Below are 71,350 nucleotides of genomic sequence, written 5' to 3' on the forward strand. Positions count from 1 at the left end.
CAAAATCGCAGCTGCGATTTGGGGGTTTTCCGCCGCCGCCAGGGAAGAACAAACGGAGAAGGGGGAAGGCTCTGCACCGAAACCCTAGCTTGATGGGGGGGGTTTAAATAGGCGATGGGGGAGGGCTGGCGACAGCCTGTCGCCAGCATCCGCTTCGACGCCAAGTTCGAGCCGAACGCAGAGGTCGAACAAACGCAGAGATGAGCGAACGCAGAGTTCTGGGGGGCGAACGCAGAGCTATCCGGAGATTCGAACGCAGAGCAAAAGCTCGCCTGCGCTGCCGTCGAATCTCACCTGGGCTACGCCTCCAGCTCCGCCCGCGACGACATCGAGCTCGTCGGAGCTCCTCGCCGGCGCTCCTCATCGGAAATGAGGTTTGATCTTCACCCTCATTCTAACAATCTCCCACTTGGAGATCAAACCGCCGTCAATCAGGCTATCTCATCAAGCTCCTCTCCTGTGTGGCTCCGCCCTCATCATCTATGCATGAAGGCCAACTGAAGTTGCGCACAACTCCAGTTTCTGAACTGTCACCGTCTTTGTTAACATGTCTGCTGGATTCTTACTTCCTGGAATCTTTTCCAGTTTCAACACGTCATCTTCCAACAGGGATCTGATGAAGTGGTACCGAAGCGCAATATGCTTCGTTCTAGAATGAAATGCTGAATTTTTCGCCAAGTGTATCGCACTCTGGCTATCACTGTGCAAAACATTCTTCTCCTGTTTGAATCCCAGCTCTGTCAACAAACCTTGAAGCCATATCATCTCTTTACTGGCTTCAGTCACTGCAACATACTCAGCTTCTGTAGTGGATAGGGTAACGATCTTCTGTACCTGTGACATCCAACTAACAGCTGTAGTTCCAACGGTGAATACATAGCCGGTGGTGCTTCTTCGGTGATCAACTTCGCCGCCGAAGTCTGCATCTACGTACCCTTGCACTTCTACCTCTCCCTTACCAAAGTGCAAACACTTCTGTGTGGTGCCTCGTAGATATCTCAGAATCCACTTGACCGCTTCCCAATGAGCTTTTCCTGGATTCGACATAAACCGGCTGACCACTCCCACTGTATGGCCAATGTCTGGTCTCGTACAGACCATAGCGTACATCAAGCTTCCGATAGCTGAGGCGTAAGGTACCTGAGCCATACTCTCTTTCTCTTCTTCTGACTGAGGAGACTGATCCTTCGATAAGCGAAAATGACTGGCCAAGGGTGTGCTCACAGGCTTGGCGTCGCCCATGTTGAATCTCTGCAAAACACGGTTGATGTACTCCGTCTGAGATAACTGCAAGAGACCTCTCTTCTTATCTCTCGTGATTTGCATTCCAAGGATCTTCTTCGCTGGACCCAAGTCCTTCATGTCAAACTCCTTTGACAGCTGCTGCTTCAAACTCTTGATATCCTCCATATCTGCTCCTGCAACCAACATATCATCAACATACAGCAGTAGGATGATATAGCTGGACTGATATCTTTTGAAGTAGCAACAGTGGTCGGCGTTGCACTTCTGGAAACCTTCCTTGTGCATGAAGCCGTCAAACTTCTTGTACCACTGTCTTGGGGCTTGTTTCAGGCCATACAAGCTCTTCTTGAGTCTGCACACCAGGTTCTTTTTCTTCTTTTCTTCTGAGAAACCTTCTGGCTGGTGCATGTATATCTCCTCTTCTAGATCTCCGTGAAGAAACGCCGTCTTCACGTCTAACTGCTCGAGATGAAGATCTTCAATTGCTACAATACTCATCACGGTCCTGATAGTATTTAGCTTCACCACGGGAGCGAAAATATCGGTGTAGTCAATTCCTTCCTTCTGCTGGAAACCTTTGACAACTAGCCGGGCTTTATATCTTCTGGAACCATCCTGCTCCTCTTTCACCCGGTACACCCATTTGTTGTGGAGTGCCTTCTTACCCGTGGGCAACTCAGCTAGTTCCCACGTCTGGTTTGATATGAGAGACTTCATCTCATCTTTCATTGCAAGCTCCCACTTGCTCGCATCTCCACACTGACAAGCTTCATCAAAGCTTTCAGGCTCCCCACCATCTGTCAACAACAGATAGTTCATGTATCTCCTGTTGGGTACAGGAGGACGAGAAGATCTTCTTAATATCGGAGCTGGTGCGTCGGGCTCCTGCGCACCATCTTGTCCAACAGGCTCTTCTTGCTGAGGACCCTCTGCATTGGGTTCTTCCGAGAGGTTACTCGGGACATCATCTGCATCTACAAATATTGACTCGCTCTCTGAGTCATCTGTCTTGTGCATGTCCTTGTACATCACCTTCTCGTTGAATATCACATCTCTGCTCCGGATCACCTTCTTGTTTTCGTTGTCCCAAATGCGGTAGCCGAACTCATCTTCACCATAGCCGATGAAAGTGCATTTCTTTGACTTGGGATCAAGCTTATTCCTGCCTTGATCACTAATATGCACGTAAGCTACACAACCAAAAACTTTAAGATGTGAGAGTTTTACCTCTTTTCCGTACCATACCTCCTCTGGTATTCTGTGCTCCAATGGAACCGATGGACCTCGGTTGATCAAGTAAGCTGCTGTGTTGACCGCTTCTGCCCAGAACTGCTTCGGTAGGCCTGACTGTACACGAATGCTTCTGGCTCTCTCTGTCAACGTTCGGTTCATCCGCTCAGCTACACCATTTTGCTGAGGCGTGCCGGGCACGGTTCTCTCCATTCTGATCCCGTGCTCATAGCAGAACTTCTTGAATCCGGTGTCTTCATACTCACCGCCATTGTCGGTCCTGAGCTTCTTTATTCTCAGACCGGTCTCATTCTCGACCATAGCTTTCCATCTCCTGAAAGCCTCAAATACTTCTGACTTATGCTTCAGAAAGTAGACCCACACTTTCCGAGAGTGATCATCGATAAAAGTCACGAAGTAGTGTTTTCCACCAATAGACGCGGTGGTTTCTGAGTGAACGAGCTCTAGCTTCTGCTTCCTGGGGGTTCTGCCACTTGTCTGGAAGCTGACTCTCTTTTGCTTTCCAAGTATACATTCTTCACACATATCCATCTCCACTGACTGTAGTCCTGGGAGTTTTCCCTTTGTGTGCATGATTTTCATCCCCTTCTCACTCATATGACCGAGTCTCTGGTGCCACAGCTTTGAAGTCTCATTGCCTGCTGCAACTGAGATCAAACAACGTGCACCTGCTATCATATACAGGGTACCTGTCTTCCTGCCTCGGACAATCGTCATTGCGCCCTTTGAGATCTTTCAATCATCTCCATGGAAGGTCGTGGTGTATCCTTCGCCAGCCAGCTGGCCTACGGATATTAAATTTTTTCTCAGGTCGGGAATATGCCTGACATTAATGCCCGGTCTTTCCACAATTCCAACACTCGATAGCCTTCGAGTTGTTGCTTGGATTCCTTGATTTGAACCTCCTGTCCTTTGATCTACCTCTGTAGTTTGATTTGCCCCGTCCATTTCCTCTGGTTGAATTTCTACCTCTTGACTCTGTATGCAATACTGAAGAGGTTGTAGCTTCACCCGACTCTCTCCGTCGGATCTCCTCACTGAGAACCAAATCACGAACGTCGCCGAACTTCAACTTTTTCTTTCCCGATGAGCTACTCACAGCTGTGACTGTAGCGTTCCAACTCTCTGGTAGGGAAGATAAAAGTATCAACGCCCGAACTTCATCATCAAACTCAATCTCAACAGAAATATTGTTTTCACATATATATTTCTTCATCAAGATACCATGAAGAAATATTGTTTTCACATTTAATTGATCTAACTCCAATCCATAATATGACACCAAAGCTAGCAAAATCCGAATCGAATAATGCTTTATCACTAGAGAGAAAACCTCATTATAATCAATACCTTCCTCCTATGCATAGTCCTTCGCAACCAACCTAGCCTTGAACCTCACTAGAGTACCTTCAATGCCCTTCTTCTTCGTGTATACCCACTTGCAACCAATTACCTTCCGCCCCTTTGGAAGCTCAACAAGCTCCCATGTATCATTCTTGTGAAGAGACTCCATCTCTTCCTGCATAGCTACTTGCCACGAATTAGCCTCCGAACTCTGCTTGGCCTCTCTGAATGTAGTATGCACCAACTCATCGATACTCTCCACCGGAAGTGCATACACAACTACTGTGTCGGTATACCATGCTAGCATCCGCATGTCTCTCCTCTGTCTCCGAATCGCAATAGAATCCTAAACCTGAGCTGTTGGTCCCTGATCCTGCACATCTATACCCGTATCCTCCTCATCGTTGCCATGCTCACCTGACGTCACCTCAGTCAGTACTCTAATGGATATTGTACCATTTGGACAATGTGGAGCTATATCGATCTCCACTACATGCGATATCTCCTCCGTCGGGTCGCTCTCCACCTGATGAGAGCTAGGGAGCTTCAAGATAGAAGTCTCATAAAAATAACGTCTCTACTCATCACAATCTTCCTATCAACTGGATCCCATAGCTTTTATCCTTTTACACCACACTTGAATCCTACAAATATGACATTTCTAGCTCGAGGTTCTAATTTATCTGTTTTAACATGATAAAATGTAGGGCACCCATATATCTTGTACTAGTCATAGTAGTGTGCTGGCTCTTCCAACCACATCTCCATAGATGTCTTCCACTCAATCGCAGATGAAGATAGTCTATTAATGAGGTGGCTCGCATATGAATGTGTCTCGGTCCAAAAGATCTTCTCTAAACCACTCTATGATAATAAGCATCAGATCTTTTTCAGTAAAGACCGATTTAACTTCTCTACCACCCCATTCTGCTGTGGTAGATGAATGTAGCCTATTAATGAGGTGGCTCGCATATGAAAGTGCCTCAGCCTAAAAGATCTTCTCTAAACCACTCTGTGATAATAAGCATCAGATCTTCTCCAGTAAAGACCGATTTAACTTCTCTATCACCTCATTTTGCTGTGGTATATGACTAACTGTGAAGTGCCTCTCTATGCTCTCGTCTCGACATAGCTACAGAAAGAGATCTGATGTGTACTCACCATTATCTCGACATAGCAACGTCTTGATCTTTCTCTCAGTCTGTAGTTCCAATCTCTTCTTCCACTCTACAAACAAATCTAGGACTTTATTCTTATGCTTCATGGTGTATACCCATCAACGCCTAGAATAGTCATCAACGAACGTGATGAACCAATGTCGACCACCAAGTGATGTTGTCTTGGTGGGACCCCAAATATCTGTGTGTACGTAATCCAAGATGCCCGTCGTCCTATGGATGACTGTCCTGAACTTTACTTTCGTCTTCTTGTTAAGTACATAGCACTCACAAAACTCAACATTTCCATTCTTGGCCCCCTTCAATAGCTCTTACTTGTATAAAGCCTGTAGTGACTTTTCACATGTGTGCCCCAACCTGTAGTGCCAAAGTCTGCTCATATTTGTCTCTGAAATAGCTGAAGTAACCTGGCCAATCTCGATGCTCTCCTTCAGATAATATAAGTTCCAACTGTGGACTCCCTTCATCACCATCAAATATCCCTTAGTAATCTTTGCTACAGCATCCTCAAATGTCACCTTGAATCCCTTCGCCTCCAAAGTTCTAACGAAGATAAGATTCTTTTTTAGCTGAGGAACAAATCTTACCTTCTTCAATTTACGGACTACTCTATCGTGCATCCGAATCCTCACGGTACATATCCCATAAATACCACAGGATTGATCATTTTTCATGACAACAACACCCCCATTAAGTCTCTCAAATGATGCAAACTAATATCGTCTAGGAGTAACATGATAAGTAGCGTCAGAATCAAGCATCCAATCTGATGTATCCAAGTGGTTCACTTCCAAAGTAATCAGTAGAGAAAAACTCGAATCATCTGAATCATCGCCTCTCGTAACGTTTACCTCATTGGCCTTATGACCCTTTTTCTTACCATTCTCCTTCTCCTTAAACTTTGGATAGTCTCTCTTCTAATATCTTGCTTCTTACAGAATGCACATTGGTTCTTTGCTAACGGGTGATGGCCTCTCGACTTTGACCTACCTCTATTGTCACCTCTCGGATATGGGCTTCTACCTCTCGTCGACAAAGCCTCTCTTAAAGTACTAGAGCGGGAAGTCTCCTTGTCCTTCCTCCTCAAATCATAGTTCATCAAAGTATTAGTTACTTTACTATAGCTGATAGAAGATCTTCTATTCAACAAAGTAAGCACAAAGGTATTATACTCCTCATCCGGTAAGGAGCCCAACAAAATAATCGCCTTGTACTCATCTGATATCTTCTCATCAATATTCGCCAAGTCCGACAACAACTTAGTATAATTGTTCACATGAACTGCTAGTGAGGTGCCCCTGGACATCTGAAATCTGAATAACCTATGCAACAAGTACAATCTGTTCTCAACCCTCTTCGTAAGATACTTGTTGTTGAGAATTTTCCACATCTTCATTACAGACGTCACCCCAAACACATCATATTTCAGCTCCTGTTACAAACAAGACCTAATCACCCCACAAGCGTTCCTATTCATCTTTTATCATACCGTCTCTTCATATTTTAGTGGCCTCTCATGGACCATGATGGTCTCCTCCAATTTTTGAGCATTGAGCGTATCCTGAACATCGCTCATCCACAATCAAAAATTGATCTTGTCGTCATATTTAACCACACTAATTTTAGTGTTCTGAAAACTAATTTTAATTGTACCCGCTATGTTGTTGCTTTCACCAACTTCTTCACCCATACTCACAAACTTTAAATTGTAGAGAAAAATTCAAACTTGATAGAATTTAGAAGTTACCCAACTAAATCCAAGAACGGATTCCAAAATAGATCTCCTAACCACACGAGGAAAGCAGAATCTTTAACGATAACCCCAAACACTATCTCCACCGAAGCCTAGAACTCCAAGAATCAAGCTTCCACGACGAATCTTCCTCCACCTATTGTCAAAACCCTAGATCTGAAATCTGAGCTCTGATACTAATTGTTGTGTGCCTATGCGAAAGCGTGCTCGCACACCGAACGAGTCTGCGAGCCACGGGAGAAGAAAACCAAACTAAACACGAGCACAATCCAATCCAAAATACGACAAATCAAACCAAACACAAAGATATACGTGGCTCGGTAATTTACCTATGTCCACGGAGAGAGGATGGGGAGATTCCACTAAATCAAGTAGAGTACAAATTGTTACAATCTCACAAAATCACTCAAATAAAGCTTAAACCAAATCTCTCAACTTGCTCACAAGTTCTCCGTCTCAATATGCTCAGTACAATCTCAAATCTCTGATTATTAACCTTAGAAAATCGTGTCCCTATTTATATCAAAATAAAAACCTAAACAGAATCCAAACAGGAAACCAAATTGTGCAAAAAACCCGCTGTACGTCGACTTATCAGTCTCTATAAGTCGACTTAACAGAGCGCAAAACAACAACTGGAGAGCAGAATGTAAGTCGACTTAACAATGTCCATAAGTCGACTTGACCGAGCGCAAAACAACAACTCCAGAACAGAACGTAAGTCGACTCGTGCACAGACACAAGTCGACTTACCATAAGTCGACTCATGCCTGTGCATGAGTCGACTTATGACAGAAAAACTGGATTTTCTCAGTTCTCCACAATAATTTTCTGAGTTCTCCACAATCTGACACAGCCTGATTATGACTAATTACCGCTCGTCAAAATTATCATGAATTGGATACACTCTGAACCGTCTACGGAATATTACGGAATGTTTCCTTTGACTTGTTGGCAACTGTACTAGCTAGTCTAAAAGGCAGGACATAAATCTGCATGTATGTCAAAAAATAGATGCACAGTGTAGGCAAAACAAAAATACGGACAAATTTGTGCACTAAGTTTGTACATATACATGTATGCGCGCGATATATGGATAACTAATTATTTATGTCCACGTCTAACTCGTTGCATTTGCCCAGTGCACGTTTCTTATTTCTGTAAATGAATCAAGCAAACAGACCCAACCTCTGAGATATTTCAGAATTGCTACCTACCGTGCTGCAGACACGGGCTCGATCGTGACTGGTACCCACTTGTTTGTCCTTTTTTTGTGAGGTTTTTTCAACTTGTCGCACCAAAAAAAGATCAGCTTCTGACGCTATTCAGTTGCAGACCTACATTAGGGATCGTATGGAGTAAAATCTCAGATCTTAGTTCACAATGTAAAAATGTGTGATTCATGTGGCCTCATATGATACCACATTTGTATTTGTTGCAGACCTAAACTCAAAGTATGATCTTCCCTTCTCTCTTTCTCTCTCTAGTACTTCTAATTTCCTCTCACCACATAAATTATCTAGTAATTTAGTATGCTCATTTATACTGGTTATCGATATATAACAGCCTGTGAATATGGTTATCTTACAAGATTCAATACACCAATGTAATGCTTAAAAATATTTACAAAATTTATTTGTGTCGTAACTTATTCATTTTATGTGATTTTAGAAGAACTTAATTTAAATTGGTTGTGTTTCCTAATTGTTTTTTTAAAATTATTTCTGATTCCCCCTCCAAAGTTGCTTAGATTACATACACTGCTGTATTGCAAAAACTATCAGTATGATCGAGTAGTTTGACTTGAGTAGAATCACTGTATTCTTATGTAATATTCCGGGGCTAAGCATCAAGTTATTACGATCTCTAATGGTTTTTTGAAACAGGTTGAATTTATGAGAAACATAGAGGATCGATACAGATGATTGGCTTTAGACGACCGAGACATTTGAGGATTACTTAAGTTTAAAACAAGTTGGTGATAGACTAACAGTAAGCTAATTCTGCGGTAACATTAATTTGTTTATACTGCAGATCTCATGTTACTGATCGAGTGACAGTTAATGCAATACAAATAATTGAATTTATTGTACAATTCTGTTTGTATATGAGTTAGCTAATTCTTGAAATCACTGAAAAATGAAAGAAAGCTCACTAAACTAATGGAAGTAAATGCTCAATCCAAGATGCAAGGTCCCAAGTAAAAACACATAATGTCAAGATCACAAGCTTAGGAAAAGCTGGGCCAAAAAAGAGGAGTTGCAGAGTATGCAAGTCACGCGCTAAACATGGAGATACAAGGCTGCCATTTTTTTTCCTTCCATAAACAAAGCATGAAATCTAATAGAACATAGGCAACATAAATAAAGACATTAATCTATTGAATATGAATCATAGCCAAGACATAGAAAGTGTTGTGCCTCGAGAATCCAAACCAATCGCCGAGAAAAGATAAACCAACACACCAAATCAATAGCACAAACAATCAAACACCAGTTTTACGTGGTTCGGCAAGATGCCTACGTCCACAGGGCAAGGATGGGGGAGTTTTCACTATAAGAAATCAAGAGGAACAAACTAGGGTTACAATCTCTCACCAAAAACCCACAACAACTCACTCTTGATCTCTCCAGATGCTCCTAGAATAGAAGCCCAAAGAAAACCCCTTTAACAGCTCAAAGCCCTTGCCTTACAAACCCTAAAATCGTGTTTGGGTATTTATAGAAAACCCAAACGAAACGGGTCTGAAAAACAGACCCAAACTCAACCCGCTTCGGCGGTCGACCGGACCGGTCGACCGCGATCCATCACGGTCGACCGACCCGGTCGACCGCCCTCCTTCCAGCAACATTCCCAGAATCCAGAGAGATTGGCGGTCGACCGGCCCGGTCGACCGCTACCATCTTCGGTCGACCGGTCCGGTCGACCGCCACCAATCCTGAAGCACAGTAAGTGACGTGCACGAAAGCGGTCGACCGGGCCGGTCGACCGCCACACTGTCTGCACGTCGAGACCCAAACGGGAGTGCGGACACTCAACCCCAAACCAACTGTGTCTACTCACCAAATCGGCTGCATCAGAAAACTGACTGCCTACGTATCCTCTCCAAGGAATCAAGCCTTCACGTAGTTCACCCAATGGCCTCCAAAGGCCCTCAATCCAACCTGCGGCTGATAACATCATAAACGACCCCAATCTGAAAACAATCCAACACCTCCACCTGAGATGAAACAATGGTCGTATCCAAAACATATCCATCAGCTGCATCCATATCAACTACCTCATCATCATCTGCACCCATAAATAAATGACTCCCACGCTGTGCCACCTCAGCTGGAATTGTAGGCATCGAAAATTACCTATAGGTTTCCACGAACAGCTCAAAGCTAAGAGAAGACGATGAACGTCACTATCCAAATCATAGAAGCTTGATTGACGTCGACGAACGCTTGAAGTGAATCGTCGAACTATGTGAAGCAACGGAGTTTCAGAGTAATAAGGATACGAACTGATCGGGAGCCCCGTGTTACTTACAAAAGACGAAATGCCCTTCGTGTCTCATTTATTCCACAGATGATCTAATCATTGGAGCTTATAGAACTCTTCGTCAACTTTCCAACACACTTGGAATCACTCAAATCTGAGTTCAGACGAAGAATTTACGGCGAAAATAATCAAACATGCATAATGGAGCGTCTCAGGCTGAACTGGGGCACCCGGGGTGTCTCGGCACGGGCGAGACACCCTAGGATGTCTCGGCCCAGTTTGAGACACCCTGGGGTGTCTCCAACACAGAAAAGGCCTGTTATACGGTTTTAACCGCCCGAAACCTCCTAGAGCCTATAAATACAGCCCCGGATCCTCACTTTTTCAGATCTGGAATTCTCGTGCCTCGGCGAAGCCCTGCCGGATTGAAGACTTAAAGTACACAGATTTCAGGGAGGAGGAGGAGTTAGATCTGCAGCCTGATTCGTTCCTTAGGATTATCCTGTTGCGTTAATCTTAAGAAGAGTGATTATCTCGCTTCGCCGAGATAAGAGCTACAGTTCTCTCGATCCCTTCACGGATAGACGAAGCTCTGCCTAATTTTTCAGCAATCAGATCTGATCGACGGTGGTCCACGGATAAACCCCGACACAGACAAAGATCCCACGCAAGCAGAAGACCGATAAACGATCTCTGCGTTTGTTTGATAAAGTTGTAAACTTTTTATTTTCATTGTGTAAGGAGATCTTATAAAAAGATCAATTTTTTATTTCATTCGAGTTTATTGTAACGACTAAGGTTATAATAGATTCGATAACAATGAAAATATCAACTTTCACCGCAAACAAACTGGCGACCACAGTGGGAGCCAACAGCCTCGCGATAACAATGAAAATATCAACTTTCACCGCAAACAAACTGGCGACCACAGTGGGAGCCAACAGCCTCGCTGTCGAAGCTGTCGTGCCGCAGCCGACGATCAAGATCTCGGTGCTCGAAGAGGTCGAATACGAATTCGACCAGCAGAAATTCGAAGAGTACATCTCCTCCTCCTCCAGATCTGTCTCTCCTTGCAGGTGCAGGAAGGCCTCCTCCTCCCAGAAGATCTGTCGGTCTCCAGATCTGAAGAACCAAGAAATCGATCTTCCCGTAGCCGATGCTACAGTCGTACCTTGCAACGGTCTGCCGGCATCCAATGAGACCAGATCTACAGATCTGAACTCCTTCGCGATCAAGGAGCCGACTGCTGAAGGCGCGCCAACTCTATCAAAGAGAGCACGTCAAAGGAAACGCCAACGCCTCGCACGCCGATTCGCCAAGGCTTTGGATCAGGTGGATGAACTCTATTACCAAGCAGATCTGCAGTTCAGAAAGCGCCAAGTGGCTAATCTGTTGCCACGACCAGCATCGGGATCCTCCTCTCGATCTCCAATTAACGAATGGGTTCATGTTAAAAGAACCCGCTCTACTCTCGAGGAGCGAATCCAGAAACGCCGCGCCTTTCTTGCGCATGCCCGGACCCTTGTACGAAAAGCACAGGAAATGCAAAAGGAAGAGGCAGTTAAGAGATCGCCGAGATCCAAATAAGTTTGGGTGCCAAAAGCCAAATCAGCGCCTAAGGCAAAAGCAGGGGACGTTTCTCTCCGGCCTTCGTCAACTCCAGACCCTGCTCCCGCACTTCCGGTGAAGCTCTATGACAACATGGATCTCCCCAAAGCTAGAGTCTCATTGAAGGATCGCATCGGTTCTCTACCCGAGGATCGAGGAAAAGCGCCTGTTAAGGAAAGCTTGAGTTCGTTGAAGGAGCTTCGAGCCAACATCCGGACTGGGGGTCGTACGCGACCTCCTAACAAATTGATTTCTGCAACGGCCTGCTTGGCGGTGCGTGCAGAAAATCAGGAGCCCGTTAAGGTTTCACCCTCACAAAGGTGTGATTCCAAACGTGTGACTCCCGTAGATGCCAACAAGGCAATGTTTACTCAGAGGAAAACGCGTCAGACAGACGAACGCGTTATACCTGAGAATATATGTAAACAGCCGATAGGTTACTCCGACCGCAACGTTGATGAGTTGTACTATCGGACTGGGGGTACGAATAAATCTCGAAAGAGAAGTACCCGGGAAGCGGACTCTCGCTGTCCGTGTATCAAAATTATCAGGGCAGTATTATCAACGTGTAGCTACCCCAAGACCACTCCGCAGAGGGTCTCGGTATTCGAGAGAATCTCCGATGGAACGACGAAGCCCAAATCAAGGCGTTTCCACCAAAAAGGATCGGTTGCTCGAGATGATGAATTCCCAAAAGTTACCATCAACATGGTCAATAAGAGAAAATCTCCGATTTTTTCAAGTGGTTACAACCCTAATTTCTCTCCAGGAAGAAGAGTCGGTTCGGGAATAACCCAACGAATATCTCAGCTTCATCTAGAAGCCGTTGGACATAATGATTACCAGGGTGTTCGTGAAGGAATCCATTCCGATGACGAACTCTCGGATTCTTATTCCGCAATCGCCTCTGACGATACAACGTCTAGCATAGGACAAGCTTGGGAAGTGTTCATGATCAACACCGAGCAAATAGCCAAAATTATTGAGGATGCTCTGGCCAAGCAGAAAGAGGCATTCAAGATCGAAGTGGAAATGGCTATGCAGGAGATGAGACAAATGCACGACCAACAAATCCGAGCTTTGTCGAATCAGCTAAGTGAGTCCATCCGTCGCAGCACTGCTAACCAAACAGATAGCGATTCAAATGTGGATGAACACAATGCTGGGGGTGGTCCCACTAAAAATAACAACACTGGGGGTGGACCCACCAATGATGATAACACTGGGGGTGGTCGCATTATTCCTCTCGAAAATTATCCAAAACAGGATATAGATGAGGCCGAAAAGATGAAGGATCTCGAAAGCAAAATTGATGCCCTGATGTCTGCTCGAGAGGTGAAGAAGACCAGGATTCCGTGTCCTTACCCAAGAGAATGGGAATCGATTCCGTATCCGGCGAAGTTCAATCTGATCAACTTCACGCCATTCGGCGGAAAGGGTTCCCCCACTCGGCACCTGATTTATTTCCGGTCATTTGTTGGCACCCTTCGCGGGCCCGCCTTCGATTGGTACCACCGCCTCAAGCCCGGAAGCATCAACAGCTGGGAGGGCCTGGAAAGCATGTTCCTCGCTCATTTCTTCGATGATGACGCCGAAGTGTCGATCAGGACACTCTTCGAGAGAAACAAAAAGACGGAGAGTCGGTGGATACCTTCATCAAACGCTTCCGCAATCAGGCAATGAACTGCAAGGACCCCGTCACGGAGGAGTTCGTCTTGCAGACCTGTCATAATAATTTGTCCATTAACATCTTGGATGTTATGGGAGTAGAGCCACTCAATACCTGGAGAGAGTTGAAGGTGCGCGGAGAGCAGGCCGAACGATTCCTTAGAAGGAGGAAGGTTGAAAGATGCCAACCGATGACTAACCCTCTAAATCCGGGTCTCGTTTCCCATAATGAAGGGAAGACACCAACCCTCTGAATTCGAGTCTCGTGTCCCATGATGAAGGGAAGGCACCTACAACAGTTGTTGACGTTAATCAAACGTCACAACACCAGCTCCGAAGACAGCAGAATAGTTTGGATCCGAGGTTCCAAAAAGAGTACTCATTCAAGGACGAAGACGTTCTAGCCATCTTCGAGACCCTTCTTGAAAGCAACAAGATCAAGCTGCCGCCCATCACGAATCAGGAGGAAGCTGACAATACTGCGGATCCGAAGTACTGCGCGTACCACAGGAGGATCCTTCATCCCACCAATGCTTGCTTTACTTTAAAGAATAGCATCCAAACCTTGGTTGAAGCCGGCGTCATAACGCTAGGATAAGCCAAATAAGAACGGCAATACTCCGAAGAGTATACGAGTATAAACTGCTTCTCAATCCTCCAATCGGTATATGAGGTTAAACTGCTCCCTTATACTCCAATAGGTATATGAGTCTAAACTGTTTCCTACCGTTGATGGAAAGCTCCTGGAGAATTTTACGCTAATATTCTTAAGGATAACCCGGACATGTAACGGAGTACAAAGTCAAGCCCAGTTCCAAGAAAGAAGCTGGGGGTGGATGATTCATGTAATGGGAAGTTCCCAGAAGAACGCTATATGTAATTTTCTTAGGGATAACCCGATAATTACAAACAAAGTGATAAACACTAAACCCCCACTATGATTTGTACTCCCACTCTCACTGTCTACCTGGTCAAACCTTCCTATAGTTAGGACCACAACCAAAGTCCCCTCTCGATTCCTTCCATGAACGAGAGGTCCACTTTCAATTGAGCAATCAAACCTATAAAAGTTAAAGATCGTCTCAACCCTCCCACTTCCACTGCTTCCTTGGTCAAACCTATAAAAGTTAGGGCCACAACCAGATTCTCCTCTCGATTCCTTTCATGAACGAGAAGTCCACTTTCAATTGAGCAATCAAACCTATAAAAGTTAGGATTGTCTCCAACTTTACTTAGTCAAACCTGCAGATAGTTAGGACTAAGATTGAGTTATCCCTTTCGATAAACGAAAGACTTTTATCTTTTCCTTTTTCAGCCAAGCCTATAAAAATTAGGGTCGAAATCGGAATTTCCCCTCAATAAATAAGAAACTCTTTTCTTGGATCAAGTAACCAATCCTATAAAAGTTAGGGTTACTTGAATCCTTCCGATTCTCGGAGTGGAGATCCCACTCCTAGTTTCATCTTTCCGGATTCTGGGGGTGGAGATCCCACTTCGAGTTTCCTTTCCAACTGAAGAATATAAAATTCTTCCTCTTCGGTGCCGGGAGATAGAATATAAAATTCTTCCTCTTCCATTTTGGGTTCGTCTTTACCCTGAGAAAAGACACAATTCTCAACTTCAAATCCGTACATCCTATGCACGGGGAACTTTATCTCAACTCCTAAATAGAGATAAGCCTACGTCTAATACACGTTACCGATTTAGTCTTTCACCGATTGAAAAAGATACCAGAATCCAGTCTGGGGTATTTTATCCCGAAGCCTAAGTAGGGATAAGTCAATGCTTAACCCGCGTTGCTGGGTGGTTCGTTCCCGTAAAAATGACCGAGTCTACGTATTCAGCATCGTAGCAACAAAAATCCATGCCTTTTATGCATAGGGAATTTTATCCTGAATTCTAAGTAGGGATAGGTCAACGCCTAACACGCGTTACCGGTTAGTCTTTGACCGTAAAAAGGACAAAAGACCACATATTCAATATTGTGGCAGGTTGTTATTAATGTCTTTGACCGTAAAAAGGACAAAAGACCACATATTCAATATTGTGGCAGGTTGTTATTAATAACACCAAAATCCGTGCTTCACATGCACGGGGAATTTTATCCCGAAGCCTAGGTAGGGATAAGCCAACGTCTAATACACGTTGCCGGTTTAGTCTTTTACCGATTGAAGAAGACACCAGAATCCGAGTCTGGGGACTTTTATCCTGAATCCTAAGTAAGGATAAGTCAACGCCTAACACGCGTTGCCGGGTAGCCTGTTCCCGTAACAATAGCGAAGTCTACGTATTCGAAGTCGTAGCATCAAGTCTAAGGGAGTTCATTCCTTTAGCACAACGTCACATGCGGAACGGGCTTAAAACAATCCGCATGTAAGCCCGACTCAAACGGTAGTCGGTAAAGGCACATCAAATCCGTTTATGGCTGAGGATTTGTCAAAAATCCTAAGTCTACATCTAACACACGTTGCCGGGTAGTCTATTCCCGTGAGAAAGACGAAGTCTATGTATTCAATATCGTAGCACTAAAAGGGTTAACTCTTTTAGCTTAACGTCACATGTAGAACGGACTTAAACAATCCGCATGCTAGCCCGACTCAAACGGTAGTCGGTAAAGGTTCATCAAACCTGTTGATGGCTGAGAATTTGCTAAAAAATCTATAAATGCGAGTCATTGACGCACCAGCTCCACTAGTTGGTCTCGTGACTTGAGCATCCAACAACTTCAGGATAAGATCTATACATGCAGATGAATCAGCTTTAACAGTTGGTCCTGCAGCTCCGACACTTGGGACCGCCGTGCTCCAATACCTTAAGAGCATAAACTGTGTGTACTCCAGTAAACGTACGAGTATAAACTGTGTCAACGTCGGGCGGTCTGAAACCCAAAGTTAACACCGAGCAATCCGTAACCCTAGGTCAACGCCGGTCAAGGCGTAACACTAGGCCAATGCCAGTCAACGCGTTACAACCAAAAAAAAGTCAACGTACGACGTTCGAAACCCTAGGGTCAACACCGATCAACGCGTAACCCTAGGTCAACGCCAGTCAACGCGTTGCGATCAAAAAGTCAACGCAAATCAATATATCATAACGGAGATAGTCAGTTTAAAGTCAACTCAATGACACGAGCCAAACTCAACTCACCGGTGGTAGACTCGAGACTCCGACGACGGCCAGGCGATAAACGCAGCGCCGGAAGGACTTCGGCTATTCGTCAAAGCATCGAATAGACCGAAAATCGAATGAGCCAAGAGTTGAAGCTAACTACAGGTCCTTTACACCGATCGAAGGTTGGACCAATCATATCCAAAGTATTCCAGCCTCTTCTATAAAAGAAACGAGTCTGGAACGCTTTGGAGGGGGTATCTGTAGGCATCGAAAATTGCCTATAGGTCTCCACGAACAGCTCAAAGCTAAGAGAAGATGATGAACGTCACTATCCAAGTCACAGAAGCTTGATTGACGTCGACGAACGCTTGAAGTGAATCGACGAACTATGTGAAGCAACGGAGTTTCAGAGTAATAAGGATATGAACTGATCGGGAGCCCCGTGTTACTTACAAAAGATGAAATTCCCTTCGTGTCTCATTTATTCCACAGATGATCTAATCATTGGATCTTATAGAACTCTTCGTCAGCTTTCCAACGTACTTGGAATCACTCAAATCTGAGTTCGGACAAAGAATTTATGGCGGAAACAATCAAACAGGCATAACGGAGCGTCTCAGGCTGAACTGGGGCACCCGGGGTGTCTCGGCCCAGTTTGAGACACCCTGGGGTGTCTCCAACGCAGAAAAGGCCCGTTATGCGGTTTTAACCGCCCGAAACCTCCTGGAGCCTATAAATACAGCCCCGAGTCCTCACTTTTTTCAGATCTAGAATTCTCGTGCCTCGGCGAAGCCCTGCCGGATTGAAGACTTAAAGTACACAGATTTTAGGGAGGAGGAGGAGTTAGATCTGCAGCCCGATTCGTTCCTTAGGATTATCCCATTACGGTAATCTTAAGAAGAGTGATTATCTCACTTCGCCGAGATAAGAGCTACAGTTCTCTCGATCCCTTCGCGGATAGACGAAGCTCTGCCTAATTTTTCAGCAATCAGATCTGATCGACAGTGGTCCACGGATAAACACCGACACAGGCAAAGATCCCACGCAAGCAGAAGACCGATAAACGATCTCTGCGTTTGTTTGATAAAGTTGTAAACTTTTTATTTTCATTGTGTAAGGAGATCTTATAAAAAGATCAACTTTTTATTTCATTCGAGTTTATTGTAATGACTAAGGTTGTAATAGATTCGATAACAATGGAAATATCAACTTTCACCGCAAACAGGAATCCCAACCAATACAGAATGACCTGGAGTATGTGGGGAAATCCCCACCCAATGTGGAGTAGCATCAACCTCCACCCGCTGTGATATCCCTCTGACCTGCCGAGAGTCCAAAGTGACAAACCTGCTCAGACCAAACTCAGAAGCTCCCAACTTATAGTCGAATGAACTCCTGAATTCCAAATGCGCAATTAGATCCAATCTCACATCCACGATGTGACTAAGTGCTGAGTAGCCAAATATCCGACGCCGAACAAAATCTGAAGCAGCTCCACCAGATCTAACAACTCTACACGCAGCAGTCGGCAACCTCATAAGATGACCCAAACCTGTCGAAGCCTGAATACCAGATCCACTGCTCGACAACCAATATCGATACTCCTCCAGAAAAGAACGGCCCACTGAATTCGTCATCTCATCACGTCGCCCCACTGTCTCCTCTCCTCTGAAGTATCTCCAACTGCCATGAGCTCGGCACCAATGCAAGAAAGGACTCCTACTAGAACAAGTATGACTGGTAACCTTTCTGCCCATACACCTCCTCCAACTATTGCGGGCTACTAGAGCTTTATACCAACGGGACTTGGTTGCAACCCAAATATGCCTAGTACAATCCCCAACATAGGAAACAAGATAACGATTACCTCCCGATGATGCCTCCTCGGAAAGCCCCTCATTGCCTGACTGAACACCTCCAATAAGACCCCTCGATCGGTGGATAGAAGTGATGAATTCCATCTCGGTCTCCTCGCTCATCCCAGTGTGCTCACAGGACTTCAATCTGCAGGTCATAGCACTCCTCAACAATCTGTGCACGGCATAACCAATAATATATCCCAGTACCAAACAATGCCATAGTCTAGCCATAGAAGTAGTCAGCGCCCTATCAACTACCGTGCTCCCAAGTAGATAATACAAGTTACTCCGCCTGACTCCCTTCATCACAATTATGGACCCCGATGTGACCTTCAAGCGAGAATCCGCCAAAGTCACCCTATAGCCTGCTGCCTCCAATACCCCAAGTGAAATAATGTTCTTCCTCAGTTGAGGAACGAACCTCACATCAGCTAACTCCCGGATCATCCCGTCACTCATCCGAATCCGAACGGTACCAATACCACCAATAGGGCATCTGTGATCATTACACATGAGAACAACATCCCCTCTTTCCAACTCCTTAAAGATGGAGAATCAATCCCTTCTAGGGCATATGTGGTAAGTAGCACCAGAATCCAACATCCACTCGGTGGAGTCGGCAACATCAATTGACGGAAGAGCTGGGCACGAATAGCCCGAAGAATCTGAATCTGAAACATCGCCACTAGCCTTGGCAACATTTACCTCTGAAGCTTGAATAGCTTTTCCTTTATTCTTCACGGCTTGCAATTTTGGGCATTCGGCTTTCCAATGTCTATCCTCTCTACAAAAGGCACACTGATTCCTACCAACTGCAGGATGCCCCCCTTTAGACTGCGATCTTCTCCCACGGTTTGGACTTTTAGCTCTTGCAACCAATGCCCCCGCAACCGGCTCGATGGAAGTCTCCTTGTCCTTCTTTCGAAGTTGATAGTTCACAAGGGCTGCAGTGACCTCACTATACGAAAGTGATGCCTTTCCATTAATAAGAGTGAGGACGAAGGTCTCATATTCCTCGTCGGGCAAGGAACTCAATAACAACAATGCCTTGTCCTCGTCTTCAACCTTGACATCTACATTCGCCAAATCTGCAAGTAGCTTCGTGTAGTGGTTCATGTGATCACTAATGGATGTCCCCTTCTTCAATTGGAAGCGATAAAGCCTCCTCTTCAAATGCAAACGATTTTCGACACTCTTCGTCAAATATTTGCCCTCTAGGACCTCCCAAATCTTCTTTGCCGAAGTTTCATTCATCACATCATATTTAAGGTCTTGGGTAAGGCAAGACCTAATCACACCACACGCCGTTCTATTCATCTTATTCCAAACCTTTTCATCAACGTCGGCCGGTTTTCCGTCCAACTCCAATGTATCTTCCAAATTTTGCGCATTTAACGCATCCATGACTTCACATCTCCAAAGTCCAAAATTATTTGTGCCGTTGAACTTTTCCACATCTATTTTCATAGAATATATATTCAAACTTTGGACGGCCCTCACACTAGAAGAACCCTCCCCATGTTTATCCTTTCCGGCCATAATCTCAAAGCACCCAATAAACAATTACGGAACAAATAGGAAATAGATCCAACTTAAAAAAGATAGAAACTTTACCACAAAGATCCCACATTTATCACCAATCGAAGCTCTAGATGAACTTCCCAACTGATCTATGCCTCCAAAAAGCCCAAGCGTTGCCCGGAGCTCTGATACCACTTGTTGTGCCTCGAGAATCCAAACTAATCGCCGAGAAAAGATAAACCAACACACCAAATCAATAGCACAAACAATCAAACACCAGTTTTACGTGGTTCGGCAAGATGCCTACGTCCACGGGGCAAGGAGGGGGGAGTTTTCACTATTAGAAATCAAGAGGAACAAACTAGGGTTACAAATCTCTCATAAACCCTCAACAATCAACTCTCAATCTCTCCAATTGCTCCTAGAATAGAAGCCCAAAGAAAACTCTCTCAATCTGCTCAAATTCGTCCTTGCTCTTAACCCTAAAAAACACCCAAAGGGTATTTATACAAACCCAAAACGAAGCGGGTCTGAAAACAGGCAGCCCAGCCCAAAACAGCGTCGGTCGACCGGACCGGTCGACCGCGATCAATTCCGGTCGACCGGCCCGGTCGACCGACCAGCTCTCAGTAGAAAACCCAAACTCCAGAGAACCGTCGGTCGAGCGTCGGTCGACCGCGTCGGTCGACCGCTACCATCTTCGGTCGACCGGTCCGGTCGACCGCCACCAATCCTGAAGCACAGTAAATGACGTGCACGAAAGCGGTCGACCGGACCGGTCGACCGTCACACTGTCAACCTGAATCCTGAGCTAGAAATCCACTTCTGCTGCCAATTCTACAGAAAGAAATATTAATTAACACCAAAATCCATATCTGTGAACACATATTACATATACAGTAGAAGATGGTTAGATGACCAATAAACAAAGTTAGAGTGACTGGCAAACTAACTCATGAAGCTTCTATCTTCGGCAAATGAGCACACTCATGCAACACCAATATCCATGGTACCTAAACAGAAGTTACTATACAGTTAAAGAAATATTTATTACTTTTAAATAATGATTGGAAATTAAGACTGAGAAAGAGACGAGAATTAAGCTGAAAAAATTAAAGAAATACACAAACATGCATGTGTCTAGATTTCTATCTTATTTTGAAAGACTTTTACTACTGCGCGCATTAAAATACAAGATATAGTTTGTGAGGAGCAGTATAGATGATACATCAAATATTTCTATCTCAGTAATTTTTCCATCTTCATTGCGACTAAAGTGTCAATCTGGTGATAAAGTAAAGCATGACAAAAAGGGACATCACAGCTTCATTTATACTTTTAAAAAAAATAGATTTAAAAGAAATCAATAACTTCTTGAAACAATTCACCAGAAACAACACAAATGCTAGAGGTTAACCATGATACTTCCCCCAATCAAATCATATCAAGTTGGAGTCAAATTATTGCGTTTTGTAGACCAATACACGCCCTTCAATTTAATTGAATTTGTATTTCTAGAAATCAAGGGTTTAACGGACCATGAAATATGAAGGGAAAAAAGTCTTAACTTTTGTTTTGTGATGATTAAGATAAAATTAATGAGAATTAGAACAATGGTGAGCCATCTAGAATATACTATTGGTGAACCAAACAATACACTAGAGTTAGTTGTTAGAGCAGCTCCAACGGGGCTGCAAAACTCCATTTTTGCAGCCCCGAAGCCCTCCAATGGGGCTGCATCTCCGGATGCATTTTGCAACCGGAGGAAATGGGGCTGCATTTATGCAGCCTCTGCTCTCATTTTTCAGTTTGCTGCAAATGAACTGTGCATTTTTCTTAAATGCCAAGTTTGCCCTTTTTTGATTTATAAACCAATACTTATTACTTCCATATCCTTTTTAATTAGTAACTACTAATTTAAAATCAACATAAGTTTATTTCTACTAATTATTTTTAAATAAAAATTTTACAGTTGGAAATGTTTTGTCGATACCTTCAAAATGAGACTAATATTGAATAATATTAATTGAAATATAAAATTTCAAGAACCAAGTAATTAAAAATGAAAAATCATTATTTTATTATTAAAAAAAATTACATCGCTTCGTTTCCATGTCTTTCCCACAAATGTTCAATCAATGCATTTTAAAGTGCAAAATGAGCTTTTTTGTTTTTGAACCTCTTATGTCGAGCAAGGAACCGTTGGAATCGTTCAGTTTCCGTTATCTCCATATTTTTAGCATTTGGAATTGATTGTGGAGTTGAAATGACCTCGTCGCGTTCATCTTCGACAATCATATTGTGCATTATAATACAAACAGTCATATCATGCAGAGTTCGTTTATCCTTAAAACGGGCTGGTCCTTTGATGATAGCAAATCGTGATTGGAGAACACCGAATGCCCGCTCCACATCTTTTCGACATGCTTCTTGCATCATTATAAAATATTGTTTCTTTTTATCATCATAATTAGAAATGGTTTGAACAAGTGTTGGCCATTTCGGATATATGCTATCAGCTAAATAATAACTGACATCATAATTTTTTCCTTGAATTGTGTAATGAGCAGGAGGAGCAATACCTTGTGATAGATTATCAAAAAAATTAGATGACTGTAATACATTAATATCGTTATTGGATCCTGGTAAGCCAAAGTATGCATGCCATATCCATAGATCATATGATGCTACTGCCTCAAGAATAATGGTTGGACCTCCATGACGGCCTAAGTATTGTCCTGCCCATGCTGTTGGATAATTTTTCTATTGCCAATGCATGCAGTCTATACTTCCTAACATTCCTGAAAAACCTCTTTCTTCGCCCTTTTGTAATAACCTTGCAACATCGTCAACATTGGGGGTCCTCAGATATTCATCTCCATATACTTCTACAATTGCTCTGTAAAATCTCTTTAAACATACAATTGCAGTTGACTCACCGATCCTAACATATTCATCAGTACTATCTGTTGATGTTCCATACGCCAGCATGCGAAATGCCGATGTAACTTTTTGTAAAGTTGATAGCCCAAGTTTGCCGACACCATCCATCTTCTGTACGAAGAAGTTGTCATGCTCACGTACCGCCTCGACTATACGAAGGAATAAACTCCTGTGCATCCGGAACCTTCTACGGAATAGGTTTGCACCATATGTAGGGTTATCAGAAAAGTAGTCATGGTAAGTCGAGAATTACCTTCTTCCCTCCCACGATTGATCACCAAATGACCAGGAATTGAGCCAATACGCATTGTCCGCTCTGCCTCTTGAGAGAGATAAGTCATTATTTTATTATTAGAGGCATATACGCGAGCTAAGAGTTCATCTTCCTTCTCCCATTGTGTCATATCTTCCTCCCAATCTTTAATGTACTGAGAAAATATTTCATCGTCAGAAGAAGAAGAAGAAGAAGAAGAAGAAGAAGAAGAAGGTAGATGTGACGGTCCGGCTCCATAGTCATTGATGAAGAATTTATTAATAGAAATAAAAATATAAGTTGAGTTGTTTAGAGATGGATGTAAGATCATTATATAATATTCCTCCCCACATAGGATTCTTTTCAGCATTGGATTATCTTTGTGTTGGATTCTCCCCCACATTGGATTCCTTCCGTGTTGGAGACTCCTCATATTAGATACCTTTCGTGTTGGAGACTCCCCACATTGGATTCTCCTGGTGTTGGAGACTCCCCATATTGGATTCTCGGTGTTGGAGACACCTCATGTTGGATTCTCCTGGTGTTGGATACTCCCCATATAGGATTCTCCTATTATTGGAGACTCCCCATAATGGATTCCTGGTATTGGAGACTACTCATATTGGATTCTCTTGGTGTTGGAGACTCCCCACATCTGATCCCTATATAATACTTGCACAATTTTCATATCTCCACCACAACTCTTCTTATTCTATATTCATAACTCTTTACATTCCTCCATCATAATAGTATCATCCTCAACAATGTTATCTCCTTAGATTATGGCATCTAGTCGCGAAAAATCTTTTTTACAAGAAGAAGACCAAATTTTATGCGCCACGTGGCTCAAAATTTCTCAAGACCATGTCTTGAGTTCTAATCAAAAGAAGAACAAGCTGTTGGAATGAATTTCTGCTTTATTTCATGAAAGAATTTCCAATATTTGTAATGCTCAAAGGACTCTGAAGTCTCTCTTATGCTGAATGCAATTAATTATGAAGACCATCAGTAAATTTCGAGGATTCATTCAACAAGACGAGCGCCTAAATCCAAGCGGTGCTTCCGAGCTTGACATTGTAAGTATTTTGAATAACATAAATCTTGATTATCATCTATTATCATGTTATTAATAAATGTTTCTTCCTCTCTTGTGGTAGATTAAACGTGCTAGGATAATATTTGCAGAAGATCCAGAAGAGAGAAAGGGGTTTCTATTTTATCATGTTTAGTCAATTTTAAAAGATGCAGAGAAATGGGCAAATATAAGTGTCAGATTGCCTACAACTTTCAAAACTTCAAAGTCCCGCTCATCTCAGGGATCAGATTCAAGTTCTCCTATCGTTGACTTAAATGACGATAATGAGGGATATACTCATAATGACGATGATATGATAATAAGGTGACCGACAGGAAGGAAGAAAGAGAAGATGAGGAGGCGACAGACAACTAAAAAGAACCTCGACTTTGAAACTCTCAATAAAAGCAATCAAGAAATTGTCCATATTTTAAAAAAAGTCATGACAACGAGAAAATGATAGAATGGCAATGCATCAGATTATGATGTTAAGGGCCGAAAACGATAAGAAAAAAAAATTAGATCTTCAAATGGAATGACAAGAAAGTAAAATTACGTTAATTTTAATCTTGATACTATTACTAGTCCTTCGGAGCGCGAGTATTTTCAAATTAAAAAACAAGAGATTTTAAATAGAAACACAACTAGAGGTTCTTCATCTGATATTCCTAATCCTGAATATAGTTATACAGTAAGTCAATACGGAATATCTGACTACAGAAGTGGTGGATATGGAGGAAATGACATGCCTGATTTTTAGTTTTTTTATGTACTTTATTTTTCTATGTAATATCGCTGAATGTAATATATAAAATTTCATCCTTCGGAGTAGTTATGAAGGTTGTTCTAAATTTTATGCTATATTTTCTAGTTTTTAAAATTTAAAGGCTCTTATCTGTCTTATTATCAATTTATTAAAGATAATTAATTTTATTTAAATAATGAGTATATTATATATTATAATTTTAGTATTAATTTATAATTTATTTTATATTTTAAATTAATTCATATAATTTTTTAAATATTTTATATTTTTTTATATTTTTAAATCCATTTAAAGTATTATAAAAGCAATCAATTGAAAATATAAATGGAGCTTCATATAGAGGGGGGTGGTTGGAGTGCCCCCCTCTAAAAAAGAATATTCAAGAGAATATTCTTTGGGGAGGCTGCATTTTGCAGAATATTCTTTGGGAAGGCTGCATTTTGTAGCCTCCCCATTGGAGTTGCTCTTAAAAGGAGTTCACAAACCCCACTACTATTGGTGAACCCTAAACCCTAACAGATGAGGAAAGATAAGTACTTAATTTTCTTACAGACTTCCCAAAATATCCTTGAATCTAAGAAGCATGGAGGAATGATCAAGAGGTCAAATTAGGGGATAAATTAATGAACAGTAAATTCAAATTTTGGCACGTATTTGATAAAAACAAAATGCTTTTTAAAGAAGAGAAACAAGAACACAATTTTCTTTCCTATTAATTCTTAAACATATATTTTTTCTTCTCTTCACTTTTTCTCAACAGAATACAACTCTATTAATAGACTCTTAAAACAGAATTCTAACAGCAGTACTTAATTCTGACCCTTCGTTACTGCCATGACTTATTATATAGAACTCCAAACAACTACCCCTTCAACTTCTTATTTAATGTCGCCTCAAAAAACTAACTTTGTTTGAGTTTATTCTTTAACAAATTCCTCCCTTTAACTCAAACATTTTCCATTCTTCATTCCAATCATCATCTTACAATTTTCGAATAGCATTGTTAGTAGCGGCTTTGTAAAGATATTCGCCACTTGGTCCCGACTCGCAACGTAACTCATTCGCGCATTACCTTCCTTCACATGTTCCTGAATAAAATGAAAACGGACATCTATATGCTTACTCCTCTCATGGTGCACCGTTTCTTTGCTAACTCAATTGTCGATTTATTGTCAACTCGTTTTTTGGTTGCCTTGTGTTGCTGGAGTTTTAGCTCATATAGAAAATTTCTTAGCCATGTTGCATGGCACACACACCAAGATGCTGCCACATATTTTGCCTCACATATATGTTGACAATGTCACTATTGGTTGCTTCTTCAAAAGTCGTGTCTCCCATATAAAACATATATCCCTATGTGCTTTTCTGATCATCTATATCTATGTACCAATCACTATCAGAGTAACCCACCAGTTTGTATTCATTTGTCTCTGAGTAAAGTAACCCGAGTGACTCCGTTCCTCGGATATATCGAAGAATCCTCTTAATAGCTTTCAAATGCGAGTATTTCGGCTCCTCCATGAACCGACTCACTATACTGACACTATATGCAATGCCCGGCCTTGTGCACATGAGATACCGTAGACTCCTAACCAAACTTCAAGATTTGTTTGCATCCACTCGATTTCCTCCCTCAAACTTAGAGAGTTTTGTACCGAGTTCCATTGGTGTTGCTACTGGATTGCACTCTTCCATCTTGTTCTTCTTAGAAATGTCTTTTGCATACGCCTATTGTGACACAAATATTCTAGATTTTCCTTGTCTAACCTCAATACCTAGGAGTATTTCATCAACTCTAAATCAATCATTTGAAACTCCCGAGTCATAGCCTCTTTAAAATCTTTTATCATCTCCTCATTATTCCCCATGAATATAAGATCATCAACATAAAGAGCAACAAACAATAAGTTATCTTTTTCTTTCTTCACGTACAATGCATGCTCGTAGGGACATTGTATGAACCTGTTCTCCTTGAAATAGGTGTTGATTTGGGTGTTCCATGCTCGAGGCGCTTGCTTCAGCCCATATAGCGCCTTTCTTAACTTCAACACTTTACTCTCTTTCCCGGCTTTCATGTACCCATGTGGTTGATCCACATATACTTCCTCTTCAAGCACACCATTTAAAAATGTTGAATTTACATCCATTTGATAGATCGGCCACTTGAATTGTGCCGCTTGGGATATAATAAGATGGATTGTTTCCATTCTCGAAGCTGGGGCAAAGACTTCGTCATAGTCAATCCCCGCCTTTTGTCTATAGCCCTTCGCAACTAGCCATGTCTTATACCTTTCTATCTCACCTTGGGCATTCATCTTTTTCTTATATACCCATTTTACTCCTATAGGCCGATATCCTTCCGGCAACTCCACCAAGCCCTAAGTTTTATTTCTTTCGATAGCCCTTATCTCTTCATCCATCGCGGCTTGCCATTTCTTATCTCTCGTTGCCTCTTCAAAAGTAATATTCTTGGCATATGTCAAAAGACATACCAAGTGTACTTCGCTTATTGATTCGTATAAGTCTTGCAAACTTCGCATCCTTGGTTGTCTCGGCTCTTCTTCATCATCAAATTTTTAGGGGTTGTTAGTGTGATTATTGGTGCAGCGGTTGATGGTTCTTTTTCTTCCTTTTGCATCACCTCCTTTTGGTAGTTCCAATCCCATGTGCTTTTTTCATTCACTTGCACATCTCGACTCACAACCACCTTCTTTTCAATTGGATCGAATAACTTGTAAGCTTTTGTCTTCTCGTCATAACTGATGAAAACGTACCTCTTGTTCTTATCATCAAGTTTGGTTCTTCTTTGATCTGGTACGTATGCGCAGGCCACACTACCGAATACTTTTAAGTGTGATATAGTCGGTTTTTGTCCGCTCCAAGTTTCCTATGGTGTTTGATCCACAAATTTTACATGTGGGCATTGGTTTTGCACATATACGACACATTGTACGGCTTCTGTCCAAAATTCTTTCGGCATATCTTTGCTCTTCAACATCGACCGAACCATATCAAGAATAGTTTGGTTTTTCCTCTCAGCCACACTGTTTTGCTGAAGCGAGTAGGACGCGGTTAAGAATCTCTTGATCTCTTGTTCCTCGCAACAGCTCGTAAAGGCAATTGACATGTACTCTCTGCCTCTATCTGACCATAAGCCCTTGATATAAAGACTGGTGATCTTCTCTACTAACACCTTGAATTTTTTACACCTTGAGTGCCTCAGATTTTTCTTTCAAAAAATAAACCCAAGTCTTTCTTGTGTAATTGTCAATGAAAGTGATAAAGTATCTCTTCTCACTGAATGACTTAGGTGTGATTGGACAACATAAGTCGGTGTGTACTAACTCGAGAGACCTCCTTACATGATATTCAGCCTTCCTTTGAAAAGTATTCTTCACTTGTTTGCCGAGTACACATCCCTTACAAAATTTATTGGTGTAATCCATGTCTGGTAGCCCGTGTACCATATCCTTCTTTGCTAACTCTTTTAGGCCGTCGTAATGTAAGTGTCCGAACCATAAGTACCACAGCAAGGCTTTATCCTCTATGTTGACTTGCAAACACCTTTCTTACACGTTTCTCAAGTTGAGTTTGAACATTCGATTCTTGGCCATCTCCACATGTGCAAGCAATCGACATTTTTTGTCCTTCACGTGCAACATCCGGTCTTTCATGAAAACTGAATATCCCTTCTCTAATAGTTTCCCCATGCTAAGGATGTTACTCTTCAAGTCGGACACATAAGACATTCTCAATCGACCCTTCTTTACCATCTTTTTGAAGAAAACAAATTTTACCTCGGCCCTTGACTCAAACCTTCGACGTGTCTCCAAATGACATGTGCCCATCCTCTATCTTTTGCATCTCCACAAAGAGGTGTTTGTGTCCGCACATGTGAGTACTAGCGCCAGTATCGAGATACCATACCGTGTTGCTGTTGGGAGTAGTGTCTTTGTAGGCCATCATGAGAACACCGTTGTCTCTTGTCTTCTCTTCCGCGACTAGATTCGTGTTTTCTTCCACTTTTTTCTCGGAATAGCACTCTTTTGCGTAGTACTCATAATTGTCGTAGTTGTAGCACTCGACATTTGAATAGCACTCTTTTGCATAATGCCCATACTTGCCGCCCTTGTGCCACTCGACATTTGAATGATTTGACCAGCCGCCTCTCCCATGACCACGTCCTTGACCATACCAATTCTGTTGGCTCGGCTGGACCTTTTCTTTAGAATTGTTTCCATGTCCAGGGCCTCCACCATGACCAAAACCGCGACCTCCACGGCCACGTCTCCTTCCTCGGTTTTGCTGCGTGTACATCGCCTTGTCCTCCTTGATAGTTGCCTTAGCTTGTAAGGCCTCCTCGACGGTCATCTCTTCCAAATTCCTCAACTCCTTAATTGTGCATACAACATTCTCAAAATTCTCGGTTAATAACTGCAAAATCTTCTCCATAACCCTTGCATTGGTTAGGGTTTCTCTGTTACGTTTGAGTTGATTCATCATTGTTCGCACATGCGTGATGTAGTCAGATATTCCTTCTAACTCCTTCATTTTCATGGCCTCCAACTCCCCTCGAAGAGTTTGAAGGCACACTTGTTTAACTTAGTCAACACCCTTGAAGACCTTTTGCAAAATGTCCCACTCTTCCTTTGAAGTTATCGCACCAACAATTTTCTCGAAACCTGACACAGCCACCACTTGGAGCGATAAATAGAGAGAGGTCTTGTCTTTCATACGTGTTTCTTTCAAAGCCTTTATCTGATTCGTCGTCTGATTACCTATTGTTGTCGGCTCTTCATAGCCGACTTCGACTACTTCCCATGCGTCTTACGCACCAAGCAACATACACATCTGAATACTCTAATTATCATAGTTTGACTTGGTGAGTCGTGGCAGCGGTATCTGCCCTAGTGACATACTCCCTGAATTCACCATAGCTCTGATACCAATTTGATAAAATTAGATTGCTTTTTAAGGAAGAGAAAGAAGAACACAATTTTCTTTCCTATTAATTCTTAGACATATATTTTTTTTCTTCTCTTTACTTTTTCTCAACAGAATATAACTCTATTAATAGACTCTTAAAACAGAATTCTAAATAGCAGCACTTAATTCTGACCCTTCGTTACTGCCATGACTTATTATAGAAAACTCCAAATGACTTCCCCTTCAACTTCTCATTTAATGTCGCCTCAAAAAACTAACTTTGTTTGAGTTTATTCTTTAACAGTATTTTCCCCAAACTATCCTCGAATCCCAATTCACAATAGTGTATAGAACCTGCAAAAAGAATAAGCACAATAGAGGATATAAATGGAAGAAATAAATCAAGTCCATCTAGCTTTTAGACAACTAGTAAATATTGAGGTGTGTACTCAATACTCATTCAAGAATTTTCATTAGCCATCAGCTAAAATTCCCTTTACTTTCTTATGTTGTATTTAAGATTATTACTGTTGTAGTGAAGGGGCTTCACAAACACAAAAGATGTTTATACAAGTGTGGAGAATACCAACACTGACTAAACACAGTGAACACAAAGAACAACATACAAGGATTTAACGTGGTTCGGTCAGTATGACCTACGTCCACGGATCATAACAACAGAGAACTTCACTAATCATAAAAAGAAGATTACAAAAGAGAGGATCACTCTCTATCCAGATACTCACACAAAGAAAGGGACTCTTTCTATCTCACTCTCTTCTCTCTATTTTCTCTCTACTCAATTGCCGATGATTCTAAACCCTCAAACCACACCCCCTATATATAGCTTACAAATATTAATAAAATAATATATAAGTGTTGTTAGAATAGTTGAATTAGGTAAAAGTTAGGTTCTCTTTTGAAAATCTTCAAAGGCACATTTTTTAACAAATCTCTACCTTGCCTTTGAAAATAAAGATCTTCTCTTCACACTTATTGTCTTGCCACAAACCCCTTACGGGCTTAACCTCCACTTTGTCGAACTCCAAGCAATTCGAGGTAATGTTCGAACTTGCGTGAAGGTGTGGGCTTCGTCATCATATCTGTTGTATTACCTGCAGTACCAATCTTCTTAATCTTGATGACTTTAATTTCTCTGATAAAAATGATATCTAACATCTATATGTTTGGTTCTTCCATGATACATCTGATGCTTCATCAAATGTATAGCACTCTGGCTGTCACAAAATACCATAGTAACACCTTGGTGTAAGCCGAGATCTTTAACCAAACCTCTCAACCAAATAGTTTCTTTCACTGCTTTTGTCGCTGTCATATACTCTGCCTCTGTGGTAGATAAAGCAAATGTCGACTGTAAAGTCGCCTTCCAACTAATGTCACTACCTAAAAGAGTGAATATATAACCCATCAGGGATCGTCTCTTATCCAAATCACTCGCATAATCTGAATCAGAATAGCCAAGTATTCTGCAATTTGAGTTTGTGTTCCTTCCAAAATACAAACCAATATTAGCAGATCCTCTCAAATATCTAAATATCCATTTTACAGCCTGCTAATAGACCTTTCCAAGCTTATCCATATACCGACTCACAACACTAACTGCATGTGAAATATCTGGATGGGTGTAAACTATAGCATGCATAATGCTTCCAACTATACTCGCATAAGGAACACAATACATGTACTGCTCCTCCTTTTCAGTCTGAGGTGAGAAATCTACTGAAAGATGAAAATGAGTTGCAAGCGGAGTCTTCACAGGCTTGGCATCAAGCATGTCAAATCTCTTAATATCTTCTTGATGTATTTCTCCTGAGATAGGAATAAACTTCCTTCTTGCCTGTTCATGTGGATCTTCATCCCTAAAATCTTCTTTGCTACTCCCAAGTCCTTCATCTCAAACTCATGTTTGAGTTGAGATTTTAACTCGTTGATTTCTGACATATCTTTAGCTGCAATCAATATGTCATCAACATACAAAAGTAAATATATAAAAGAACCATCATTGAGCTTTCTATGATAAACACAACTATCATATTTACTCCTAGAGTAACCATGCTCAAACATGAAAGTATCAAATCCCAAATATCACCATCTCGTAGACTGTTTAAACCCATAAAGAGATTTTTTTTTCAACCTGCACACATGGTCTTCTTTACCTTTAACAATGAACCCCTCTGGCTGATGTATAAAGATTTGCTCTTCAAGCTCGCCATGTAAAAAAGCTGTATTCACATCAAGTTGCTCAGGCTCCAAATTAAAATGAGCAACTATGGTAAGCAACACGTGGATTGAGGTGTGTTTTACAACTAGAGAGAATACTTTATTGAAGTCCATACATTCGGTCTGACTGTAGCCATTAGCTACCAAGTGTGCATTGTACCTTATAGAATCTGTATCCGAAGCTCCTTCTTTCTTCTTGAAGACCCATTTATAGCCAATGATCTTCTGTCCCCTTGGTGGATTCACTAGCTCTCATGTCTGGTTCTTGTGAAGAGACTTCATCTTTTCAGTCATCGTAACAGTCTAATTTGCAGCCTCATTACCACTAATAGCCTCCTTATAGGTAGAAGGCTCTGGAACCTCAATTGATTCTGCTATACTCAAAGCGTAAGCAAGCATGTCTGTATAGTGTTGAGGAGGTCGGATCTACCTTTTTGTTCTCTCGGTGGCAATATTATACTGTTGTTCTTATGGTGTATCAGTATCTGAAGTTGAACCTTCCGTAATATCAACTGGTTCAACATGAGCGCCCTCAAGCACTCTCTGTGAAGATGAGCTCTCTAGCTCCACATGCTTGGTAGACTCTTTTTCAGTACCTGTAATGTCAATAACAAACTCCTTTCTTGGGTGAAGCATAAATTTTTCATCAAAAGTAACATCCCTACTAATAATAAACTTAGGTAACTTGAGATCAGAACACCACAATCTATATCTCTTCACTCCAGTAGCATATCCTAGAAAGATAGCTTTCTTTTTTCTAGGTTCAAGCTTACCATCATTAACATAAAAATAAGCAGAGCAACCAAATACTCTTAAATGAGAGTAATTAGCAGGGGCACCAGACCATACCTCTTCTGGAGCCTTAAAATCAATTGATGTAGAAGGAGATATGTTTATCAAATAGCAAGCTGTATTGATTGCCTTAGCCTAAACGTCTTTTGACAAACCAGCATTAGAGAGCATGCACCGAGCTCTCTCCAAAAGTGTTCTATTCATCCTTTCTGCAAAACCATTTTGTTGTGGTATATGCCAAAATGTATGATGACGCACAGTACCTTCATTTTTGAAGAACTGGTCAAACTCTGTGGAACAAAACTTCATCCCATTATCGGTTCTGAGATGATTCACTTTCTTTCATGTTTGCTTCTTAATCATAACCTTCTATTACTTGAAGGTTGTAAATACATTACTCTTATGCTTCAAAGGATACACCCAAACTTTTCTGGAATAATCATTAATTAATGTTAGCAGAAAACGAGCTCCACCTTTCGATGGAACCTGAGAGAGATCCTAAATATCTAAATGAATGTAATCTAAAGTACCCTTGGTTCTATGGACACCTGTACTAAAGTATACTCTATGGTGTTTGCCAAAAACACAATGCTCACAAAAGTCCAGCTTACTAATTTTCTGACCACAAAGCAGACATTGTTTGCTCAATACATTCGGTCCTCTCTCACTCATATGCCCTAACCGCATATGCCACAAACGTGTAGTATCAGAATCTGAATCATCTAAGGATGACACTGTTGCAGTACATGTCATTGTACTGTCATTAAGGATATAGAGGGTATTTACCTTCTTTCCTTTCATCACAACAAGAGAGTTTTTACTTACTCTCAAAACTCAACCTTCAGCCGAAAACTTAAAACCATTTGAGTCAATGGTGCCTAAAGAAATGAGGTTCTTCTTTAACTCTAGAATATGACGGACATTGCTCAATGTTCTAACAATACCATCATGGGTTCTAATCTTAATTGATCTGATACCAACAGTCTTGCAAGGCATGTTATTTCCCAACAAGACATTCCCACGTTCTAATCTTAATTGATCTGATACCAACAGTCTTGCAAGGCATGTTATTTCCCAACAAGACATTCCCATCATCGATAGACTGATATGTGACAAACCAATTCCTATGCGGACACATATAGTAGGAACAGCCCGAATCAAGAGCCCACTCATCTTGTGAATGAGTATTAACACTGACTGAAAGAATTTCCTGTAAACTAGAAGACTCTTCAGTTATAGTGGCAACTGAAAGTTTTACATCTCCTGACTTTGACTGTGAATTATCTTTTTCTTTAAGCGCTAGACAATTAGGTTTTATGTGCCCATATTTATGGCAGTAATAATATTCAACATTTTTCCTTGGCCTGGACTTTGATCTAGACATATTTCTAGATTTGTCTCTATCACCAACACCCTTTTCAGGATGACCTCGAGCGAACAAGCATTTAGTTTGATCCTCTCCTCTTACGACAGACACTTTCTGCCTTAACTCTTTTGAATGTAAGGCTAATTTAGCATTTTCCAAAGAAAGTATATCTCTACCGTATAACATGCTATTGACAAAATTTTCATAGGAAGGAGGTAATGAACATAACAAGATCAGGGCTTGATCTTCTTCGTCGATTTTAACATCAATATTCTTTAAATCCATAAGAATAGTGCTAAGTTCATCTAAGTGGTCTTTAATTCGCATACCTTCCTTCATACAAAGGGTGAAGAGGCGTTGCTTCAAGTAGAGCTTGTTCGTTAGAGATTTTGTCATGTACAAGCTCTCCAACTTGAGCCACAACCCGGCGGCGGTATCTTCTTTTGCAACCTCCCGCAGGACCTCATCGGCTAAACAGAGTTGTATGGTACTATGCGCTTTCATCTCCAGCTCTTCTTTCTCATCATCGGGCATAGATTCGGAAACTTATTCTTTCCGAACAAGACCTTGAACAGTTCTTGTTGTACTAGGAGAGCCCTTATTTTTACTCTCCACAAACTGAAGCTGTTTCTCTCATCAAATTTCGCCACTTTGTATTTCGCAGAAGATATTTTGAAGCCCACTAGAACAGTAACTGCAATTATGAACAGTAATTGAGCAGTAATTGTACATATGGATAGTACCGTATTTTTGAATAGTATCATACACGTAAATAGTACTTAGCACCTTTAAAGAGTGAATGATAATCTAACTTATTTTATGATGTGGAGGATCCACTTTTAGAGGCAGCCACAGAGCATACGATAAGCAGATACACGTACTTTAAGTCAGGCTCTGATACCAGTTTGTTGCAGCGGAGGGGCTTCACAGACACAAAAGATGTCTATACGAGTATGGAGAATAACAACACTGAATAAACACAATGAACACAAAGAACAACACATAAGGATTTAACGTGGTTCGGTCAGTATGACCTACGTTCACAGACAAGAACAACATAGAACTTCACTAATCACAAAGAGAAGATTACAAAAGAGGAGATCACTTTCTATCCAGATACTCACACAAAGAAAGGGACTCTTTCTATCTCACTCTCTTCTCTCTATTTTCTCTCTACTCAACTGAGTTCTGATGATCCTAAACCCTCAAACCACACCCCTATATATAGCTGACAAATATTAATAAAATAATATACAAGGGTTGTTGGAATAGTGGAATTAGGTAAAAGTTAGGTTTTCTTTTGAAAATCTTCAAAGGCACGTTTTTAACAATTACCTTTTAATTATCCTCTCTTTGGACACTTACATACACATTATCATTATTTGTATGAAGTTTGAGAAAATGTGAAAGTTGCTTTGCATGTTGGAGTAATACCTGGAATATGTGTGTTCTTAATCTTCAATATATTATTACATTAGAAAGTTATAGGTATGAGGTTGCAGCTCATTTTGCCACCAAATTCAGTACATGGAGAGATGATCTTGTCTTTTCTTTATTATCCAATATGATGTAAATAAATACAGTCGTGGTAGAGCTGAAACAAAAAGAATATGAACATAAATTTGATTGAGTGTGTGTGCGCGCGCGTGCGCACTTTCATATTTGAATTTTTTGCGGTTGGATGTCTGTTACTCGATGATTGCGCGTAAGATCGACAGAGCACCAAGAGGATATAATAATTAATTTCCGCGTGATTCTTGTTCAAGAAAAATAAAAATGAAAAAATACAAAAACTTATCTGTCACAGGTTAAAAAAATCTAAAATGTGAGAAAAGTCATTGAAATTGATTTGTTATAAATAATGCAGATGAAGCAACCAATGGAGGCAGCAAGCAATCCCCCCAATCCAAGTTTTCCTCCGGAGCTAAGTTCATCCATTAACGGCGACGGCAATGGAGTTGCTTGGTACTTTCAATGAGCTAACAGAGAGAATGGGAGAGATTTCAACTGCATCATCTTCTCAACTTCTGTTCAAGGCTTTGAAGCTTTCTTTTCCTCCTCTTCAGTCTCTGCCTGTTGACGCCGATGGCCGGACTCCGCTTGCAAAGGCCTGCACCATTGCTTATCTTCTTGCTGATTTGCAGGTAATTCTACTTAAACTTATAGCTAGCTCTTTGCTGGGAAAAATATAAAGGATAAATTTCACAAAACGACCTTGAACTTTAAGGAGTTTACCATGAATTTCCCTGGAACTTTATTTATTCTACTAAACCCTGCGAACTTTGGTATATCTCACATACCTTTCAACTTCTATCAACGGACCCCTCTACATGTAAATGGTAAATAATTAAAATGTCATTGAGATAGAAGTCAATTTATAGTCACTTTCTACTTATATAGGCTACAGCCCCCTCCTCTGATGGAGGGTTCTTTCTCTCAAGAATACTCTAGCGGTTTGTTAATAGTTAGTCTGTTAGGAAAACTTGAAAGTTTAAAGAGGTTATGTGATGAGACACCCGTAAAATTCAGGGGGCTTAATGGAATAAACAAAGTTCAGGAAGGTTTGGTAGGAAGCACCCCAAGTTCAGGGGCGTTTTGTGAAATTCATCCAAATATATAAAGATAAACTACTGAAATTTGGAGACTTAATTTAGTAACTTGATTTTTGCATAAGCATTGTAGAGTTAAAAGAGAGGTTTGAAGATTTTGAGACTCAATTCTAACAGTTTGTTTGCCCAACATATGTAATGGAAGAGAGTTGGGGTATCAAGGACCACATGACACTAATTGAGTTCTTTCCCCAGCCAAATGACAACATTGACTGCCAAGACAACTTATGAATACAGTTGTTAGCTAGCTTGCTTTCTTTTATTGTGAATTTTTTTTTTTTCCTTATAGCTTCCTTTTCTTACAAATCCGTCTGTGTAAACTATAACATGTGTAAGCCTACATCTATTAATCCCTTCAAAATCAATTAAGGGACTGTTTAATTGTTTTCCTAGAAATCAAATTCTAGAAAAAGAAATCTAAATATAGGTTTGTAATCCATTTCCTATAAATTTGTCCGGAAGCTAGGTTCCAAAAAATTGGGGCATTCATTGAGACGCCCATTTTCCGAAGTACACCTTTCCATGTTTAAGTAGAAAGTGGTTTCCATAAATAGTTTTCATATTTTTTCCATCCAACCAAAGAGAAGAAAAGTATGTTTCTCCACCTTTTGACATGGAATTGTAGGCATCCGCGAGGGCCAGCTCCTTAGTTTTCTCATTGAAAAACCAAATGTATCTTGGAATCAAGAATTCAAAAATCTCCTAATCTTTTTTTTTAATTAAGAAAGGAAATCACCTTGTCTTTCAGGTGAACACACCTTACCCTATTAACAAGAGAAATACCACGCATGGCATATCTCAAACCTTCCAAAGCTTAATGTAATCAACAAGCGATTGCGGTAGATGAAAGCAAGATATGTAGTGAAATGGGATATTCAATTATTAATAATGAAAAGATTGGCTAGTATGAGCACATCGAGAGCCTTGTTAGAAATACAATGCCCTTCAAGTAAGTGGTATCCAAAGAGCTAACTATAGTTTTCCTAAACATAGGTTCTTCCATATATGAGCTCTTTCATATATTAGCCAAATCATACATGTCAAGTACTGATGTTCGGATTTTGGACAGTCATTTTGTCAAATACCAGTGTCCATGCTACGCCGTAGTACAACATTTATACATTCTTTGCGGCTTTTAGGGACTTTTTTTGGTATGCTACAATTGCAAATGCTGCAAATGTTTTTTTTTCTTCTTTTGATAAAAATGATGGGAGATCCCCCTGCATTTCATTAAAAAGAGTTTAATAAAGTGTATAAATATAAAATATTGCACTCTCCTCACAAAATACGAAAATCATACAAATTAAAGTTTATATAGACAAAGTAGCGGCAGTGCAGCTCAATAGAAGAGTGCAAAGGACATGTGAGCCTGTAGTGTTGGGGATTCGAAACAATCAAATCGAACCATTACCCTTCCGGAGCTTGTTAGAAAGTTGAGCAAGACAGAAATTCACCATAAATCAAAGATAAAAACTTACAGGAATAGTAAAAAAGACGAACACACAGATTTAACGAGGTTCGACAACATGCCTACGTTCTCGGGAGCCACACCACACAATCTCTTTGATTAATTGAAGAAGAAATACAAGCACTCAAACTAGGGTTTAATCTCTCTGAGATTCTCTCTCTTTTCTTCTCTTCTAATAGTTTTTTCTCGTCCTTAATTAGCCCTAGAAACATATAGGTATATATATGAATCCCATCCCAAATAGAATTCAAAATAGATTATAAAATTGCCAGCTCGACTCGCGGTCGACCGCCGAACCAGTCGCCCCCCCCCCCGCCACGATCGATCGAAGAAAGTCTAGAGACTTTTTTTGTTTTTATGCATGTTCGCGGTCGACCGTCGAGAGCACCGCGATCGACCGTACTGTAGTTTCTTGTTTCCTTTGTTTTGCATCATCTTGTTGATTTCAGCTTCGACTTCAGCTTTGGGTCTACACTTAGACTAACAATCTCTTACTTGGAGACTAAAGCGCTATCAGCGAGCTCTCCCGAACTATCTCCTTCTTCGCAAGTATCTTTTCCTCCTCGAAAAATCATTTCTTCAATCATCAACATCCCGGCGATCTTGTCGATCCTCCTAGTGCGGCTTCGTCTTCATCTTCTACTCGTGAAGGCCAACTGCAGTTACGTACAAGTCCAATTTCTCAATGGTTACTGCTTTCGTCAACATGTCAGCCAAATTTTGACTCCCCAAAATCTTCATTAAGTGTAACTTTCCGTCTTCAATCAGCGAGCGTATGAAATAGTATCGTACATTGATGTGTTTCATTCTGACATGATAAACTAGATTCTTGGCAAGATGTATAGTTCTCTGGCTATCATAATAAAGAACTCATCTCCCTTGCTTCAGATCTAACTCTTCTAAGCACTCATTCAACCAAATCATCTCCTTGCTTGCTTCAATCACCACGATATATTCAGCCTCGATTGTAGATAAAGCCACAATCTTCTGTAGACATGAGACCCGGTTCACTGCTGTCGACGCTAAGGTATAAATATACCCCGTGGTGCTTCGCCTAGTATCATGATCACCGGCGAAGTTCGTATCCACGTATCCCTACAGAACTAACTCCTTCCTCCTAAAATATAGTGGCTTGTTCGTTGTCCCTCTCAAGTACCGCAATATCCTTCACGGTCTCCCAATGCTGCTTCCCTAGATTGCTTATAAACCTGCTCATAACTCCCACTGCATGGGCAATATCCGGCCTCGCATACATGAGACTTCCAATGGCCGAAGAATATGACACTCTACTCATATGCTCTCTCTCTCTGCATTTGTCTTAGGAGATTGCTCAATAGATAACTTGAACTGGCTTCCAAGTGGTTTGCTAACAACCTTAGCATTATGCTTATTAAACCTCTGAAGTACCTTCTCGATATATTCAGTTTTGCTCAACCTCAACGTTCCTTCAGCTTCATCCCTACTGATTCGTATCCCTAGAATCTGTTTTGCTGCACTCAGATCCTTCATTACAAACTCCTTTTCTAGCTGCTTCTACAAACTGTTTATCTCCTCAAAACACCATCCTGCTACTAACATATCATCAACATATAATAATAATATAATAAAGTCGGAATCGAACCTCTTAAAATAGCAGTAATGATCCGAATTGCATCTTCTGTAGCCATTGTTTTGCATGAAGTTATTAAACTTCTTGTACCACTGTCTCGGAGCCTGTTTTAAACTATATAAGCTCTTCTGAACATGATCCTTCTTTGCGTGATATTTGGTACAATCCTTCTTTACGTGTCCAGACTTGTTGCAAAAGAAACAACATTGATCATCCTTATGTTGTTTCTTCTGAATAAGATCCTTAGCAGCTTCATTTTCATTCTTTCTTTTCTTGCCCTTATCCTTAGAGACATAGGCCAGATGAGTACTCTCGGATTTATCTTGCTTCAGCATGTCTTCTTCTTGCACACAATATAAAATGAGCTCATTAAGAGTTCATTTCTCCTTTTGGCAGTTATAACTAATCTTAAACTGATTAAATTGTGTAGGAAGAGATAACAAAACTAGATACACCAGTAACTCATCACAGAGATCGAGTTTGAGTACCTTAAGTTTTGAAGCAATATGAGACATTTCCATAATGTACTCCCTGATATTTCCTTTACCCTTATACTTAATCGAAATCAAGCGAGCTAAAAACGTACTTGTTTCTACCTTATTGTTTTTTGCAAAACGTTTCTCAATTTCAGTAAGAAAATCTTTAGTCTTAGTAATCCATTCAGATTCTATGCCCCTGGAGACTTCCGAAATGCCACGCTTAATTGTCATGAGACTCATATGATTTGAACGCTCCCATTTCTCATACTCCTTTGCATTAGGAGTGCTATCCGCATTGAGAGGTTGGGGTTGTTCAGTTCTTAATGCAAAGTCTAGATCCATACAGCGAAGAACAATTAATATGTTCTTTTTCCAAACCTTAAAATTAGTCCTATTGAGCATGGGAATTGAGTTGATGTTAGCAGAAATTATTACAGCAGATGCATTAGCTGAAATAAACAAAAGATACTCACATTATTAATGATAATTAGTAATCAATAAAAGTCAAATAATGACAAATCTCATCTCAAGATATCTGGCACAATATTAATATCAAGTCTTTGGATAGTAATATTAATTTGTAAGTGATACTTTATTGCAATGATTAAATATTGACAATAACTCATGTCAAATAATGAAACTATCTTTAGATCGATTCATTATTCACATGTAAACCTTATGTAAGGGTACAGTCGATTGTACTGGTTCTGTAACTTTGTCCAATGTTTTGCATGCTCCTTCATTTCCAGACAATCTCTTGTCCATTAGTTCTATCATCCTCCAACTAAAATGCATTGTTTCTTTTGATATTCCCAAGGTGATTTTTCTATCATCACAGATGTGTATGCAGTCTAAATAAATATTAACCTTCCTTTGGGCCGATTAAATATTTACATGAAAACATACACACAAACATCTAACATTCCTCATGAACAATCTACACAAGAGAGGTTATTTTAACAACTTCTTAATTCAATTAATCATTTAGAATGAGAGACAACTTTGTTACCTTAGTGTCATATTATTTGAATTAAATAATTGATTAACTACTAAATTTAATTCAAATTAAATAATTTAATTCAAATTAACTGAATTTCCAAAAATTAATTAAAGGCCTCATAGCTTAATTAATTAAATTAAGCACACTAAAAATTGGGCCCATAACTTAATAAGGCCCACCAAAAAATATGTTTTAATTGGTATATCCAATTAAACCATTCTTAAAGAATTTTAGACCCATAACTGAATGGCTTTAAGAGGGCTTGGACTTGTGCAAACCCAATAAAGAAAGGAATTGGTTTTAGTGGGTTTGAGGTCATGTGCCCTAACAAAACCGAGGAAACCCCAAATGAAGTCCACCTTCAGTTTCTTTTAACCGATGAAACACAATAGACGTAGCCCTCTCCTTTCACCCCGACGGTAAAGAAGAGAACGGCAGATAACGAACGTGAGGTTCGTTTGAATTGAGCACGAGGCTTGCCTGAGATCGAACGCGGGGTTCGGCTTGAGAACGAACGCGAGATTCGTTTGGATCGAGCACGAGGCTTTCCTGAGAATGAACGCAGGGTTCGACTTGAGAACGAACGTGGGGTTCGTTTGGATAGAGCACGAGGCTCGTCTGAGAATGAACGCAGAGTTCGACTTGAGAACGAACACGGGGTTCGACTTGAGAACGAACGCGAGGTTCATTTGGATCGAGCACGAGGCTCGCCTGAAAACGAACGTGGGGTTCAACTTGAGAACGAACGCAGGGTTCGTTTGGATTGAACCGAAGTTTGTTGAAGCTTTCTAGCCCTGAAGCTCGCCTAAATTGAGGTACTCCTCCTTAATTTCCGCATATTTTCACGCATGATCTTTTCTCACCCCCATAGGGTTTCGAAAGTTAACCGTCGCCGCCGCCGTTTAAGCTCCCACACCCTAAGGTTTCGAAACCCTAGGGCTTCCTGATGCCGCCACCGCTGTCTTCTTTTGACAGCGGGGCCATCGGCGAACATTGTTGGCGAGGAGTTAAGTGAATAATGACTTACTCCATAAATTGATCTCTTGCTTTCGATTTTAAATATAATTTAGATCCAAACAATCGAAAGAAAAAATCAAGCCAAAAGATGAACTTTGCTTAATCCATCCGAACAGCAAATCAAAAAAACGACAGAGTCGTTTATAAAAAAGAAAACTCAAGTTTTGGAAGCAACAGTTCGTGTTTTCACAAGATCCAACGTGCAACAGATCTTAATAAAGCCAAATTAAGATCAAAAACCCCAAATTCTTAACCTTAAACATAAATCACAAGGAACTAAACATGGTCTGCTCTGATACCACTTGTTAGATCTTATATCTGAGATCTAATCCATAAAATCATAATTAATTCAAAGAGAATAAACACAACAATGAGCGGAAGCATTACCTGAATCCATATTAATTTTAGCACGGATCTTAATAGGTTTGATCTTCTAATCTGAAAGGTTTCTCTTGAATATCTCTTTAGATGGGGATTAGAGAATAGAGAACGTAACATTTAGATTAGAGACCATAAGCCCTTTATATAGATTTGTAATTTTCTAATTTAGCCCCTCATAAAATTAGAATTGCAGTCCGGTATCTGCGACTCAATACGGAGCAGTGGTGAAGATATTGAGGTCGGATAATGGGACAGAGTATACCAACAGAGCGTTTAAAGAATATTTATCAGCTCAGGGAATACATCACCAGACGACCTGTCCATATACACCAGCTCAGAATGGGGTAGCGGAAAGGAAGAACAGACAACTTTTAGAGGTTGCTAGAAGTATGATGATCTCTATGAATGTTCCAGAAACATTATGGGGGCAAGCAGTGTTGACCGCAGCAGCGCTGATCAACAGAACGCCCTCGAGAGTGCTGGATTGGAAGTCTCCGTGTGAGACATTAAAGGGAGATAATGGTGGGATTCTTCCACTTAAACTGTTTGGCTGTGTGTGCTTTGTGAAGGACAACAGGCCATCTGTCGGAAAACTTGCCCCTAGAGCTGTGAAGTGCATCTTTGTAGGATATTCTGCTACTCAGAAGGGATATGTTTGCTGGAGCCCGGTGGAAAAAAGGTTGTTTGTGAGCATGGATGTGCACTTCCGAGAACTCGAGCCATATTACACTCGGAAGGTAACTTCATCTGTTGGTAACTCGCCTAATACTGGAAGTATGAGGCGAGTGGAGGAGAATGGTGAGAGAATAGAGAAATCAATATCTGTAACGATTCCTTGGGAAGGAGACTTGGTTGAGGAGGAGCAAGAGAATGAAGAAGAAGAGGAGAATGAGACAAGAGGGGTTAGACCAACGGCTCAGGGGGAACTACTTACCTATAGTAGGAAGGGGAAACAAATTGCGGGAACAGTACCTACAGTGCCACTGGTGCCAAGTCCCTTAACAGATCTTAATAAAGCCAAATTAAGATCAAAAACCCCAAATTCTTAACCTTAAACATAAATCACAAGGAACTAAACATGGTCTGCTCTGATACCACTTGTTAGATCTTATATCTGAGATCTAATCCATAAAATCATAATTAATTCAAAGAGAATAAACACAACAATGAGCGGAAGCATTACCTGAATCCATATTAATTTTAGCACGGATCTTAATAGGTTTGATCTTCTAATCTGAAAGGTTTCTCTTGAATATCTCTTTAGATGGGGATTAGAGAATAGAGAACGTAACATTTAGATTAGAGACCATAAGCCCTTTATATAGATTTGTAATTTTCTAATTTAGCCCCTCATAAAATTAGAATTGCAGTCCGGTATCTGCACAATTAGCCCATGATTTACTTAAATACCTATTAACCCAAATTACCTGGTTGATCACTTTATACGGGTCATCCTTAAGGATAGGGATACACACTGATATAACATATGTGCCCACAAATAGATTTAATTAGATTTAAATCCAACATCTTGTTGCTAACCAAACAATCGAAATAGAAATCTGTCGGTAACATTTGCTCCTGTGTCTCTATTTCAGTCAACCAAGCAGCCTCTTAATTGTTCTAAGTTTGTAACCGCAGATGGATGCAGAGGTTGTGTCCGCAGCCATACTGAGAGAAGCCCTGTTGGCAGGCGCTATAACGATGGACGAAATCGAAACCCAAACTGGATCTAGCACCCTTCACCTGCTGCAGGAGAGCTTGAAGATGAAGGACCTGCACTCAGGGGATGAGACGTTAGACGATGAAAGAGCCAACGAACTAGGAAAGCACTTCCTCACTTCCTATGACATCAGAGCTCTAATTGTGGAGCTTGCTGCCAGACTTGATTCAATGCGACACATAGACAACCTCCCTAAATACCACCAACAGAAGTTGTCCCTCGAGGCTTTGAAGATATGCGCACCTCTTGCCCATGCTGTCGGAGCTGCAGGCTGGTCACTCGAGCTCGAGGACCTCTCATTTCGCATCTTGTTTCCCTCTTCTTACGTCTATTTGGACACGTGGCTTACAAGTCGTGAAACTGAGAGTAAGCCCCTGATTGAAATATTCAAGAGTCAGCTGCTTCAAGCATTGAAATCCGACAGCGAGTTGCAGGAGATTGTAAATGACGTCACTAATCATAGGTCGATACAAGAGCCGTTTCAGCACCATGAAGAAGCTGTTGAGCTATGGCATCAAGCCTGAAGAGCTCCATGATAATTTAGGTTTGAGGGTTATCATAGATCGAAAATGTGGAGATGAGGCGAGCGACGAAAGGGGGGTGAGAGCTTGTTATGGGGCTCATGAAGTGATGCAGAGTCTGTGGAAAGAGATTCCTGCAAGGACAAAAGATTATATTGCAAAGCCTAAAGGAAATGGATACCAAAGCTTGCATCTTGTAATCGATCTTAGCGAACGAGGACCATTGGTGATACCATTGATGGAAGTGCAGATAAGGACGGCTGCGATGGATATGGTGGCTGAAGGTGGAGTTGCCTCCCATTCAATGTATAAGGGTGGTTTAACTGATCCCGAAGAGGTAACCAACTCAATCTCTTTTGGTTAATAGGAGACTGACCTCCTCTATTATCGCCAAGTTGAACTTTACTGTCCCTGTAGTTCTATTGTTGCATATAGACCGCCCTAAAAAAGTTCTATTGTTGCATATAGACCCCCGAGTGGAAACCTATAGTTGCAGCTAGACCTCCTTAAAAGAGTCAAAAAGTTTCACTTGGGAGGTCTATCTGCACCAATAGAACGAATGGAGTAAGTTCAATTTGACGATAGTACTAGGGGTCTACCCACAACTAAACCTAAACTCAATCTCTTTTATTCAAAGGTTAATTGCGCATATACCTCATATAGCATCACTGTTTTGAACTTGCTATCCCTGTAGTTTCATTGCTACACATAGACCCTTGGGTTAAATGTTTTTGATTTTTTTTACCCCCAGATAGGCTCGCTGATTTCAACCTGGGACAATATCTGCCAAATTTTCACCCAGGATAAAAGAGAAAACTTTTACCCAGGGGGTCTATTGGCAACAATGAAACTACAGGGGTGATAAATTTAAAACAGTGATTTTACAGGAGGACTATGTGCAATTAACCTTCTAATTTTAAGGCACAGCGGCTTTTGTGCTGAGATTTGGAAACTGGTCCTCACAATTTCAACATGCAGGCAAAAAGGCTAAAGGACATTATGCTGGCTGCAGCTGATGCCACAGCCCTCCACCTGAGAGATTTGCCTTCTGGAAATCAGAAGGGAAAACTCGACAATGACCCCAAAAACCAAGTGTTCCGCTTCCTTGATGAAAATGGTGATGGTAGAATCAGTATCGAAGAACTCACGGCAGTTATGGGAGAGCTTGGAGCAGGGAGCAAAGATGATCAGGAGCTTATGCAACTTCTCGATGAAAACATTAATGATGGTTTCTTGAGTACTGATGAGTTTGATTTTCTGCAGAAACAGGTGCACTTATATATCTCAAATTCCATCCATGCTCTAGTAAATGAAGTAGTTTTTAACCACTGTTGTTCTTTTTGCATCTTAGGTTGGATTTATGAGGACTATGGAGGACACAGATGATCAATACAGAAGCATGTTTCAAATGACTGATGGCATAGGCTTGATCCAAGTTTATCGCAGGGAGTTGAGTGACAAGCTTACTGTGAGTTAATGTTGACATATTATTATTAGTTAGGACTTATTTGTAATTTGTGTAAGGGGCCTATATAAAGCCCAAGAAGGACCAGGCAGCAGATTGTCTGACTAAAGGACTTAGCTCAGTAGATATGATTAGAGGATGTGACAAGTTGGGCTTAGTAGATATCTTTCGCCCATCTTGAGGAGGAGTGTTGTCATATTATTATTAGTTAGGACTTATTTGTAATTTGTGTAAGGGGCCTATATAAAGCCCAAGAGATCTCATAATGAATTAGGGTTTTTATTTCAACAGTTAATATCTGCTGTAAAATTTGTAACAAGTGAACCTCTTGGTTTATAAAAATCATGACTTCATTGCAATTGTAATAAATTTTTTTTTCTGCAGTTTCATCTGTAGTTGATCGGTATATGACTTTTAATACTTTGTATTATTAAGTAACGGCCCTTCTTTCCCTCGTGCAATCCTTTTGTTGGCTTACTCTCTAAAGTCATGATGTGTCATTAAGCTGAGATGATCTTCGATCAGTATAATTGAATGATAGTTGCAAATACACATTGATCCATATTAGGAAGAATAAATAAATAAATAAAAGAGGCATTCATCTTTTGAAAAAAAAAACTGACTTAACAGAATTTCAAGGTAACCTGATCAATATGGAAGGAATCCCATAGTTACTTGTATCATAAACCTTCCAACTTTATATCTTTTGGAGTAACAATTTCTTCTATGCGGTACATATTGTTCTTTGATGGAATTTGCAATGAAGTATAAAAACATGTTGAAGCTCATAGGTTTTAAAGAAAATGTGGATAAAACTTTGGGTTTACAAGCCAAAACCCCATACAAACACACTGTTTAGACTTTGATGCAAAAGATTGATTGAGACTTCCAAGTTATCAAAAAAATTATTGAATCATTCACCGGTGATGGAGATGTTGATTTTTTTGGTAGGAAGCTGAGGATGATGCAAAGTTGACAGTCTATTATAACAAAAATTTAATAAGAAGCTCATCTAGGCTTCTCTTATGGTCACTTTCTAATACACTCAGCTCCACTCTAGCATGATCCTTTCGCATGTCAAGCTTAGGTTAAGTAGCAAACTGTGATTTTCACAGCATTTATTTATGTGATCAACTCTAGGCTCTGACATGAACACGCAACTTATTTAATCAGAGGTAGCATCTTTCTTTTGCATCAGTATCATAATATGAGAATCGCGGATTTAAAATCTATTTTGTTTGAATAATGTTAAGAAAATATCCATGTCCTGTGTAGAAACAAAATATGTTTTCTGTTGTAAAATATGTTTAAAGAAATTGTGGCATCCCACTGTTGTGCGCCTATGCGGAAGCGTGCTCGCACACCAAGTGAATATGTGATCATGGTAGAAGAGAACCAACCACACACGAACACAATTCAATCCAAAGACGACAAATCAAACCAAACACAGAGATATACGTAGTTCGTCAATTTGCCTACGTCCACAGGGAGAGAATGGGGAGATTGCTCTAAATCAATGAGAGTATAAAGGGCTAATTACAATCTCACAAAATCACTCACACAAACCCTAAACCAAATCTCTCAACTTGCTCACAAGTTCTCTCTCTCAATATGCTCAGTACAATCTAAAATCTCTGATTGAACTCTCCTCACATAACCCTAGAAACGAGTGTTTCAATATATATCAAAACACAAACTCAATGCGAACATGAAACCAAATTCAAGCCCAGCCCGACTCGCGATCGACCGCAGAGCCACGTGCGGTCGACCGGATCCAACGACAGAAACTCGATATTACTATAGGATTTGGCCGGTCGACCGCCGCGCCACTGGCGGTCAACCGCAAATAGTCCAGAGACTTTTCCAACTTGCGTGCACGTTTGCGGTCTACCGCCGCGCCACTTACGATCGACCGCTGGAAATCCAAACATGTTTTCTGCCATTTTTCCTGTATTCTCTTCAATTATCCACCTCGGTGAAGTTTTCCAAAACTGAACCGACACCAAACGAAGAGCACCAATGCGTCGTCTCTCCAAAATCGGCTACACCAATATGATTGCCTACGTACCCCCTCTCCCAAGAGATCAAGCTACCCGTAGTTTATCCAAATGGTCGTCAACGGTCTCAACAATCATAAATGTGTAATAAGTTTCGACAATGATCAAACTTGTTGCTCGGAACCACCTTAGTGAGCATATCCACCGTATTATCCTCCGTATGGACCTTCACAATCTCCACATCGCCATCTTCAAGAACATCCTGAACGAAGTGATAACGAACGTTAATGTGCTTCGTCCTCACATGAAAAACCTGATTCTTCGCCAAATAAATAGCACTTATGCTATCACAATTAATAGTGACAGACCGCTGCGATATACTAAGTTCCTCCAAAAACCTTCGAAGCCAAATAGGCTCCTTCACAGCCTCCGTAATCGCATATACTCTGTCTTCGTCAAAGACAAAACCAATGTAGACTGTAAGGTGTATCTCCAACACATCGGCGCACGGGTCAAAGTGAACACATACCCCGTCGTAGATCGGCGTTTATCTAAATCTCCGGCATAATCCGAATCAACATAGCCAATGTACAACTACCCACCTCTAGTGTCCTACTCATAAACCAAACCAATATTGAGTGTACCTCGAATGTACCTCAAAATCTATCTTACGGCGTCCCAGTGACTCATTCATGGATCGTGCATGTATCTCGAAACTAATCTCATCGCCTGTGATAAATCCGGCCTCGTACATATCATCACGTACATCAAGCTCCCAACCGCACTCGCATATGGAGTCTTCGACATCAACTCTCAATCTTTAACTGTCTTCGGTAAGAGGTCAGCTAAAAACTTCAAATAGACTCCCAAAGGTACACTAACTGGCTTCGTATCCATGCTAACATGAAATCGCTATAGAACCTTCTTCAAATAAGCCACATATGTCAAATAAATTTTATCATTCTCTTTGTCTCTACCGATCTTCATCCCTAAAATACGCTTAGCCTCACCCAAATCTTTCATCTCAAACTCTTTTGAAAGTTGTGCCTTCAACTCATCTATAGAAGATCTGGAAGTAGAGGCAACCAACATGTCATCTACATAAAATAACAAATAGATGTACGCACCTTCTTTTAACTTACAAAAATACACGTAAGTATCAAAATGGCTCCGAGTGTATGAATAACTAATCATAAAACCATCAAATCGCATATACCACTGTTGAGGAGATTGCTTCAAACCGTATAACGATTTCTTTAACCTGTAAACCAGGTTTTCCTTCCTTGCAGCTCGAAATCTCAATGGCTGAGTCATTTATATTTCTTCATCAAGATCACCATGAAGAAATATTGTCTTCACAGCCAACTGGTCTAACTCCAATCCATAATATGCCACCAAAGCTTGTAAAATCCGAATCGAATAATGTTTTACTACCGAAGAGAAACCTCATTATAATCAATACATTCCTCCTGTACATAGCCCTTCACAACCAACCTAGCCTTGAACCTCAATGGAGTACCCTCAATACCCTCTTTCTTCATGTACACCCACTTGCAACCAATTACATTTTGCCCCTTTGGAAGCTCAACAAGCTCCCATGTATCGTTCTTGTGAAGAGACTTCATCTCCTCCTGCATAGCCACCTGCCACGAATCAACTTTCGAACTCTGCTCGGCCTCTCTGAATGTAGTAGGCACCAACTCATAGATACTCTCCACCTGAAGTGCATATGTAACTACTGTGTCAGTATACCGTGTTGACATCCGTATGTTTCTCCTTTGTCTCTGAACCACAATAGAATCCTGAACATGAGCCGTCGGTTCCTGATCCTGCACAACTATACCCGTATCCTCCTCGTCATCACTGTGCTCGTCTGGCGTTACCTCAATCGGCACTCTAATGAATACTGTAATATCTGGACAATGTGGAGCTGCATCGATCTCCACCACCTGCGATATCTCCTCCGTCGGGTCGCTCTCCACCTGATTAGAACTAGGAAGCTTCAAGATAGAAGCCTCATCGAATGTGACGTCCCTACTCAGCACAATCTTTCTATTAACTGGATCCCAAAGCTTGTATCCCTTGACACCACGCTTGAATCCTACAAATATGGCCTTCCTAGCTCGAGGTTCCAACTTATTAGTTTTCACACATGATAGTATGCAGGGCACCCAAATACCTTGAGCTGGTCATATTCATGTGTTGGTTCTTCCGACCATATCTCCATAGAGGTCTTCCCCTCAATCGCATATGAAGGCAACCTGTTAAGGAGGTGACTCGCATATAAAAGTACCTCAGCCTAAAAGATCTTTTCCAAACCACTATGCACCAACAAACATTGAATCTTCTCCAGCAAAGACCGAATTAACCTCTCTGCCACCTTATTTTGTTGTGATGTATGACTAACTGTGAAGTGCCTCTCTATGCCCTCGTCTCGACATAGCTGTTAAAAGAGGTCTGATGTGTACTCACCATCGTTATTGGATCGCAACATCTTGATCTTTCTCCCAGTCTGCAGTTTCAACCTCTTCTTCTACTCCACAAATATATCTAGGATTTCACTCTTCTTCATCATGGTGTACACCTAACAACGTCTAGAATAGTCATCAACAAACGTGATGAACTAATGTCTACCACCAAATGATACAGTATTGATGGGACCCTAAACATCTGTGTGCACATAATCCAGGATGCTTCTCGTCTTATGAATGGTTGTCCCAAACTTTACCTTCGTCTTCTTGCTAAGAACACAGTGCTCACAGAACTCAACTTTTCTATTCTTGGCTCCCTTCAATAGTCGTTGCTTGCATAACGCTACAATGACTTTTCTCATGTGTGCCCTAATCTGTAATGCTAAAGTCTGCTAATATCCGTCTCTGAAATAGTTGAAGCAACCTGGCCAATCACAGTTCTCCCCTTCAGATAATATAAGTTCTGACTACAAACTCCCTTCATCACCATCAAAGATCTCTTAGTAACATTTGCTATAGCATCCTCAAATGTCACCTTAAATCCCTTCGCCTCATATGCTCCAACTGAGATAAGATTCTTCTTCAACTGGGGAACAAATCTCACCTCCTTTAATTCACGGAATACTCCATCGTGCATCTAAATCCTCATGGTACCTATCCCATAAATGTCACAAAATTGATTATTTTTCATGATAACAACACCCCCATCAAGTATCTCAAATGATGCAAACCAATCTCGCCTAGGTGTCACATGATAAGTAGCGTCAGAATCAAGCATCCAATCTGATACATCCAAATGGTTCACCTCCGGAGTAATCAAAAGAGAAAAGCTCGAATCATCAGAATCATCACCTTTCACAACATTCACCTCATTGACCTTCGGCCCCTTTTTCTTGTCATTCTCCTTCTCCTTAATCTTTAGACAGTCTTTCTTCAAATATCTTTGCTCCTTGTAGAATGCACGTTGGTTCTTTGCTAACTGGTGATGGCCTCTAGATTTTGACCTACCTCTATTGCCACCTCTCGGATATGGGCTTCTTCCCCTCGTAGACAAGGTCTCTCCTGAAGTACCAGTGCGGAAAGTCTCCTTATCCTTCCTCCTCAAATCATAATTCGTCAAAGCGTTAGTCATTTCACTATAAGTGATAGAAGATCTCCCGTTCAACAATATAAGCACAAAGGTATCATATTCCTCATCTGGTAAGGAGCCTAAAAGAATAATAGTCTTGTACCAATTCGATATCTTCTCATCCACATTGGCCAAGTCTGACAATAACTTAGTATAGTTGTTCACATGAACTGCTAGTGAGGTACCCCTGGACATCTAAAATCTGAATAACCTGCACAGCAAGTGCAATCTGTTCTCAACACTCTTCGTAAGGTACTTGTTGTTGAGAATTTCACATATCTTCATTGCAGACGTCACCTCAATCACATCATATTTTAGCTCATATTCCAAACAAGACCTGATCACCCCATAAGCATTCATATTCATCTTTTTCCATACCGACTCTTCATATTTAGGTGGCCTCTCTTGGACCATGATGATATCCTCCAAATTCTGAGCATTGAGCGGGTCCTGTACGTCGTTCATCCACAAATCAAAATGATCTTTTCGTCATACTTCATCACACTAATTTTGGTGTTCTGAAAACCAACTTGGATTGTACCCGCCATCTTGCTTCTTTCACCAACTTCTTCACCCATACTCACAAACTTCAAATTGTAAAGAAAGATTAAAACTTTGAAAGGATTGAGGAATTACCCAATTGAACCCTAGATCGGATTCCAAATAGAGCTCCTAACCACACGAGGAAAGCGAGATCTTCAACGGCAACTCTAAACCTTATCTTCACCGAAGTCTAGAACTCCAAGAACCAAGCTTTTATGATGAATCTTCCTCCACCTAATGTCAAAACCCTAGATCTCAAATCTGAGCTCTGATACCAATTGTTGCGCGCCAATGCGGAAGTGTGCTCGCACACCAAGCGAATCTGTGATCACGGGAGAAGAGAACCAACCACACACGAGCACAATTCAATCCAAATACGATAAATCAAATCAAACACAGAGATATATGTGGTTCGATAATTTATCTACGTCCACGGGGAAAGGATGGAGAGATTCCACTAAATCAATGAGAGTACAAAGGGTTACAATCTCACAAAATCACTCACACAAACCTTAAACCAAGTCTCTCAACTTGCTCGCAAGTTCTCCCTCTCAATATGCTCAGTACAACCTAAAATCTCTGATTGAACTCTTCTCACATAACCCTAGAAACGAGTGTTTTAATATATATCAAAACACAAACCTAATGCAAACATGAAACCAAATTCAGGCCCAGCCTGACTCGCGATCGACTGCAAAGCCACGTGCGGTCAACCGGATCCAACGACAGAAACTCAATATCACTACAGGGTTTGGCCGGTTGACCGCAGCGCCACTCGCCTGGCGGTCGATCACGAAAAGTCTAGGAGACTTTTCCAGCTTGCGTGCTCGTTTTGCGGTCGACCGCCGCGCCACCCGCGATCGACCGCTGGAAGTTCAAACCTGTTTTCTATTATTTTTCCTGTATTCTCTTCATCCACTAATTTAGTCCCGCATCGGTGGGAGAGTGGGAAATTGAGGTGTTTATATAGTGAAAGATAAAGACTCAAGTGTAACATCGACTAGTCAATTTTGGCAGTGGTTTGAGCTAAACAGTGTGTTACACTCGGTGGGTCTCACGGCTTGCACACGCTAACGGGCCTGCGGGCCCGGGGCATGACAAATGGTATCAGGACAGTTGTCAGCCGGAAGTGTGGAGCCAAGTGCTATGCGGGGCTAAGTGATACACCATGTGGATGCGGTGGGAGCCACCTCTAGAGCCTGTAGGAACCACCTCTAGAGTCCACATCGCCTGGCGACGATACTGGGATGTGCTAATTGTCATGCCGCGACGAGGACGCCGCCTTTGTAAGGTGAGGTAAATGTGACATCCCGCTAATTTAGTCTCACATCGGTGGGAGAGTGGGAAATTGAGATGTTTATATAGTGAAAGCTAAAGACTCAAGTGTAACATCAGCTAGTCGATTTTGGCAACGGTTTGAATCAAACAATGCGTTACACTCGGTGCGTCCCACGACTTGCACGCGCCAACGGGCCTGCGGGCCCGGGGCGTGACAGAAATGGATTAATTATATTAAGAGTCATTAATTTATTTTCTCAAATATTTGGAGATAGCATCGAATAGACCGAAGAAGCAGACAAAAGGAAATTATAATAATAAATGCCGGGGGACCAACTAACAATGCACCTGGGTGACTTAATACTGTATTTGTTCATAAAAATTAAACTCTAAGAGAACTTATGGCAGCTTAATGGCATGTTTAGTGTAATTCTTCAAAAATGGAGGATTTTGAAGCATAAACACCTTCTGTTATCCTTCAACAGGTAATACCAGTAAGCTGGAAAAAAATAAAGGTAACTTGTTAATTAGAGGGACACCTACCATTATAATTTCTTAATCTCGCAACCAATACTAGAATTTTCTTCAATTTCCTCTAAAAGATGACTTAGAAAATATGGCCAGTGCCAAGAAAGAAATAAGCAAATAACCCATATCGATCATTGGGAAATAAAGAAGGATATTTGTCTCAAGCTTCTTAATGGTGGACTCTGATCTGCTCTTCTATAGAATCCTGAAAGCCGCAAGGTATTCTACTTAGCTTGGTCATCTATAAAAGTGACATGCTAGCTCTTGACAGCAACAGAAGAAGGAAAAAACAACTTCAATTGTGGATGTGGGTTGTCCTTTCTTAGCTTTTTCTATATGAAATTGGGATCCAATCTAGAAATTTATTGTAATATCTTCTTACAAGTAGATCTTTTCTTTAAAGTAAAAATAGGCAAGATTCCCTATTCAAAAGATATTACATATAGATCTTTGTTATATGCATTAAGTACACCAATTGATTAGGAAGATTGCGTCACTCCTTCCGGCAAAATAAAAGTTGAAATTTGAAATAAAAAGGTAGGAGATGCATATAAAAAGAACAAGATTACATATAATAGAGCTGAAACCACCAGATCTGCAAAAAGAAACAAAAATACGTAACCCTAATGTTCAAAGAAAAGAAAAGAACAGAATATACATCAAGAAGACCAGCATTATAGTCAACCACATATTCTCCTCATTGCTACTCAAAAGATCTTCTTTTCTCTACTCTTTTAAAATAGATTTCAGCTTGATTGTCCCCTTATGACCATTAGAACCTATCCAGAATAACAAGAAATAGGCCCCATTAGCGGCCATCTTAGGAGGAGCTTGTAATCCATCATTAAAGATCTTATTGTTCTTTTCTCTCCAAATGTTCAAGCACAAAGTTGGAAAGAGTATGATCCATAGAAAATGACTATGCTCATCCACAATAAACTGACATTTATAGGTCACATGAAGAATAAATCTTGCTAAAAGGTCTGAAGACTCATCGGAGGCATAAAAAAGAGCCAAATAGATTTAGAATAAGGACACTAGATGAAAAGATGATCTGATGTTACGACAACTTCTCGACAAATAGGACAAAGAGGTTCTCCTAACTAACCTTTCTTAATTAGGTTGTTTTTGGTATGTAATTTGTCCTTAGATAGTGTCCAAAGAAAGATCTTAACCTTCAGAGGAATACATGAGCTCCAAATAAACTTGTATAATTCACTTTGAACACCTCCATAATTTAAGAAGTAGTAGAGAGATTGCACCGAAAAAATATTAAACTTGGTAAGAGGCCATATAGAAGAATCTTAAATAGCAGTTGGTGTAGGAGCAGTGGATAAAATATCAAAAAGTCCTGACACTTGTTGTTTCTCAGTTGATGATATAGCTCTTCTAAGAAGGGGTTTCCAATAGGGCTGTCCATTTGGGCCTAAGGCCCGAGCCCTACCTGGTGTTCGTATGAGACTCGGCCAGGCTCGAGCCCGGCCCGAAAGAAAGAAAAATCTGGATTCTCGGGCCGAACCGAGCTCCAGACCCGGGCTGGGTTGCCTCATGGAGGCCCGGCCAGGGCCTAGCCCGAGCAGGAAGATGGCCATGCTGGGTATCCCAAGTCCGGGTCTGGCCTAGTCCTAGGCTCGAACCTGACGGAAGAATTTGAACCGGGAAGGGTCAGCCCAGCCTGTGGTCCAACGGTCACAAATGTGACCGTTGGACTGTGCTGCCCGAGCTAGCTCGAACCCGGCTCGGTTCGATCTAACCAAAATAGCCTATAACGGCTATTTTTGGTCTTTTGACCAAAATAACCCCAAATACGATAAAAAAAGGCCAAAATTTAAAGTATTTTGGTCATTTGGCTAGGGGTGCCTCTATAAATAGAGGGAGATTTTATTTATTTTTCTTATTCAAAACCCATTACTTGTCTCTACTACTCTTTTATTCTCTCTTTCACTCTCTAATTCTCCAATCAAATGGTTTCCTCCTCTGATTATGAAGGGTAAGTTCCAACTCTCGATATTAAAATGAGTCCTACTCCTACTACACCTATAGCTACTCTCCTACCGATATTGATCTCGAATCTGGTGGCGATGATCCCACATCTAGAGCTCCTAAAAGGCAGAGGTCTGATGCGTGGAATTTGTTCAAGAAGATAGAAGTCACCAATGATCAATAAGGTAAACTTCTCACCCAGAAGACTAAATGTGCATTGTGTGGCCATATTTTCTAAGCTTATTATAAAATGGGCATCAACCACCTCAAACGCCATTTAGAAAAGTATAATAGAGCTCAAGCGGTAATGTCTCAAGGAGACATCTGTCAGTCTCTACTCTTCCAATCATCAACCTCCGGTAGCCTCGGTTCTTGGTGACGCAATTAAAGCTAGAAAATACATCATCAATTTTATTATTTTTAAAACCATTCCTTTTAAATTAGTAGAAGATGATGAATTTGAGTATATGATTAGAGATGGTTTTTATCCCTCATTTAAAAAAATCGTTAATCTTATCAATGTGATATTTTAAAATATTATCACGAGGAGCAAACAAAAGTAATTTTTATTTTTAAAATTTAAACTATAAATTTTCTTTAACTTGTGATATTTGGACATCTAGAGTACAAACTGATTATTTATGTATCACAGCACACCGGATTGATAATAGTTAGTAAATGTTTAAAAGAGTTATTTCTTTTATTATATTTAAAGATTCACATGCTGGTGTTAATATTGTAAATTTAATAATAGAAGAACTTTTAAAATTAAAAATTTCTGAAAAAAATATTTTCTTTTTCACTAGATAATGCAAGTAATAATAATGTAGCTATAGATCATATCAAATCATATTTGTTATTGACATGTCATGGCGATATTTTTCATATTAAATGCATGTGTCATATTTTAAATATAATTGTTCAAAATGCATTTAATAAAATTAAACTCATGATAAAAAACGTTAGAGTTATAGCTTATGCTCATAATGCTTTTGAACTAAGACTTAAAAGATGGAAATAACTCTGTAAAAGAAAAAATTTAAAACCCAGGTTAAATCCAAAAGATATTGATCATAGGTGGAATTCCACAATATGCAATGTTAAATATGGCAATAGAGTATAAAGAAATTATAAATGATTTTATTGCTTTCTATGCTTTTAGTTCTAGCTCTAGTAATATGTATAGAATAACTGATGAAAAACGGACAGTTATATATAGTGTAAAAGAGATGTTATAAGTTTTTTTATGATGCTACTACGTTATCATCTGGTTGTTATTATCCAACTATTATTCAAGATGCTCTACATGTTTTAATCATTCAAAATTTTTTACTACTTATCATAAGGATAATTATTTTAGAAATATGATTTCTCAAATGGAAAGAAAATTTAATAAGTATTTTAGGTCTATTCCTATTATTTTTGGTTTGGGGTTCTTATCGATCCATGTTTGAAGAATGTTGGCCTTTAAATTTTGTTAAATTCTTTACATGAAAATATGATAACAGACATTGATAATAGTCAGACTATTATTGCTCTTACTCATCATAACACTATTAAATATTATTTTTAAATATTATATGAGGAGTATGCAGGTAGATATGGTGCAAGTACACATCAAACCTACAATTTCGGCTTCTACGAGTTCAAGTGTGGGCAAATGTAAGATTTTTGATAAGCAATTAATGATAGGGGGGCTAACTGGTAGCGATGGATCTGGATTTGAATCATCATCAAGGAAAGTTTCTAAAATTGAACAATATTTATCCGCACTTTTAGTTAATGCTTAAAATAATGATTTTAATATTTTGCAATGGAGAGTATATGGAACAGTTTCATATCCTATATTTTTTATCATGGCTCGTGACTTACTGACATTGTAGGTTTCTACAATAGCTTGGGAATCTGCCTTCAGCACATCAGAATGTTTGATCGACAACCACAAAACATTGCTAGATCCATCTACCGTATAGGCGGTAATATGCGTACAAGATCAGTGGAGGTCCGAGAAGAGAACTCAAGGCATTGATCAGATGACTAGTATTGAAGATAGACTTGATGAGTTAATAATAAGAGATAGAGATAAAGAGTAGAAATTAGTCAAACTACTCATTAATTTGTAATTTTTATTTTTTAGCTATAAATTTTTGATAATTTATTTTGGAAAAAGTTATAAATGATAGCATTATGGTGTTCTCATCCGCCAGAGTGCAACTCAGTACCAAGCAACGGACAAGTGTACTAGTGCATGCTATGTCCCAATCAACTTGGCGGCCAGAGACTAGTAGGGACGACAACTCATCCAACTTGTCGAGTGGACATCCTTTCATGTCAAGTCAAAAGGCAGTACTTGTTACCCCCTTTGTCAAAGACGACTCGCCACGAGCCCACTCGACCATTTGCTGGACGCCTCGCGAGAACAACTTGAAAGGCGTTACTTCTCGGCGAAGCTAATGGGCAACTTCTGCCTTGAGCCTCTCTCACTGACAACGTGTCAGCATCGCGTTTAATGCACGGTAGGTGCATCATGCCTCTAGCCCCGATAGTCTTCATGACTCATCAAGCCACGTGGGTACTGCCATACCACCACTCACTTCTCGTTTAATACTGAAGTGATATTTCCCCCAATCACTAATTGATACCTGTAAAGCAAGTGCTGACGCAACTGCCAGTCCATACTTCACCACTGCCTCTCAGTTCTCGGTCGAAGTGACCAGTCTACCCTTATACCCTTAGTATATATACAGGTACTATTCGATCTTTAAAAGGGATCGGGATCTTGATACAAAAATCTGATCTTTTGAGCAAATCATTTCTGCACATCCAAGAACTCTGATAGTTCTTATTTTTACCACACTCAAGTTCATCAGCTAACTTGATCGTCTGAGGTATAACGGGGGAACCAAACCCCGTCCTCTCACGAATTTCTACTTGTGCAGATTCATTAATCTCACTCAAAGAACCAGACATAAAGTCAGAGAAAAAAGTGGCCCCTCATCAATCCTCAACAACCTCATCCAAACACGGATACATATTGACTGTGTGATTACTAGTACATCAACAGATAAAGATATAGATGAGCATGTACCAACCTAGTTGAGATATATTCATCTATTGTGATGCGATAAATTCTAAAAAATATATAATCGTTAGTGATTAATAATAAAGAATTTATTTTTTATCATTTTAATTTCTATGATATTTGTATTTGTAAATTGTACAATTAAAAGTGATTAATAATATGATTGACTTTTTAACAAAATTTTGTATATTTTACTTTTAATTACTCGTGAAATTTAGTTTTTTACAAAAAAACTAATTTTTAAGCAAAAAAATGAAAATAAATCGGGCTGGCCCGATGCCCGGCCCGATCGGGCCTAGGCCCGAACCCGGGCTGGTCCAACCAGGCTTGGGTTCAGGTTGCCTTTTTGCCCAGTCCGTACCCGATTTTCCGGGCCGGGCCGGGCCGGTTGGACACTCCTAGTTTCCAAGACCAAATATTTCCTCTCAACATACCTTGAGAAGACACAGAGACGTTGCAAGAGAAAGTCAGCTTATATGCAGCAGGAAAGAGATTGGCTAGGGACTTATGGCCTAAGTGCCTAACCATTTGTCTTCCCAAGTAGTTCTATGTTTAGTATTGAAATATCTTCTTCGCTGGTAATTTTTTTTTTTTTTTAATTATTTCCTATTTCTATGATAAAGTGCTTACACACATCTATCTGATGGTCTTTTCATAGTTCAGATGAAAATTTTGATTAGTTAGGGACACATTTGGTGTCTTTTTCTTGTTATTTGAAAATTGTCATGCTTATACCACACCTAATTGATTGGCTATCTTTTTATTGTATTTTCTATGTATAGTATGAATATTACCAATCTCATATACAAGCCTTCCTCATGTAGTTGTTGATGTGATGGTAACTTCTAACATTTTACTATTTTTGGCATAAGTTGTGACCTTAAAAAAAGTACTTCGGCATTATTCAAGATGCTTTATGAATCAAAAGGAATCTTCTTAATATTGGTATCTAAGCTTATTATCATTTTGTATAGTATATTAAGTATATCCTTGCATATTATTAACTCATTCTTCTCATTAAAGGTCTTCCTTCCATACATAGTGTCGTCCATTGCTCTCTTTTCCAAGGGATAAGACTTCTGGCTTGGAGATGATACCTGCTCAATTTCTCTCACAGATTCCTTCAGCGTCAAAAAAGAAGAGAAAAGGATGCGAGATTCCTAGAGAAAAGGCTTTATAGCATCACTTTTATCACCAAAACTCTATTTTCGACGCTTTCTTCAAGTAGACGCATACTGAACTATGGATTTCTGCGGATGGAGTTGGGAAGAGAACAAGCTATTTGAGATGGCTTTAGCTGTGATTGATGAAGATAACCCCGATCGATGGAAGGAGATTATTTCGGTAATTGGAGGGAAAAGGAGTGAGGAGGAAGTTAAGAAGCATTATGAAGCTTTGTTGAGGGATCTTAATATCATTGAATCTGGTATGTTTGATCAAGAATTCGGAGAGGCTCAGGACTGCACCCAAGATATTACTTTGACCGGTGATGAGCAGAAGTAAGTTTCATGTTATGTTAAATATTGTTTCCGTTTTCCCCCACTAATTGCCGCAGATATGCCCTTGTTTGATTGAATTTTTGACAAATAATGAATTGATCTTCTTTGTCATCAAAGCACCATTTGTCTTTAGTTATCTCCATGTTTCTAATATCTTGCATACGTTCAGTTTGCAAGAAATAATATCAAGCTGGCTACACTTATAGAAGTAGCTGCAGGTTCTGTTACTCTTTTTCCTTGTTCATTTTCCTTTATATTTTTGCACTATGCCCATATTAGTATATTACACACTCATAAGGGTGCTCTTTTCCTTGTTCAATTTTTCTTATTGGCCCTTATGTTGCTGTCCTCTAGTTTAATAAGTTATTCACCTTTAACAAACTACTCTTCCCAATATCAATAGTTCCAGAAATCACAAGCTCTAACTTTCTTTCTTTTTTTTCTTTTTTTTTTTTGGTCGAAGGTAAGAAGACTTCCAATGCTCAACAAGTTTTATACAAGTATACCTAGGCTAGGCATACTTCTATCAAAACTTACTACTTACATTTCACTAAATTAGTTATATATAATAAATAAATAAATAACGAGCTACACTGCTCCAGCCTCCATGCATCCCCCGACAATAACATGTTTGAAGCTCCTCCAACACCAAGAAATCAAAGCGCATATGATCAGCTCACATAAACTGGACAATAACATGTTTGAAGCTCCTCCAACACCAAGAAATCAAAGCGCATATGATCAGCTCACATAAACTGAGAAGTCATCACAGAAACCTACAATAAACACCAAGAAATCAAAGCGCATATGATCAGCTCACATAAACTGAGAAGTCATCACAGAAACCTACAATAAATGAGCAGATCACACAAGCTCCTAACTTTTGTTCTGAATCTAGTGTAGGTAAAAAAAATACAAAGAGATGCACACCGGTGATTTAGTATCTCACAACTACTATTTCACAAAGTCTACATACCCAATTTTTAACGTCGACTACGTGCGTCAAATGTCTCGTTATCAACAAACTGATTTAGTGGTAATTGATTGGTTTTCAACGCAGGCTATTAACAGAACTGAGCATAGAAAATTGCCTCCGACGACAATTGCTTCATTAAGTGGCACAACCGGCGCTCGTCCAACTTATAAGATCATATGATTATGGATCAAGAATGATTGTATTCAGCTGATTAATTAAATTAACTCATGGGGGTTGCCTACTGCATCGTTAATTAGTAGAGGGACACACTTCTGTTTGGAAGTCCGATAGCAAACAATATTGAAAAGACAGGAATCAGATGAGTTTGACGGTAATTTGGAGAGTTCACACGCGCGGATAGATTATTTCGGATAACTTTGAAAAAAAATTACTGAACTTGGGACTAAACAAGATCATGCCAATAAAAAACCAGGGGATAAGCAATAGATGAGGGCGTTGCATCAGAGTTCAATTTGAAGAGCGTTCCGACACAAGTTGTAACAACAATGGTGTTGCAAATGCATTTGCTGCTCCATCTCCAAAACAAACACCCTAAGATATCGGATAAGCGGAAACAAACTGGGAAATTAAGGAAAAGACAAATCGATAAAAACACCCTCACTAAATTGCATTGAGGTGTGACGAATTACACTCTAAGAAGATGTTACAAATTAGAAACGGCCCCATAAGCCAAAAGGAATACAGAAAAATAAAACTAACTGTAAGACAAAGACACAGTTTTTTTTTTCCCCCTTGAATGACTTATGAATTCTGCTATCAAGGTTTCCATGTTTTCATCGTGCAGTCCTCAGCATAGGTGACGAGCAAATTCCTATGAGGGTGATGAGTTACACCAATCACATCTTTGTCATGGACCTGTACAAAGATGAGGATGACAAACATAAGGATAAGAATTTGAAGAAAGCGAAAGTCGCCACACACATTTTATCTTTCTGTAAGCTGCAAAGCATGTCCAAAATTTTTGGTTAAAAATGATCTTACAAGCATTTAGAAGATAACCTTTTTAGCAAAGTTAACAAGAGGATGAGAGAATTGATAACTGAACGATATTGACCAAAGCATAACCAACAAGAATTTCATTTTTTTTTAATTAATTTCTTAAGCTTCAGATTGCTAAAGGTACTTAACCTGTTCTCTCTTCTGTCCTCTTAAGTAATCACTATTGTTACTTAAGCCTAAACCATTTACCAGCAAAACAGAATAAGAATTGGGAATAAAACTCAATGGAGATTTGAAAGTTTCTATAATCAGCTGTCCATAGTACTGTGTATAAAAATTCTTTCAACTCCTTCACCATCAAAGGCCCTGTCAGGACTGGTCCTGACTGGCTCCCCTAATTTGCGGGTAATCAGAAAAATCTCTTACAATCGAAGTTATTTTTCTACTCGTGCCTAATCAAAAACTCAATTTCAGGTAGAACTAGATGAAAACTTTTAGTATATTCCAATTCATGCTGTTGTTTATAGTGTATTCAATGAGTTTCTTGTTAGAAAAGTTTCAGATGTAAGCCTAAGAAGTAAGAAGAGCAGCACAAACTAGCAAGCACGTATAACATGTCTGTTTTATAATGAGTAGCGACATTCTGACTATGTGCAGATCAAATGCCAGATCAAATGCCACTTGGAAGTACAAGCTTGGCAGAAAAAGGCAAAGCCATAAACAACGATCGATTCATTATGTCCAAACCTAAAAATATTGGCTAAATACCATCCAAAACTCAAAACATAATATGAAGCCAAATCAATACCACAGGTGTTTCAATTTTTAGTTGGGACCAATCCTGAATCTGAACAGTCTGCAAGGAGCAAGAATATCCAGACATCTGAAACATTCTCTTAGGCATACTTTAAGAATTAAAATCATGGATTAATTAGTCAACAAAAAAGTAGGCGATGAGAAGTTGGAAGCACTCGACCAATGGAAATATGAATTGATTTTAGGATGAAATATTATATTATCCTTCCCATGTTTAGTTTGAGAGCACATATCCCCTGTATCCTTTACTTTTTAACACTTTGCCTGTCAAGGTTAGATGACAACTAATGGTGCTAACAATAAAGATGAAAGCATTATTCACCCATACGGATAGCCCTATTGTTTAGAATCATAAGATGTATAGTATGCTAATTTATCAATCATAACTTTAGCTTTTGTTCCTATCCATACCCCTAACCTAAATCTAAAAAAGATAAAAATCAGATCTGAATTTTAAAGATGAATTTTTAAATCCAAAATTTTAAACCAAGACATTTTAATATTTAAATTTGAAAAAAAAATACTACTGTGATTAATTAATTACAAAAAGGCTAACTATAGACTACTCATGTTTTTATTTTAAGAAAAAAAATGACAGAATTAGGGATAGATTTCAACTAAGCATAGTCATACAGTTAAACTATAATCATATTTTAAATTTAGATTAAAATAACTTCGATAGTTTATTTCCATTTAAATTATATTATCGAATTTTTAGTGGTTCATACCCTTTCATGTTCTATGTCATATAATATTAGAAATGAAACAAGGGTAAATCTTGGCAACAAAATAATCATGCAAAAGATTTTAGATGACATGAAAATGCTACGCTAGCAAACCTTTTTCTTTTTCCTTTGATGGGGTGGGGGGGTGTTGAAAATAAAGGATAAATTTCAAAAAAATCTCCTTTAAGTTTGGCCAATTTTGAGATAAGCCGTCTAAACATTAAAAAATGTAACATAAAGCTCCTTGAATTTTGTCAGATAACCCCCCAACTAATACTGTTACATCTACACACGCAAAAATCACGTTTGTCCAAATGACAAATACTCCTGATGGAAAGAAATCTCTTTTATTTAAATCCCTCTTCCCCTCTCTCTCTCCCTCCCTCTCTTATTTAATATTTAAAATTAAGTTAGAGTTAAATTTAATTAGAGTAATTAGTTCAATAATTAGGTGTTAACTTGAAAAGCGTATTTTGGTCATTTTAGTGTTAACTTGAAAAGCGTATTTTGGTCATTTTATCAAACACATTAAGAGGGGTTAGTAAAAAAATTGTAAAAATTAAGGGGTTTTCTGAAACACCTAAAATTCAGGGGGACTTGGAGCGATAATGTACTATCAAGCTAAATTTTGGACAGGATAAATGTATTTTACCCTTGATTTTAGCAAAGATAGACTAATAGTCCATAAAGAAAGTGTGAGGCCCCTAGCTTAGTACATTATACTCGTATAAATACAATAGAAATACCAAATGTATGCTTTTTCCATTTTCTAGATATTTATCGGAATTTATTTGAACTTTGATGAACTTTTAGAAGCGAACGTTAGAATTAGAGTAGCCGTAGAAGAGAAGTCGTTCGTCAAACTTTCCAAGTAGACATGAATTTTTTGGGAATTTTCTGAGACAACAAAAGTTAACCTGTTTACTGAGCTCAACAGATAATTGTACATGTTCCCCGACCTATTTAAACCGTTCTTTTTAGTGGAATTAGGACTTCCTACGAACTTTTTTAAAACTAGGCTTTGGAAGAAGGCTAGAGCATAGGGCATGTTTGTTTGCATGGAAGTAATTATGAAGTAGCTGAAGTAAAGGAAGTAGATGTAGCGACTACATATCATCCATACTTTCTAAATATTTTTTCGACCTTCAAGGCTCGAAACTCGAAAGTAGGTGAAATATGCATCAATTAGGAAATAAATAAATTTTCCTTTATGAGTTCCTAATAAATTTTCATTGTTATCCAAACACAAAAATGAACGATTTTTCCACTATTTCAAAAAAAATATGCAACACAAATAAAAAATATTACTACCACTACTTCCTACTTCATAAATTTAGAAGTTACTTCCTTGATCCATTTCCTATTTTCAGTACTTCTATCAAAGCAAATGGGCCCTTAGGACGAAATTTTAGCATCGAATTTTAGGAGTTTCCATTAGATCAGACAAGGTTCTCAGGTTGCAATTAGTTCTTTATCTATTCCTTCAATATCTTTTTCAAAGTTTTAGTTCAGAATCATATTATGTGTGAGATTTGATGTTTTTCTATAGATCTCTATTTATTTTCGTGATTAAGGATAGCATTTTGATAGATCTGATACTTGTTGATTGTTAAAACTTTATTATACTACTAAAATTAAGATTTTTACCACATCAAAATTAGGGTTTCATTTCTGATCAGTTTTCATGCATAAAACAAGTTTTATTGTGTTTGGAATGAGAAAAATGCATGTATAACAACCAGCGAAAATGGACAAATGATAGAGCAACGACGAGTGGCAGAGGCCTACCAGCTGATCCGACCGACTGGTGTATCGCCAAGAGGTACCAAGGGTCGGACCAACCGATATACTGACTGCAAGACCTCGATGGTCCGACCAGCGATATACCAGCAGGCAGATGGGGTCTGTCCCACTGACCCTTATACCGACTATGGATTGTATTTTTTACTGTTTTGGTTTTCACAATGAGATATACATGTACAAGTGTGTGTTGCACCCTGAAAATGAATAGTGACATGTTAGGAACACACCAACATGATTGGATATAATTGCGAACGTCTATGTAGAGAACATAGACTAGTTACATGTCAGGGGCTAGAACGACTGGAAATGGCGATGAGTATAGGGACTGAGACATCAATCATGCCATTTGACATAGAAGTGAAATGATTGATGAATTGAAATGATGAGTGATATGGAAATTGTAATCGAAACCAAAAGAGATGGAATGAGGATGTAAGATATACTTTATAGACATCGATGTGATGAGCCAGGCGTGATTCACCCCAACTATGAGATGAGTATAGTTGTACGTTTAATGGTTGAATACCAAACATGAGCTTTCGTCTCATAGTCATTATCCACGGTCTCTCAGGTATGGGAATGTTATAGCGGCTATCATGAATGCAGTTGGTTCACAGTACTGATTGTGAGCACTCTTAATGCGCTTAAGATAACGGACCTAGTGAATAACATTTTGTACACAATCTCTGCTTAATAAAATGGAAAATGGCAGGTCAAAGGCCGAATATCAAATGTAGATTTCATCAGCAAGGTGGGGACATAATAAGGGGAACCAATCTATGACGCATCAAATTGCCAAAGGCAGAGAGACCGCTCAGTGTCCCTTCCCAGACGACTCTCCTAACGTTGTAATCGAAATAAGATCACATTAAGGACACATAATAAGTTGACATTTGGTTATATTGCACCGCAGCAGGATGTTTATGTTGTTGTTCATTGATGATTTACTGATTCACATTTCATTTCATGATTTCATAACTATCTTTACAACATTTAAAGAGTTTTGCAAATCTACTATAATTGTTTACTGATCTAGAGTGCTTTTACAAGTATACATGTTGCATGCTTGTTCCTTCCCTTGAAACTTTATAGAACCTTGGAATTTGTCTTACGATCTAGTGTTGTTTCCAGCTTTCAGACATGTTAACCTAGCCCAGGAGCAAGTGCTCCACTAAGATCAGGTTCAAGAGCAATAGGAGGTTGCTTTGGATTTGGTCAGTAGATCATGGACATTTTCATTTAGCTGTTTTATCTTTTAATCAGACTATGTAGTAGATTATCCCCATGATCTGAGGGTTTGAGTTTATTGTTATTAGTTGGTTATGGAGATCTATCTTTATTGAACCTTTGAGAGGTTATATCGTTTGGGCCAGTTTATTTATTAAGACTATTTAGAGGCATATCTGTATATTTGATTATTTATCACTTGATGCTACATATTATGTCTAAAGTGATGTGGGGAAATGTGTGTAAAGCTGGTATTTATAAAATAGATGGACATATACAGTTAGGACTCAGCGTATGTTTCGCCATCCTGTTGTATAACTCTCTGAATGTGGGTCATAGGGTGTGATAGAAAACAAGAACAGATACAAATCAATTTCCTTGCCTCATTTTAATATGATAAAATTTGTAGATAAGAAGATTGCAGAGCATTGTTTCTTTAGCATATCAATGTTTTAGTTTCGTTAGTTACTAGATTTAGATTTTGTCGAGTATAAATGGTTAGAATTAGATTCGTTTGTTGGATATTATTTTTTAATTTCATTGTCATCTCTTTAATATTCAAAGGCCTTTGTAGTTGGATTATAACTAAGTTTATCCTTACAGTTGGTGTTATTAACGAAATTAAATTGTGTGGTTTAAGAAGTAGCTCCATGTCATGATTGAAATAAATGAATTGATTGAGTTTGAGCAATAAAGTATTTGATTGAGGATATAACTCGCTGTCTTCTCATTTGTGGAGGTGAATCTAAAACTTCTGTCTTTTCTTCATCTTCTTCCAATGTCTCAAAATTCTCCGCCTTTACAATTCAATCCCCTGTGAACTTATTCTACATGCCACATGTAATTAGAAGGCTTAAAATAAATTAAGGTTGGTTAAGAATGTAAAGGTGTGTTGGCAACTTTGAAATGGAACAAGGCTGGACTGGACTTTTTATTATCAAGCTGGAGTTGGTCTGTATAAGAGCTGGTCCACAAAAGAACTAGTTTAAGGACTACAATTTAAACTAGAAAAAACTAGGTCAACTTCAGGCCAATTTTTGCCAAACTAAAACAAGGTTTTGGACCAAGAGTATACCAACTAAAACATGTTTGATGGAGTCGGTGTTGTAAATAGCGGCCAATAGCGGGGCTATAGCGGCGTGAATAGCGGTCGCGGCCCTTCAGCGCTACGCGTAGGGGTTTCGCGGCTGGCTTAAGCGGGAAAATCCGCTATTCATTCGAATAGCACGTAAAAGCGGATTTTAGCGGGTTAAAAGCGGGTTTTCGCGGTTAAAAGCAGATTTTCATGGTTAAAAGCGGATTTTTGTTGTTAAAAGCGGCTAAACCCGCTATCACACATATTATGATGCTATATTTCTTGAATTTCTTCATAGTTTCATTCATACAACAAGCTTATTAATTGTTATTTATTGATAATACAAGAAATTTACAACTAATTGAATTTTTAGATTTTTTTACGAATTTTCTTATTATTTAGGATATTTAAATATATTTAAATTTGACCGCTATTTGACTGTGCGCTATTTGCCGCGATTTCGCCGCAATAGCCCGATATAGTCTTAGCGGTACCTCGCCGCGACGCGCTGCGATCCGCTATCAGCAACCTTGGAGTTGCCACACACCCTAATATTTCCATTTTATTGATTACAAAAGGCAAAAACTGATACCGATTATCCAGGAGAACTACTATTTGCTCAATAGAAAAAAACAACTGTTGCAAATGTAGAGTCAAGATCTTAATAGATAAGTTAGCGGTTGATAAGGGAGAACGACACTGTCACTGCTTTTGACTAACTTCTAGAAAACCTAACCAAGATCAAGAACTTATCCAGAAGCCAGAAATATAGAAAACATTCAGACAAAAGAACATGAAAAGAGTTCGTTCGGCGGTTTAAGTAGGAGAAAATCTATTTTCTTATATTTTTTTCTGGGTAGCTGATGAAGCATAGACAAGTGACCCACCCTCCCACAATCATGTCAATAGTATAACCTACTGCTAAACCATTTCTTGTCACTAAATGTCTCCAAACACATTAAAACTAACCCATCTCATAGACGATATGCCATGATAGAATATAAGTATGAAGTTTCCAGAGAAGTCTCAGATTATGGGGAACAACTAACTTGCAAAATAGAAGTGCTTTGCAAGTACGCAATTATTCATCCAATCATCAATAAAATATACAGAAATGTAATCCATCCACACTTACCTTCATTAGATGATCAAGTTTACCAGATTGGTAGCCAAAACAATACAGGTACCTGTACATAAGAATCAAGAACAATTAAATTGGTAGCAAAAACAAAATGCCAAGACTGCAACCTTAATGGTTTTACTATCCACTAAAAAAGATTAAATGATAAATGACTTGACATATAACTCTGCAGCAAAAATACTGTATAGAAATATTAAGATATCTTCATACATATCTTCACCAACACAATAAATCCATTCTCCTTTTGGTGAAACACAGGCTGCCACAAAGTCACCACCTTCTCGTTTACCAGAGGAAAAACTCTTCACCACCTGAAGCATTCTTTGTAAGTAAAAGATTCTTAATCTCAAAAAAAAAAGTAAAATAAAATTTAAAAAAATAAAAACAACATCACTCATTAGGAATAATACATGCACAAAAGTAATTGCTTAAAATGTTGAATAACAGAATAACCAAATTATTGAAGATGAAAAAACTAAGACAACATGATGGGCAACAGATCGTCCTGCATCATATCGTCTTTAACATTTAAGATGGCCATTAGAAGATACATCAGAAGTTTACAATTCCCTCCAGTACATTTGTGACATTTATGTTAAGCTCCTAATAGACAAGTCCCAAGAGAGCTTAAACTATGAACAATATGGCAAAGAAAACCCAATATTCAGGCGGCCAGGACTCCAGGGTGAAAATGAACATGCTACATTCATATTCTCATACAGACATCAGATTCTGGACAGCGTGCTGGTAAAACCTTACTGTTCTTTTACGAACGAGAAATGATACATACATGGGTATCATGCAAAGTTATAACCTAAATCGACGCAGTCCTAGCAAGTAATTCATAGGAATGATCGTTAGTGAAGTCCATCAGCAAGCAATTAATTGTCTAAGAATTAGACAACAGCTATTTACCAAAAATAAAAACACAAGCAACTAAAATCCTGTCAAACTTTCTGGTGGATCTCTTTCTATAAGCAATTAATTGTATAAGACTAAAAAATGCTTCCAAAATTTCATTAAAAAGGAATCAAGAAGCCACCACATTTCTTCGCATCATCAGTGACTATGACAGTAACAGCGGTAAGAAAACTGCATTGTTGAACCACTATTCTAAAACGCAGGTCACATGAATTTTATTAGAGTAAGATTTTGCAGCTCATTATGATTAAGCTATAAAGTATAACTATAAAAGTACTCAATGATGTTTTTAAAGTTAACACAGTGTGTTGCGTAAAAATAAGGAAGAATACAAGAAGAGATTGACAATATCAGACGAACATAATTACCTGCCCTTGAAGTGTCATGAGGTAAATTGATGATGTTTTGTTGCATACTAGAATTTGTTCAGTATTTTTGGGGAAGAGATGAACAGAGTTGACAGATGCGTCACCTCCCTGGAAGAACATGCACAAATTGCTTTCATTAGGCTAATCTGTGATGATCTATTCAGGATTTATCC

The 71,350-nt window shown here is 39.7% G+C and overlaps 5 protein-coding genes across 6 annotated transcripts in view; 2 read left to right on the forward strand and 3 right to left on the reverse strand.

Annotated features, from left to right (window-relative positions):
- Positions 8,110–46,714, forward strand: LOC109850763 (probable GTP diphosphokinase CRSH1, chloroplastic). The gene is given in 6 exon segments (XM_020420835.1): positions 8,110–8,225; positions 36,254–36,530; positions 44,588–45,124; positions 45,126–45,527; positions 46,169–46,459; positions 46,542–46,714. Coding segments are annotated over 5 exon segments (1,548 nt in total). The 5' UTR covers positions 8,110–8,225; positions 36,254–36,338; the 3' UTR covers positions 46,668–46,714.
- Positions 22,170–23,275, reverse strand: LOC109846932. The gene is made up of 3 exons (XM_020416172.1): positions 23,221–23,275; positions 22,835–23,116; positions 22,170–22,771 (listed from the first exon to the last, which is right to left on the reverse strand). The coding sequence occupies exons 1-3, from the start codon at positions 23,273–23,275 to the stop codon at positions 22,170–22,172; spliced, it is 939 nt and encodes a 312-aa protein (XP_020271761.1).
- Positions 32,697–34,016, reverse strand: LOC109846933. Its single transcript, XM_020416173.1, has 3 exons — positions 33,860–34,016; positions 33,672–33,754; positions 32,697–33,155 (listed from the first exon to the last, which is right to left on the reverse strand). The coding sequence occupies exons 1-3, from the start codon at positions 34,014–34,016 to the stop codon at positions 32,697–32,699; spliced, it is 699 nt and encodes a 232-aa protein (XP_020271762.1).
- Positions 60,696–68,471, forward strand: LOC109848354 (protein RADIALIS-like 4). 2 transcript variants are annotated; one of them, XM_020417804.1, is made up of 2 exons: positions 60,696–61,165; positions 67,577–68,471. In XM_020417804.1, the coding sequence occupies exons 1-2, from the start codon at positions 60,909–60,911 to the stop codon at positions 67,590–67,592; spliced, it is 273 nt and encodes a 90-aa protein (XP_020273393.1). In that variant the 5' UTR covers positions 60,696–60,908; the 3' UTR covers positions 67,593–68,471. The 2 variants fall into 2 exon arrangements, with proteins under 2 accessions (XP_020273393.1, XP_020273392.1); XM_020417803.1 differs by lacking the exon at positions 67,577–68,471 and adding an exon at positions 62,226–62,321.
- The window catches only part of LOC109848355 (suppressor of mec-8 and unc-52 protein homolog 1), a 23,009-nt gene continuing 14,365 nt past the window's right edge, over positions 62,707–71,350 (reverse strand). The window contains 4 exon segments of the mRNA XM_020417805.1: positions 62,707–63,017; positions 69,883–69,934; positions 70,099–70,199; positions 71,178–71,323. Coding sequence (XP_020273394.1) covers positions 62,919–63,017; positions 69,883–69,934; positions 70,099–70,199; positions 71,178–71,323 — 398 coding nt within the window. The 3' untranslated portion in view covers positions 62,707–62,918.

Source organism: Asparagus officinalis, chromosome 7 (genome assembly GCF_001876935.1).
Source record: "Asparagus officinalis chromosome 7, Aspof.V1, whole genome shotgun sequence".
Lineage (NCBI taxonomy): Eukaryota > Viridiplantae > Streptophyta > Magnoliopsida > Asparagales > Asparagaceae > Asparagus > Asparagus officinalis.

Bases quoted from the DNA above. Each gene is read 5' to 3' on its own strand.
- LOC109846932 (XM_020416172.1), bottom strand. From the start codon at position 23,275: ATGCGTATTGGCTCAATTCCTGGTCATTTGGTGATCAATCGTGGGAGG. The intron at 23,117-23,220 runs GTAATTCTCGAC...TCCTTCGTATAG, and splicing joins CAATCGTGGGAGGGAAGAAG to TCGAGGCGGTACGTGAGCAT. The intron at 22,772-22,834 runs GTTTTTCAGGAA...ATTATCCAACAG, and splicing joins ACAAAAGGGCGAAGAAAGAG to CATGGGCAGGACAATACTTA.
- LOC109846933 (XM_020416173.1), bottom strand. From the start codon at position 34,016: ATGCCTTGCAAGACTGTTGGTATCAGATCAATTAAGATTAGAACCCAT. The intron at 33,755-33,859 runs GTTGAGTTTTGA...GTACTGCAACAG, and splicing joins TTTTAAGTTTTCGGCTGAAG to TGTCATCCTTAGATGATTCA. The intron at 33,156-33,671 runs GTATTGAGCAAA...AAAGACGTTTAG, and splicing joins TGAGTGAGAGAGGACCGAAT to GCTAAGGCAATCAATACAGC.
- LOC109848354 (XM_020417803.1), top strand. From the start codon at position 60,909: ATGGATTTCTGCGGATGGAGTTGGGAAGAGAACAAGCTATTTGAGATG. The intron at 61,166-62,225 runs GTAAGTTTCATG...TTTTCAACGCAG, and splicing joins TTGACCGGTGATGAGCAGAA to GCTATTAACAGAACTGAGCA.